The sequence below is a fragment of the Neoarius graeffei genome, chromosome 3 (genome assembly GCF_027579695.1).
Source record: "Neoarius graeffei isolate fNeoGra1 chromosome 3, fNeoGra1.pri, whole genome shotgun sequence".
Taxonomy (NCBI): Eukaryota; Metazoa; Chordata; class Actinopteri; order Siluriformes; family Ariidae; genus Neoarius; species Neoarius graeffei.
Genome location: NC_083571.1, coordinates 64542279 through 64610752, shown reverse-complemented (window position 1 = coordinate 64610752; position 68474 = coordinate 64542279). Strand labels below are relative to the sequence as shown.

General features: G+C 43.7%; 2 protein-coding genes across 2 annotated transcripts; one reads left to right on the top strand and one right to left on the bottom strand.

The window, feature by feature from the left end:
- The first annotated feature begins 14854 nt into the window (after positions 1-14854).
- On the top strand, positions 14855-50290 carry LOC132883465 (zinc finger protein 271-like). The gene is made up of 8 exons (XM_060917136.1): positions 14855-15005; positions 20019-20073; positions 38013-38154; positions 39953-40039; positions 41866-42137; positions 42936-43000; positions 43127-43317; positions 43688-50290. Exons 2-8 carry the CDS (start codon positions 20029-20031, stop codon positions 45757-45759), a joined length of 2874 nt encoding a protein of 957 aa, XP_060773119.1. The 5' UTR covers positions 14855-15005; positions 20019-20028; the 3' UTR covers positions 45760-50290.
- Positions 50291-58353: 8063 nt separating this feature from the next.
- On the bottom strand, positions 58354-61575 carry LOC132882855 (uncharacterized). The gene is made up of 2 exons (XM_060915962.1): positions 61342-61575; positions 58354-59701 (listed from the first exon to the last, which is right to left on the bottom strand). The coding sequence occupies exon 2, from the start codon at positions 59697-59699 to the stop codon at positions 58731-58733; it is 969 nt and encodes a 322-aa protein (XP_060771945.1). The 5' UTR covers positions 59700-59701; positions 61342-61575; the 3' UTR covers positions 58354-58730.
- Positions 61576-68474: the final 6899 nt, after the last annotated feature.

Here is a 68474-nt window from a genome sequence, read left to right as displayed (position 1 = left end):
GTCTCATCGCATCGCTCCTGTGGAGGGCGGCCCCATGTGGACAGTTGGGAGTCGCGCCTGGAAGACGCTCTGGACTCTTGCAGTGGTACTTTTGTGGCTGGGGACTGCAGTTGACTTGCTGACTTTAGGACTGCAGTTGACTTGCTGACTTTGGGACTGCGGTTGTCGTGAATGGTTTTGCACTCGGGTTTCCATCGGTGGGGGGTTTATAGCATCAATGAAGCTGACTTTATGTTAGGACTGTTAATGTTATAATCATGTTGTCCGTTGTTGCCCAAATGAGGATGGGTTCCCTTTTGAGTCTGGTTTCTCTTGAGGTTTCTTCCTCATGTCACCTGAGAGAGTTTTTCCTTGCCACCGTCGCCACAGGCTTGTTCACTGGGGATAGATTAGGGATAAAATTAGCTCATATTTTAAGTCGTTCAAATTCTGTAAAGCTGCTTTGCGACAATGTTTATTGTTAAAAGCGCTATACAAATAAACTTGACTTGACTTGACTTGTGTCAGCCCTGCGATGACCTGGCGACTTGTCCAGGGTGTACCCCACCTCTCGCCCATAGTCAGCTGGGATAGGCTCCAGCTTGCCTGCAACCCTGTAGAACAGGATAAGTGGCTACAGATAATAGATGGATGGATGGAAAACTCACAGTAAAAAATATAATACAACCTGGAGCACAAACATAATTTAAAACCAAATGTACACAAGTTATAGCTACACAAACACCACTAATGATACAACAAACACAAATATTAAGCTATAACATCACACACAACACTGACAAAACAATTACACCATGAACAATACAAACCCCCGACACAATTATTTTCCAAAGATGTGGTACTATCAATTTATTATATGGATACGAGTGTTTTACTGGGAAATACACCACTCATATTTTTCATATGAGCTACATCCGAGACATGGAGAACCAAAACCATGACATAAATCAATCATAAATTTTGTTTTGATAAATTTGAGTACTTTTTGTTTGTGAATGTGTCTATATAATAAAAAGAAAATCACATGCTGGCTTGAAGATATGAAGTTTATCTTCTCATGTTGAAAAACTCACATTTTTCATACAGAATACATTGCAGATCTGAGCAACGTATTTCCCGATATTTCACTCCGATGATGTCACTCCCAGTGTTTTCCCGCTGATTGGACAGGCGTCGTCAAAATGGCGAACCGGTCAAAATTGAAATTCTTTTGATTAACTTGCATATTTTTATTTCTTTTTATGGATGTGTTCATATAATATAAAGAACATTACACTGTGGTGCAAAGATATGAAGTTTATCTTCTCATGTTGAGAATATTTTCACTCATTTGCTTTGATCACTCATGAAATACATTCACCACTCGAAGATAAACTCCATGTAATATCCTTTATATATTCAACAATATAAAGAAAACATAAATATAGAAACTTCACACAATGGAGTTTTTATTTAAACCAGTGATAGACAAGCACAATATAAACCACACAGCATGAACTGGCCAGTGGATATGTTCATGTTCCTCAGACTGGAAGAACACTGACATCTGTAGGCTGTAGTGTGTGTGTGTGTGTGTGTGTGTGTGTAAATAATTACTTTCACCAACTTTGTTGGAGGAGGTTATGTTTTCGTCTCCATTTGCTTGTCTGTTTCCAACATAACTCAAAAAGTAGGGAACGGATTTGGATGAAATTTGGTGTACGGCTTTAGTATTATCCTAGGTTCAAGTGATTTGACTTCGATGTTGATAATACGTGGCTTGGCGGAGTTATACACTATAATCTACCGAGTTCCCTTCTAGTTCAGATAATGAATCTGATTCAGAAACCATTTTCTGATGACTTAAATGAGTTTGAGTCTCACTGTGATTGGTCACAATTGTAATTACAGTGCAGCTAAGGGTGAACAAAAGATGATCAGTCACACAGGACACAAAAATTACATGTAAGTATGACTTCAATAAATTTGCAAATTAACATTTTAGTGTCCTACAAAGCTTACTTTAGCTCACCTGTTACCTGAACCTATTAACCTCTTTGAAATGTATGGACACTTCCACAAGTCACATGTTCAACATGAAATTCCTGAACAGTATATGAAGAAGATTCAAGAAGTTTGTCATCACATACCCGGTGTGCTCATTGCTTACTTGTGTGCGCATTAACTGCTTCAGATGGGTTACATGCAAAAGAGGAACTTCACTGTGCTCGAGTGTCTTCTTCTTCTTTCAACTGCTCCCATTAGGGGTCGCCACATTGAACCTGTTCTGCATATTTGATTTGGCATAGGTTTTACAGCGGACACCCTTCCTGACAATCAATCCGGGTTTGGAACCAGCACTAAGTATGCAATGTCTTGTACAACCCCAGTGGCTGGGTATTTTACCTACTCTGCATGCCTTTGAATTGTGGGGGAAACAGGGGCACCCAGAGGAAACCCATGCAGACACGGGGAGAAGATGCAAACTCCATACAGAAAGGCTCCCGTTGGCCGTGGGGTTTGAATCTGGAACCCTCTTGCTGTGAGGCGACAGTGCTAACCCCTACATGACCATGCCACTCGCTGTGCTTGTGTTGCACCCATGAAATGGACAGAAATCCGTCTTCGATTTGACAACTTCATTCGTCCCTGGTGCTGCGTTTTTTTTTTTAGTTTTTCTTTTTCTTGGAGTAGCACAGACTCGTACAGTATCGTGTACACGCACATGTCAACAACAACAAAAAAACCTCACGGGTTCAACCTTGACATGCAACACAGCTGTACGCAGAGTGATGACATAAGCGAACTATAAATCAAAGCGAAATTATAAAGCGTGTGAATAAATTTAAATGAATAATGAAATTAAAATATACTATTGTACATACTTCAAAAAAAAATAAATCTATACACTTAAAGGTATGAAATATTTCTTGGTCGCAACACCCTCCCCCACTAAAAAAAATGTTGCCTAACATTTTCCTATTCTCTTTTATCCAACTATAACTAACAACATGTATCAACAACAGAACACATGGTGAAATGTCAGTAAACAGGTCAGCATTCAATAAACTGCACATCACAGGATTAGGGTCTGCCTTCACTATTCAGTGTCTCTGTTTCTCCATCTTTTCATCAATGTCCATGGCAATAATACAAGAGTAGGTGTCCATAGCCCTTTAGTATTGAAGGGTTAGTAGTCCATAGAAGTACTGGTGGGCCCCCCCAGTCTTCACAAAGGGACAAGGAAATTACCACATATAGAGGGCTGCCGCGTGACGTCACCGTACCGCGTGATTTTGTTAGGGCGCCATATTGGAAGACCAAGTACATACATACATACATACTCACAATACAAAACAAACTACTAGCAAGAGTGAAGTGATTTTACAGCTGTTGTGAAGTGACACGATGAGTGAAGTGACACGATGGCTGATAATTCTGGTTATGTGAGTACATTACCAGCTGCAGAAAGGGCACGGTATGTGGAGAAATTGGCTGTGATAGATGGGTTTGACCCATATGATAAGACTCGGGGCAAGGGAGAATGGAAACATAAGGAGGACCTGACACCAATTCTGCCATCTGTTTGCTACCCAGACATTGTAAACATTCCTATAATAATCAGTGCAGATTAAATGAAATTCTCCACTATCATGTTAAAAAATTTATAGCACTTGACCACTATTGCAATCTGTATTCATGCTGTTATGGATTTTTTTTATTTCATAATTTATTTTTAATTTACTACTTATCTGTTTTTATTTATATATCTTTGAATTATTTGGACATGGGGAAAAACTATATTTAAAATCAAAAGAGGGATGGTGGGAGGAAAATTAAAACAAAAGAAAGAAATTAAATATATAACATAAATGTGATAAAATTAAGGATGTTTTTATTCAGTAAACATTTAAAAAATGTTCTACAACACTCTAGCCTAGTGACTTACCAGTAACAAAATGGTCTGAACATATTCTGTACTCTTGTAGACTTGAAGTATTCAGATCCGCTCTGCATAAAGCAGCTAAATACTCTCTCTGTCTCCTGGCAGAAAGCTCCTTGGTTTGCTCCCCTTGTGTCTTAGGCTACATCCACACGACAACAGCAACGAGATGTTATTTAAAAATATATCGCGTCCAAATGGGCAACGATCAGTAAAATATCAGGTCCATATGGCAACGCAACGCTTGCTGAAAACGATGCAATACACATGCCACACCTCTAGGGGCGCTGTAAGACGGTTCCTTCGGAGACACCAGAACAATAGAAGAAGTAAGGACGCATGCGCATAAACTATTATGCGCGAGACTTCATATTAGCCACAAAGTCAGGAAAATCTGTTTGTAAAATTACATTATAATGACCAAATACAATGAAAAGTATTTTTCCAGTCTCACCTGTGAAAGGTAATCCCATGTGATCTCGTTTGGACGGCAAACCTGTTGGTACAGTTAAACGCAGCTAATCTTTATTCTCCGCTTCGACCTATCCAATATGGTGGCGAGGATGACGTATGATTCTACGCGGAAGGCGGCGTCTTTAATGGTCCGGAATAAATTGAATGCTACACGTTGATGGATTAATTTGTTGTTTCTCACCTGTGAAAGGTAATCCCATGTGATCTCGTTTGGACGGTAAACCTGTTGGTACAGTTAAACGCAGCACATGAATCTTTATTCTCCGCTTTGACCTATCCAATATGGCGGTGAGGATGACGTATGATTCTATGCGGAAGGCGGCGTCTTTAATGGTCCGGAATAAATTGAATGCTACACGTTGATGGATTAATTTGCTCCTCTATGCCCTTTTTGAGGAATGTATTGTCGGACTTAAACCAACATCTGAAGAGGTGAGATCGCTCCTTTTTTTCCCTATTTTTGCTGGCGGGATTGACTCTGCCCTAAGAGCTATTCTCTCTCTCTCTCTCTCTCTCTCTCTCTCACTTTGCACCATTACACAATAAATATTCACAGTGAAAATATTTTGTAAGCACGTTTCATGAACCAAGTTATAGGATTTGTTGACAACTCGCATCGAGTTCGTTACACTTCTACCCGGCGTGAAGCACCAACAGTCATGTGGTTGTGACGTCATCATGAACAAATCCGTTCTACTCATCCAGACGACTTCACAATGGCAACATTGCCAGATCTTTCCACTCTGGAACCCGTTCTCAAAATATTGCGTTTTGGGGCACCCAAAATGCCGGTGCCGTGTGGACGCCAGGCCTAAACGATAAGCAATTGTATCGGAGTCACCTGAATCCGTTGCCGTGTGGACAGGGCCTTAATCACAGCTGGTATTCTGAAGAAAGCCTTCTTTTCACCTTTCCCATCAGCTTTGTTAGAACACCCTAACACAGCACAAAAGTTTACCATTGTAGGTTTTTGATGAATCAAGTGCCTCGTGGGTTCACATACCGCGCGCTGCCGTTATTTCCCCCTAATCACGAGTTTGTTGGTCTTCCAATATGGCACAGGGTTTGTTTACTTCCGGTTTCGGGTGACGTCAGTGCAAAGGGTCTATATCCAGCGTTATGCTTCTACACATTTCAATGCCATACACTCAGCTAATTTACCCAAATACATGTACACTAACATTTATTGCTACAATGTATGTCACACTATTCTCTTCTGTTATCTGGTCAGACAGTAACCCGTCTCTGTTTATTATTACTCAAATAAATGTTCAAGCCCTGTGATGACCTGGCGACTTTTCCAGGGTGTACCCCACTTTTCGCCCGTAGTCAGCTGGGATAGGCTCCAGCTTGCCTGCGACCCTGTAAAACAGGATAAAGTGGCTAGAGATAATGAGATGAGATTTTCAGATTTCCTTTTTCTATCTTAACAGTAGTGTGTGTATTTTAATACTGATATGAATGCATCACTATGAACTTAAGCAAACTCTTTTTTTATTTGTCTGTAACTTTAATCACTACAATGAAAAGGATACATGAATGATGATCTGGTCGAGGGATCTCGGCTGACTTCTGGGACCCCCTTCACACTGACAGGGCAGGACTTCAGCAGTTCAAGGGTCGGCTGCCCTAGCTGGTCATACGTGTAGATATGTCCGGGCTGCCTGGCTCTCACTGGTCTCTCTCTCCCTGTGTCAGCTTCCCTCTGCTCCTCCTCAGATTCAGCAGCAGATGAACCAGTCTCTCTCTCCATACAGCATCCCTCCTCCAGTTGCTCCTCTTCAGGATTCTCCTTCGGTATGATTACCCCCGCAGATCTTTCTCCCAACCTTTCCACCTCCGGGCAGAACTCCTCTGCTTCTGGATTGAGGTTAGGGTTGGTTTGTCTTTCTGCTGTCCAAAAATAATACTCCTCATCACTGGAATTGTCTGTGGCTGTCAGATGAGCATCACTTTCAGCTTTCTGCTTTCTTCTTGCTGTAAACTTAGCTTTTTTTCCATTTTCTCTCTCTCTCAGATTGGGACCACTGATGTCTGGCTTTTCAACCAGGTAAGGACATGGCAAAAGTAGGTTACGATGTAACACTGGTTTCTTTCCTGTAACTTGCGATGGTTCAACCATATAAACCGGGCTGTCAGGGCCTTTCCTTTCTCTGATGACATAAATCATGTCCTCCCAGTAACTACGCAGCTTCCCTGGACCCCTCCTGGGTGTTAGATTTCTTACCAGGACATGATCACCTGGCTCAAGGGTGGAACTCCATGCTCGCTGATTGTAGTTTCTCTGTCCTCTTCCTCATATTTTCCATCGCAATAGTGTAGGCTTCTCGCATAGCTTCTCTCCACTTCTCTGCATAGCCTGTGTGTGATTGGCTTTCCTTTTCTCTCCTTTTTGGGAACATTAAATCAACTGGCAGAGTAGGCTCACAGCCAAAGAGAAGGAAAAATGGGAGAAACCTGTCAATTTGTGTACCGTGGAATTATAGGCATGGACCACCTTATTTAGGTGCTCTTTCCACCTTGACTTCTGAGTCTCTTCCAGCGTGCACAACATACCCAGCAGCGTCCTGTTGAAGCGTTCTGCTGGATTGGCTTGGGGATGGTACAGGGAGATGCGGGAATGGCGAATAGCACAGTAACTTTGGAGCTTGTGAAAGAGGTTGATTTCAAACTCTTTTCCTTGGTCATGGTGTATCTTAGAGGGGAAACCGAAGCACATGATGAAGTCATCGGTTTTTTGGCTGCAGTCTTCCCAGACTTATCCTTGGTTGCATAAGCCTGTGCATACTTAATGAAATGATCCACCACCACAAGGATGTATTCGTCACCTCCCTTACATTTCTCTAAGTGTACATAGTCTATGGAGATCATCTCGAATGGTGCATTAGTCTCAATGGTCTGTATTGGTGTCCTAGTTACTCTGTTTGGTTTCTTTCTTTTTAAGCAGCAACACACCTGAGTAACATAGTGCTCCATTTCCTGTCTCATCTTGGGCCAGAAAAAGCGTTCCCTGGCAAGAGAAACCATACAATCTGCACCTAAGTGTCCCATCTCCTCATGGAGGTGCTTGTAAATAACAGGCTTCAGGGAATCAGGAATGACTAGCTGCATCCTTCTTACTGTCTCTCTCCTGAGGATCCCATCTCCATCAACCTGTAGACGGGGCCACTCTCTGAGGAACCCTCTGACAGCTTCACTCCCTGCCAGCTTGTGTTTCTGTTTCAGGTAGGTGTGTGTCTTTTTCAGGACCAAGACTCTGTTTATGACTGGATCTGCATTTTGGGCAGCCCTGATGTCTTCCACTGCAAAAGGCTGAATTGGCTCAGAGACATAGGTCCCTTCTGGTAGCGCATCTGTATTACAGGTAACAGTGGAGATCCAGTTAACTTCCCCAGTCTTTTCTCTCTCCAGAGCTTCTCCAGTTGAGTCAATTACTTCTTGTGTGCACTCCTGTGCGCACTCTTGCATGATTTCCTCTATCTGCTTTGGTCTTCGTGATAAGAAATCTGCATCTCTATTTACTGATCCAGGCCTGTATTTAAGAGTGAACCTGTAATCAGCCAGTTCTGCCACCCAGCAATATCCCATTGCATTGAGTTTTGCTGACTTGGTGACATATGTCAGGGGGTTGTTGTCACTACAGACAGTGAAATGAGGTGCATGAAACAGATAGTCACGAAAGCGTTCTGTTACTGCCCATTTTAGCACCAGGAACTCCAATTTACCTGAGTGTAACTTGTAGTTTTTCTCTGCCGCTGATAGTGTTCTGGATCCATATGCTATTACTCTGAGTGCTCTTTCTTGTCACTGATATAAGACTGCACCCAGGCCCTCTTCTGAGGCATCGACGTGCAAGATGAATGGTTTGTCCACGTTTGGATATGCCATCACAGATGGGTTTGTCAGCTGATCCACTATCTTTTCAAGAACTTCCCTGTGGATTTATGTCCACTGGACTGGGTGAGATGGTGGAAGTTGAATAGATTGGCAGCCAGTTCTTTGTTTCTTTTGACTTTTCTTTTGCTTTGGGCTTTGCTGAAAGCTCATACAAAGGTTTTGCTGTCCTGGAGAAGTCTGGTATATAGGATCTGTAATAGCTGAGGAAACCCATCAGTTTTCTCACCTCATGGATTGTGGCTGGTGTCTCATGTCTGATGGCCTGCACAGCTTCCACCTCCTTGGGATTCATTTTATACCCCTCTGCGGAGATGACTCGACCCTCATAACAGACCTCACATTTGAAAAAGTCACATTTCTTTGGTCTTAACTTGATTCCACACTGTCTTTGTCGCTGCAGTACCCGCCTCACGTTTTGGATGTGTTGGTCAAAGCTGTGGCTGAATACCAGTACATCATCTAGATATGGGACACAAACCTCATCCCTAAGGTCTCCCAAGCATCCTTCCATGTAGTGCTGAAAAGCTTCTGGCACGTTATGGCCCTTTTCCACTACCCTTTTTCAGCTCACTTCAGCTCGCTTCAGCTCACTTCAGCCCGACATGGCTCGCGTTTCGACTACCAAAAGCCAGCATGACTCAGCTCGCTTCAGCCCTGCTTAGCCCCTAAAACTCGCACCATTTTGGAATGGGGCTGAAGCGAGCCAAACTATGCCGAGTGAGGCTGGGGGCATGAGCAGACACTCCCCTGTGCACTGATTGGTGAGGAGGAGTGTCCTCACATGCCCACACATGCCCCGCGAGCACGCTGGGATCTGTAAACACCGCAAACCCGGAAGGAGAAGAATTACGAATTACGAGAATTTCTGAAGCCTTATGCGCCTCACCTCATCTATAAGCTCTTGCCAGTATCTGTCCGCGTTGTCGGTGACAACAAGCCACAGTACCAAGACCAGCAACACTAACGACTCCATGTCCTCCATGTTTATTGTTTACTATTCGGGTCGTGAGACTACCGCTTAAAAGATCACTGATGTCACTGTTTGCGCTGCTTAACGACATCACCTGACGTCCACCCACTTTCGCTAACTCCACCCAATGTGTCCACCCACTTCCAGCCAGCATGGTTCAGCGCGGTTGTAGTCGAAATGCAACTCCAACAGCCCCGCTCAGCCCAACTCAGCACAGCACGGCTCAGCCCGACTCAGCCGCATTTGTAGTGGAAAAGCGGCAATAGTAAGCCCAAATGAGATCCTGACCCATTCATAAAGTCCCCACGGTGTTATAAACGCAGTACAGGGTCTGCTTTTCTCACTCATGAAGCCATGGTGATAGGCCCTCCCCTGGTCTAGGACTGTGAACCAGGAGTTGCCTCCCAGGTTTTCCAGGATCTCCTGTATTCTGGGAATAGGATGATGGTCAGGCAGTGTTTTTCCATTCAGCAGTCTGTAGTCTATGCACAAGTGAAGATTCCCATCTCTCTTTCTGACACACACTACAGGTGAAGAGTATGAAGAGCAAGATTTCTGTATCCAGCCACGATTGAGTAAGTCCTGTATGTCTGTTTTCACTTCTTGGTAGAGATGTCGATGTATGTTTTCTGGACAGGGATGTTGTCTTGTAGCTGTATGTCCATCTCTAAATCTTTGATGCACCCTGTGTCCCAATCATCTTTTGCAAAAACATCACACTCCTCTCTGAGCATCTGCTGTACCTGTTGCTGTTGGTCCTCTGACAGATGACTCAGGTCCACAGGTGGATCCCAGGACTCACTCTGTGCAGGCTCACCAAGTTGCTTCACTGGAGGTGCAGTGCTGCTGCTGCTTGATGAGTGAGGTCCCTGTCCCTCCAAAGGCTTTGTTTCCAGGTGGTAGATTGCTTCAACAACATGCAACCAGCCTAGCATAGTGTGGCCACAGAGTGTGATATCCTTGTCAGTTAGGTTTTCAACAGTCACTGTAATTTTTCCATCATTTTCTTGCAGAAGGTGAATTAACTGCTCTCTAATAGTTAGTCCTGTGGGCCATGGTGCCTCCTGATTTGGCTCCAACATAACATGTGAGCCACCTGTCACCCTCTTACTCAGCTGGCTACATTCCACTTCTATGACTTTGTATTTTGGTACGGTAATAGACCATCTGCCCAGTTTGGCTATATGGGGACTGCTTTCAGACTTTTGTTCCTTTAAAACAGATAAGACAGCTCTTGCAGTTTTGCGCCCTAGTGCTGAACAGAGTCTTTGTACCATGTGACCAGGAGAGGTGCAGTCTCTTGATTCACCGTTTACCAGTGTCAGCTCTTCGATCACATTAAATCTGATGATGGGGCATTCAAGGTCATCACGGGCAACCAGAATTGGGACCAGCACTGGTTTGTCACTCATCCCAGACACTGCATTTTTGGACAGGGTAACTTCAATTCCCATCCATCCTTCATAAGGAATATCTGTTCCATTGGCTGCTGAAAGGTCCAGTTCTCCCTCCTCAAGCAGCTCCTTCACTGGTCTCACCTCAACATCTGGCAAATATTTTCTTTTCCATTCTGTTCCCACAATTGACACTTGTGAACTGGTGTCCCACAGCACTGCAGTCTCAACACCAGCAAGGGAGGCTCAAACCAGACAACTCTTCCCTACCAGCTTAGCAGTTTGTTGTTGCTTACCAGCGAGAGGTGCTTTCAGGTTGAATTGGTCCACTTTGTTTGTCATTTCTACAGGATGTACCCGGATTTCAATCTTACTTGAAATGGCTGAGATCTTTTTAGCCTGACAACCTGCCACCCAGTGTTCAGTGCTGCCACATTTATAACAGTGATTACATCTTCCCTCAGGATTGGACACCTGACACTGCTGACATCGTTTGGTATCCACTACCCTTGGCTGGGGACGACAGTTCTGACTTGGTTGCTCACCAACTGTCATTGTCTTGGGTCTTGGAGTCTGACTGAGGCTTGCAATCTGAGCAGTGAGGTTCTGGATAGCTTCATATATGGCTTTGTTACCTTGGTCAACTTTTTCCATCAGCATGTCACGTTTGCATGTTTCATTCTCTTTATTCTTGTTTTTTTGGTTGTGTGTATAACTTTCCTTTCCAGTGTCCTCATTCCCGTCATTCACTGCTGCCACTTTTATCATCCTTGTCTTTGATGTGGTTGACAACTTGTTCTTTCTCTCCATTTCCAGGATGTATGCAGCTGTCATTTTCTCCAGAAGGACTTCATCTTTTACTGTTGGGGCCTGTAAGCATGGCTTTAAGTCTGTTTGAATGGGGTCATCATGGAGACCAATGATTACAATTGGACAATTTGGAGGAACTGATTTTGGATCAGCTCTGAGCTGTACTTTAATCCAGACTCAACTCTTTCTGAAGCAAAGATGACTTGCTGTCTCAGGTCCATGGCTTGCATCAGAAACTGGATTGGCGTTTCCCTAGATTCCTGAACTGCACGAGTGAGGGAGTGATACAGCTCTGTAGCATCTTTCTCAATATAATGAGTCTTTAAAATCTTTCTCAGAGCTTGTAGTGTCAAATCAGCCCCACTTTCAAGGTAACTTTTCAGCTTTGTTCCTGGAACTATGGCTTGGATGACCGGTTCCACAAATTCCTCCTCATCATATCCTTTTCTTGGTGCCCTTTGGATTTGTCTTTCCAAGCTGGCATATCTCAGTTTGTCCTTCTGATTAAGTTCTCCTATTTGTCCCACTATCTTAAACTCTCTTCTGTAGAGTGGGTGGACAAATGTGGGGTTTATTCCAGGGACAGTGACTGATTCTGTGCACTTTGGGGCAGAAATGTGCTCAATTTCTTCATCAGGGTTACTGGGCGCAGTATCGCCTTCCCCCAGCAGGTGGTCCTGGCGCCCTGTTTGTTTATCTTCCGATCCACCATTACTGTCATTTCTCACTTTTAAATCATCAAATTTGTCCATGAACTTCAATAATAAGGACATCCCTTCATCCTCTAGTGAAGTAACCTCCTCACTCTCTAACCACTAAAGGATAATCCTCCTCAGCTTGTGGGGTAAGTCTCTGTCACTCCCTGTCACAGTCACAGTGAGTGCTGCACAAACATCATTTAACTCCCATGCTGACAGCGTTAGTAACTTTTCTTCTATCTCCTCCAGTACACTCTCCCAAGTAGGTGACATTTGTCTTGTACTGGCCATGACAGAAACCCCCCCTTTTTTTTTACCTTCACTGTCACTTCTGTGTGGCACACCGCACTGTGGTCTTACGGCATTAGCATACTAGCATTAAAGTCCTTACTCCATGATAAAAAGTAGCTCTTCAACTGTGCAGAAACACCAAATTTATGTTGCACCCATGAAATGGACAGGAATCCGTCTTCGATTTGGCAACTTTATTCGTCCCCGGTGCTGCGTTATTTTTTTTTTTTTAGTTTTTCTTCTTCTTGGAGCAGCATGGACTTCCACAGTATTGTGTACATGCACATGTCAACAACAACAACAAAAAACCTCACGAGTTCAACCTTGACCTGTAACACGGCTGTGTGCAGAGTGATGATGTAAGCGAACTATAAATCAAAGCAAAATTATAAAGTGTGTGAATAAATTAAAATGAATAATGAAATTAAAATATACTATTGTACATACTTCAAAAAAATAAATTTATACACTTAAAGGTATGAAATATTTCCTGGTCGCAACACTTGAGTGTACATGTGACAAAATAAAGGCTTTTTCTTCTAATGACCCTAGTAGCAGGGATGTAGCTGGGGGGGTCCTGGGGTGCCCGTGACCCCCCCCCCCTTTTGTCGGACCTACATTTTTTCAATAGCCACATAAGAATATTAGAAAAACACCCACTGTAATTGTTCTAACTTTTTTTTTAAACTAGATTGTCACCTCAGCCTCATTAGGGTTTCTATAACTTTGTATGGACTTCCTGTGATTTGGGCATGAAAACCCAGTACTGTGCAAGCTTAACACGATCGCACTAGAAAGCATGGTCAAGCTGCCAGTGTTGCTGCAGTCTTTTTAGTTGCGAATTATGAGTATTTCCTCTTGTGTTAATAATTCGTCATGTCAAAATAAGTGAAACTTTACTCTTTCAATGTGAAAAGAGGCAAGCAATTTATTATATATTTTTTTTCCATCAAAGTTGCATTTTGTGGCTTCGAAGCTAAGTTTTAATGTGCCGTTTTTAGAACACAACATCAAGAAAATGTGGAAGAAGCAGCAATAATGGAAGAGCCGGTTTATAAGCTACCTAAAACTAGCAATGGTAATTATTTTTTGTTACATAATGTACTCAGGCTGCCAGTCAGTGTGTGACCCCCCCCCCCCCCCTTGAAAAATCCTAGCTATGCTCCTGGGTAGTATAAACGTCCTGGAGTGAAGTGAAAACTGTTCCAGAGATTAATTGTGCATTTTTTATCACCAGTCCTGTCCTGAACAGAGCAGCTTCCATGCCACACTATGACTGAGCTGGTGACGATACTCTCAACCAGAGGCGATTCTAGCATCTGATCTTTGGGGGTGCTTAGCCCCCAGAGCTGACAGAGGCACCTGGCTTGAACGACAGTGTTTCCATGTTTATTCCGCATTTAGACTAGACTTAACTAGACAAGAAGACTAGACTAGACAAGACTAGACTTATGCAATGTTTTAACAGAAGCTGACCCAATAAACTATGATATCTACACATTTACAACCACTGACACAAATATTTACATTATATTTTTAACTAAACAAGACCTACTACTGCATTTGTAATGTTGGAGCTATTCATTTTGAACAGTGGTAATTGTTAATTAATGTGTTATTGTGTATTGTGCAATAATAGTGTGTATTATTATGATTTTACATTAGTTTACATTAGTAAACGCTATGTTACATTAAATAAAATTGACTAACACACGGTGGTCTAGCACTGTAGCACTTGTACAGCTCTGCACAAAAGTATCTCGATATGGATGATAAATGTTGTTTTTATCATTCTGTTCATAGACCAGGGAACATCAATATTGCATTATGCATATTATTGTGTTGTGTTTAACAATTGTAACTCCAGTCCGTACCTTCACATCTCGCTATGCCAGTAATACTCGGGTGCTACTTCGAGTTCCTCATCGGCGTGGAATCCAGTTAAAAAAACACCATGTCGTAGCAAGCACTCGCACGGACAGGCAACCCAATCAGAGGGGACGCAAGGAGGAGAGGCATTTTACTGCTCATAGAACTATCACGTAACAGGTGAATTCAAGAACACACACACGCCCGCGCACACATTCATTGCGCAGTGCGCAAGGGCACTTATTTCTGAAAATTACGTCCAAAAGCAGTGTTTTTGAGGGTGCTGAGCTAGAGGGTGCTGAGCTCGTTTTTGGGGGTGCTTGAGCACCTCCAAAAATAGGCTAAACACGCCCCTGCTCTCAACTGTACATCTATAAAAGTTGGACAGAAAAATATGTGTGAGAGACACGTTGAGAGACCTCGCCCACCCTCCAGGACAGCTGGTGGCGGTAGACCACACATACCGCCATCACCGACGAAGAAGACGACTGCAGGACGACTGCAATTTTTCCAATAGGAGAACTGAGCTTTCTGATCCATCTACTAATCTTTTAATAGCTATAAATCTCTGGAACAGGGTTCTACAAGGAAAATTAGAGCTTATTAAATTAAAAAAAATAGCCATTCGTTATTTTAACTGTGTCCCAGGAACTTGTCTTGGCCCTCCTTTCGAGAAAAAGGTGAGTTAAATAAAAGCATCAGAGCTAAATTTACATCTTAAGTGGATTAAGTGTGGCATATAGGATGAAAAGAAAGGTGGACAAAATGGCGTACGAAGTGAAGTACAGTGTGTGCGTGTTATAATAATAATAATAATAATTATTATTATTATTATTATTATTATGTAACAGAAGTAAAACATCTTATTTTTAAAAATAAACCAATTTATATATACAGATAAACAATTAATTCAGTATTTTTGACCACGTTAGTGTCACATAAGATAAATAACAACGGGTTAATTTAAATCAAGTTTAAATGCGTTTTTCTAACGGATTTTTTAAAATGACATTTGGAGAGCGCGCGCAGTGGGCGTGGTCATGGTTTGCGTGCGTGCGTTTGTCCGAAGTAGGTAAAAAGAGCGCGCGCCTAGTATTTTCAGTAAAATGTGCCTGTTCGAGTGCTTTCAGCGTTATGAGTTGTTTGTTTGTCCAAAGAAACTGTAGGTTCTTCACAGTCAATTCATACAGTATTTAGATCTCAGAGGAGACCGCTGTAAAGGAAAACTCACTTTGGTGAACAAGAGGAGGAAATCTTGACACGAACCAGACTCAACACGAAGCACATCCTCTTTTCTGTGATACTGGACATACATGTCAACTTTTGGTCAATCAAACCTGTATAACCAACCTCCAAAATCCGTATTTCCCTTATAAAATCCGTATAAGATGCAAATTAAAATAATTTACCTAAAAGGTCCCTTCACTGGCTTCCAGTAAGCTACAGAATTGACTTTAAAGCATTGCTGCTGGTGTACAAATCTCTAAATGGTACAGGGCCCAATTACCTCTCTGATGTGTTGCAGCGGCCTAACCCAATCAGATCTACCAGATCAAAACAGAAAAATTTACTATTAAAACCAGTTGTTAAAACAAAGTGTGGTGAAGCAGCTTTTAGCTACTATGCAGTACAGCTATGGAACCAACTGCCAGAGGACATTAAAAATGCTCCTGCTGTTGGCAGCTTCAAATCTAGGTTAAAGACCAAGCTGTTTTCAGATGCTTTCTGTTAAATAATTAATATTTTTACATTTTTTATAATCTTTACTTTCTCTGCATGTTTTAAATTTACTTTAATTTTATTCTATTTTATTCCGCTGGTTTCTTTTTCTTTTTCTCCTTTTTTGGCATTTTATCATTTTATTATTTTATTTCTACTATTGTTTAATTCATATTATTTCCTTTTAATTCTTTTAATTAATTGTTTTAGAATAAAAATAAAATTATTTTATGTAATTTTATTTCTCTATTGTTTACTGTTTTTGTTTTTGCTTCTGTAAAGCACATTGAACTGCCATTGTGTATGAAATGTGCTATATAAATAAACTTGCCTTGCCTTGCCTTAAAATTTGAATGATAATTAACAATGATATATCCCAGTTACTTTTTATTCAATATTAATAACAATAAACCTTCAGAATGAATACAAAGCTCCAATGTTTGACAAAAACACAAAGTCTTATCAGCGTAGTTACGAAGGAAATACTTCGTTGTTTGGAGACAGGTTTCACCGAGCGGCTATTATGCACGAGACTTCATGTTAGCCACAAAGTCAGGAAAATCTGTTCGTAAAATTACGTTATAAAGACCAAATACAATGAAAAGTATTTTTCCAGTCTCACCTGTGAAAGGTAATCCCATGTGATCTCGTTTGGACGGTAAACCTGTTGGTACAGTTAAACGCAGCACATGAATGAGGCATCTTTATTCTCGGCTACTGTCTAGACACTATACCAGAGACGGCTGAAGAATCTCCACTTTGCCCCATCCAATATGGCGGCGAGGATGACGTATGATTCTACGCAGAAGGCGGCGTCTATGTTTATATGTCTATGACTTCACGGTTGGCGGGATTCTCGCAATGCAGTGTGCGCATGATCAAAAGTGGAACGAAGTCTCGCTACCACAAGATAACGCGCGATTTCATAAGACTCTTTAATGGCTGTCTGTGGTGTACAGTACGTTTATCATCGTGGGAATTGATTATAGCTCTAAATAAATATTGAAGTTTTTTTTAAAGAATCCGTATAACTTTATTTATACGCCCATATACTACGTTTATTGAATCAAATCCGTATAAAATACGGACATTCCGTATAGGTTGACATGTATGACTGGATGGTGTGATTATAAATCACCCCACTTCTACAAATGTAAAGTATATAAAGAAACCATAAATATGCAAAGAATTTGAAGACAATTAATTTTACACGGTTTTAAACAAAAGGACTGCAGTGAATGAAGTGAGAAGGTGCTTTGTTGTGTTCTGGAGTAGGTTTCCCGTTAACGTTGCCCTTTAGGGCGAAAGAGTGAGTTTAGAGACACTCTTAAGTAACGAACATTGTCTCTGTATGTGGTTTTCCTGAACTCACTCAAATGAAGGAGTCTTAAAGTGCATATTCTGGACCAATTTCATTTTTTTTTATGTGAAAGTATGTCCCTTTACACACTCATCCAGAAGGGTAATTTTGCACAAGGCCATCTGTCTACAGCAGAAAAAAATAAAATAACAAAACACGTCTGGAAAAATCCCAAGGGAGTCTGGAGCCAGATTTGTGACGTTACCTGCGGAAGCGCCAGCAGGCTGCGCAAGCTTGCACAGTTTCAGTGCACAGCCTGTGTAGACCAAGCGCTCCCATTTCTCTCTCATTGTCCGGTCTTTTGGGAAACAATGAGTGCTAATCCCATCAAGGTTGGTGTTGCTACACCTTCCTACGATACATCTGTTAACCATTTTAACGCGATAATGTTGAAGAAATTTGCAGAAAACCACCAGGTCGTTTTCTCATAAACAAACCAGCGCTGACGTAGGATTCAGAGGACGGCGTCCCGCACGCGACGTCACGAAAATCAATGTTTGCCGGGAAATCCAAATGCCAAGTTTTTTCAGAGGCGGACCAATTCGCCTCAAATGGCTTGATTTCAACTGAATTTTTCTGGTATAGCACAAGGTAAAAAAAATTGCACAAAATGCAGAATGTTACAGATATTTGACCAAAGTTTAATATAAAATAGGAGAATTACATTGATCTTGCTCCTGAATTTACCCGTGATATGCACTTTAAGAGCAACATTACGAAGATCGTCTTTGCAATGCGTGTCCCTGTTATATGTATTAGTAGTTGCTTAAGGGCTTCGTACTGTAGTTACTAAATCCAGTCGATGAGGTCATATGGTGTTCGTTTTTAACCAAAAACCAATGAAATATCTCATCTCATCTCATTATCTCTAGCCGCTTTATCCTTCTACAGGGTCGCAGGCAAGCTGTAGCCTATCCCAGCTGACTACGGGCGAAAGGCGGGGTACACCCTGGACAAGTCGCCAGGTCATCACAGGGCTGACACATAGACACAGACAACCATTCACACTCACACCTACGGTCAATTTAGAGTCACCAGTTAACCTAACCTGCATGTCTTTGGACTGTGGGGGAAACCGGAGCACCCGGAGGAAACCCACGCGGACACGGGGAGAACATGCAAACTCCACACAGAAAGGCCCTCGCCGGCCCCGGGGCTCGAACCCAGGACCTTCTTGCTGTGAGGCGACAGCGCTAACCACTACACCACCGTGCCGCCCCCAATGAAATATATAAAGTGTTAAAATATGTTAATATATTGTATCGTCATTAAGCATTGCATTTATAATATGGAAATTAAAAATTGAAGCTATTTTACATTTTTGGACAATAATGTTTTAAATTCCAAGCATGTTTTTTTTTTTAATTAAATGAGCAAATGAATGAGCAAATCTCATCTCATTATCTGTAGCTGCTTTATCCTATTCTACAGGGTCGCAGGCAAGCTGAAGCCTATCCCAGCTGACTACGGGCGAAAGGCGGGGTACACCCTGGACAAGTCGCCAGGTCATCACAGGGCTGACACAGACACAGACAACCATTCACACCCACATTCACACCTACGCTTAATTTAGAGTCACCAGTTAACCTAACCTGCATGTCTTTGGACTGTGGGGGAAACCGGAGCACCCGGAGGAAGCCCACACAGACACGGGGAGAACATGCAAACTCCACACAGAAAGGCCCTCGCCGGCCACGGGGCTCGAACCCAGGACCTTCTTGCTGTGAGGCGACAGTGCTAACCACTACACCACCGTGCTGCCCAGAATGAGCAAATAATAAGCTAAATAATTAAGTAAATATTTCCCCCCTGCCTGCTCATTTTACTGTTACCCAATCATCCCAATCATGCAGTCAGGATTATTTCAACTGGTATCCATTGGCAATGTTATCCTTTTATAGATAGATAGATAGATAGATAGATAGATAGATAGATAGATAGATAGATAGATAGATAGATAGATAGATAGATAGATAGATAGATAGATAGATAGATAGATAGATAGATAGATAGATGGGTCAATTCAACCTCCTTCCGCAGACACAGATCAAAACCTCTCTCTCTGAGACACACACACACACACACACAAAATGTTAGCGGTGCAAAAATGTGTCTCATTTATGACACTAAATTAGATAATTACTAGCCTAATGCAGTTAAATTTGATTAAAATGTGGTGATATCAATGTGACATCAAGATATCATACATAATTCCATAACATACTGAAATATATTCATAATGTTTTTCATAACTCGATGTACTTGCAATGTGCAAAAAAAAATAATTGAACATCAGCAGCAGATTCAACACCAGTTTCCCCCATTGACTGTGAGAGTCCCTTGGAGGCACATGCGCATTCTGTGTATTTGGCTGTGAGAGAGACGCTCTTTGTTGTGAAAGAGTGACCCAGGTCCATTATCAGTTCAGAGCAAACTAAAGGACTACTTGGGCTATAATGTTGTTCAGGAAAACCACATTAGCTTGACGATGGATCTTAAGAGGTAATTAAAGATGTTCTTAGCCTTAAGAGGCTTTCCGGAAACCCACCCTTGTTCTGTTTTTTTTTCCCTAAAATGATTCTTTTTTTTCTTTCTTTTTTTTTTAAAAATCTAGATCTCTTCGAATGGAAGCAGCAGAGGACAGACCAGGCTCTCGTGTTTGCTCACAGGTAAGGGTTGCTTGTGTGTGTAAACGTTTACAATAACAGCACAGATGTATTCACACTTTTCCCCCATGAGGCTCACTAAACATTATTTTGGTTTTGAGAACATGAACCCCACTGCACAATGAAAATAAAGTTACCAAAAAACAATAGCGCATCAAGAACAAGTTTACCCTGTCGAACAGAGATCATGAGTTTGATTCCTTACATGTCTGTGAGCTCATGTATGTGGAAGAGGGCAGATAGTGCTTTCCTCTGAGTGTGCTATTATCTTCAAATTCCATGGGGAAGCTATGACCTAATGGTTAGAGAAGCAGCTTTGGGACCAAAAAGTTGCCGGTTCAGTTCTCTGGACTGGCTGAAGTGCCCTTGTGCAAGGCACCTACCCCTGACTGTTCCCCAGGCTGCTCTGGCTCTGGGTAAGAGCATCTCCTAAATGCTGTTAATGTAATGTTAAGTTATGCTGTGCCTTGTCACAGCATGAACTTAATTTTTTTTTAGAAAAAAATAGTTGGCTGGCTTCATGTTTCTTGGATGAAGCACATAAGAACCTTCACCGTCCATGGTTGGCAGCTATATGATAGGGAAGACTTAAATGATGCCAAGACTGAATGAGAGAGAAATTTTGTTGGGATGGTGCAAGACGTCCCCCAGGGTTGTTGTTTGCTTTTTAATTGCATGATATTAACTGTTATGACCTGCCAACCCCATATAAGAATAATGTCTAGTCCTGCATTACTGATTTGCTGCTCAAACTCTTTAAGCATATCTGATTTTATATATCATATCTGATTAACACTTCTTTTCGGCCCATTTATGAAGAATTCTTTGAGTTCACAGAAAATGGTCCAATGCAGTTTTTGACCATTTTTGGTGAACTTAAATCATTCTCCATTTACTTTGACAGAAGCAAGGGCACTGCATCACTGCGTCTTTCAAATATAGTGGCATGGGGCAGGGCTTCCAGAGAGTGTCACTTAATATCGGGGAGTTCGAAACACTTCTGCAAATGCCAGTTAGTGTTTCATTTCAGTTTTATTGTTTAAAAAAAATAAATGTGTGTATTATATATATATAAAATACATACACACACACACACACACACACACACACATTATTTATATATATATATATATATATATATATATATATATATATATATATATATATATATTCCACAGAATGAATATATATATATTCTGTGGAAAACAAAACATATTCTTGATTGCAAATCTTTGCGTACTCTATATTACTCGTTATTTTTGCCATATCTGACTTACTGTGTCGAAGTCTGGGGAAACACCTACAAAACCACCCTGCAGCCGATATGTACAATACAGAAAAGAGCAATAAGGACAATAAACAAAACAGGATACAGAGATCACACAAACCCACTATTCATAAAATCACACATGTTGAAATTTATGGATCTGGTCAAATTCAGAACAGCACAAATAATGTACAAAGCGAGAAATAATCTATTGCCAAAAAATATACAAGGAATGTTTAGTGAAAGAGAGGGGGGATATAATCTAAGGGGAGACCTAAATTTTAAAAAACCAAAGGTTCGAACAAATATGAAAAGCATGTGCGTATCGAGCTGTGGGGTGACTTTATGGAACAGACTGGAGACAGAAATAAAACAAAGTGTAAGTATAAATCTGTTTAAAAAAAGGTACAAAAATATTTTTAAACAAGTACATGGAAGAGGAAGTATGTTAACGGAGGATGATGAGGGGTAAATCTATAAATAGAATAGGGTTGATTGTTATATTAGAACTAACTTAGTATATAGTATATATGGCATATATTTATTTATGGGGATAGTTTATATATTTATATTTACAGGGATAGGTATGTAGTATATATTTTTCTAATTATATATTTATATAGATATTTATGAAGTGTATATATGGTATATAGTGTATATATATATATATATATATATATATATATATATATATATATTTGTAGTTATATATTTATATAGATATTTATGAAGTGTATATATGGTATGTAGTATATATTTTTGTAATTATATATTTATATAGATATTCATGAAGTGTATATATGGTATATATTTATATAGGTGTATTAATGTAGTTAGGATTTCGGGGTAGTTAAAAAGGGGTGGGAAATTAAAAAAGTATTGTACTTCTTCCCACTCCTTTTTCGAACAATGTGCGGTGTTTTGTAATGTCTTAGCTCTTTCATTCTCATCTCATTATCTCTAGCCGCTTTATCCTTCTACAGGGTCGCAGGCAAGCTGGAGCCTATCCCAGCTGACTACGGGAAAAAAACGGGGTACACCCTAGACAAGTCGCCAGGTCATCACAGGGCTGACACATAGGCCCTGTCCACACGGCAACGGATTCAGGTGACTCCGATACAATTGCTTATCGTTTAGGCCTGGCGTCCACACGGCACCGGCGTTTTGGGTGCCCAAAACGCAATCTTTTTGAGAACGGGTTCCAGAGTGGAAAGATCTGGCAACGTTGCCGTTGCGAAGTCGTCTGGATGAGTAAAACGGATTTGTTTACGATGACGTCACAACCACATAACTGTGAGTGCTTCACGCTGGGTAGAAGTGTAACGAATATCACCAGGAAAAAGTCTTACAGAGCACTAGTGAGCGTGAAACACGAGCTTAGATATTATTATTATTATTATTATTATGTTCAGTGTTAGTTCACAGTAGTAATGCAAGAAGCAGAATAGTGACAGTAATAGTGAAGCAAAAACATGCAATTGTACAAACACTGCAGCTCTACAGCAAAATATTCATTTATGAAATGGTCTGATTCTTAACACCAGTAGTGCCAATGATCTTCTCATTGCGATGCGAGTTGTCAACAAATCCTATAACTTGGTTCATGAAACGCGCTTACAAAATATTTTCACTGTGAATATTTATTGTGTAATGGTGCAGAGAGAGAGAGTCAATCCCGCCAGCAAAAATAGAGAAAAAAAGAGCAATCTCACCTCTTCAGATGTGGGTTTAAGTCCTACAATACATTCCTCAAAAAGGGCGTAGAGGAGCAAATTAATCATTATTTAATTAGCATTCAATTTATTCCAGACCATTAAAGACGCCGCCTTCTGCGTAGAATCATAGGTCATCCTCGCCGCCATTTTGGAGAGGTCAAAGCGGAGAATAAAGATTAGCTGCGTTTAACTGTACCAACAGGTTTGCCATCCAAACGAGATCACATGGGATTACCTTTCACAGGTGAGACTGGAAAATACTTTTCATTGTATTTGGTCATTATAATGTAATTTTACAAACAGATTTTCCTGACTTTGTGGCTAATATGCATCCTTACTTCTTCTATTGTTCTGGTGTCTCCGAAGGGACCGTCTTACAGCGCCCCTAGAGGTGTGGCATGTGTATTGCATCGTTTTCAGCAAGCATTGCGTTGCCATATGGACCTGATATTTTACTGATTGTTGCCCATTTGGACGCGATATATTTTTAAATAACATCTCGTTGCCGTTGTCGTGTGGATGTAGCCATAGACACAGACAACCATTCACACTCACATTCACACCTACGGTCAATTTAGAGTCACCAGTTAACCTAACCTGCATGTCTTTGGACTGTGGGGGAAACCGGAACACCCGGAGGAAACCCACGCGGACACGGGGAGAACATGCAAACTCGGCACAGAAAGGCCCTCACCGGCCACGGGGCTCGAACCCGGACCTTCTTGCTGTGAGGCGACAGCGCTAACCACTACACCACCGTGCCGCCATATATATATATATATATATATATATATATATATATATATATATATATATATATAAAAAAAGTGTGTGTGTATATAAAATTTGTATATACATACATATATAAAATACACACACATATAATACATATATATCTGGCCACATTCACTGGATATGAGCAATTGTGCGCTCAGATTGACTACTCTACTACTAGGCTATCAGCTCAGATACCGTGAGTAAAGAAAAACAAAATGACTGAGCATGTTGCTGAATCAACCAAAGACAAAATAAAAACTCTACTTGTAAACAAAACCCCAAAAACTATTATCAAGTATTTAAAAGAAACAGAAATAGCTAGAAGAATAGAGGTCCCCCCCCAATATCACCTGTTCAGCACCCCAATATCGCCTGTTCAACACTGCAGTGGTAGTGCACCTTTAAGTTGGTTTGCCAACCTCCAAACAACCCCAAAGAAGAAAACCCAAAAAAAATACAAAAAGCAACAAAATATGGAATAAAAGTATTTGATGGTAAGAACGTATCTTTTTTTATTTTTCAAGAATTATTATTGTTATTGCATTTTTCACAAATTGCTACTGTCATTTTGCCAGTTTGTTTACATTCTAAGCAGAAATTATTTGGTCGGACGTTTTGTATAAAGTTATTCTTTATCCGATTTGCAGAAAAATAAAAATGCTCTCTTTCTCAAAATCCAGTGAATGTGGGAAGAATAAACCAATGGTTACATATGTAACCTCACCTGCAGTAAGGGGAGCTGTCAAGCTGAAGAAGGAGTCCTATTGGGCTTGGTTAGCCTGTGGGTCTCCAGAGGCAGCTGACAGATACCAATGGGCCAAGCGGAATGCAGCTCTGGCGGTCGCTGAAGCAAAAACTCAGGTGCGAGGAGGTCGATGAGGCCATGGAAAGCAACTTTCGTTCAGCCTTGAGGAGATTCTGGCAAACCATCCAGCGGCTCAGGAAGGGGAAGCAGTGCTCTGTCCCGACTGTTTATAGTGGGGATGGAGTGCTGTTGATCTCAACTGGGGACATTGTCTGGCAATGGAAGGAATACTTCAAGTATCTCCTCAATCCCACCTTCATGTCATCCGAGGAGGATGCAGAGTCTGAGGGTGCTTGGGAGGACTCGCCCATCACAGGAGCTGAGGTTGCTAAGGTGGTTAAAAAGCTCCTCGGTGGCCGGGCTCCAGGGGTGGATGAGATTCGTCCTGAGTTCGTGAAGGCGCTGGATGTTGTTGGACTGTCTTGGTTGACATGCCTCTTCAACATTGCGTGGAGGTCGGGGACAGTGCCTCTGGATTGGCAAACTGGGGTGGTGGTCCCCCTTTTTAAAAAGGGGGACCGGAGAGTGTGTTACAACTATAGGGGGATCGCACTTCTCAGCCTCCCTGGGAAAGCCTATGCTGGGGTGCTGGAGAGGAGAGTCCGATCTATAGTTGAACCTCGGATTCAAGAGGAACAATGCGGTTTTCCTCCTGGTCATAGAACACTGGACCAGCTCTTTACCCTTGCAAGGGTACTGGAGGGTGTATGGGAGTTTGCCCAACTGGTCTACATGTGTTTTGTGGACCTGGAGAAGGCTTACAACTGTGTCCCTCGGGGTGCCCTGTGGGGGGTGCTTTGGGAGTATGGGGTTTGGGGCCTACTGCTGTGGGCCATTTGGACCCTGTATGACCAGAGCAGGAATTTGGTTCTCATTGCCAGCAGTAAGTCGGACTTGTTCCTGGTGCATGTGGGACTCCGCCAGGGCTGCCCTTTGTCACCGGTTCTGTTCATAACTTTTATGGACAGAATTTCTAGGTGCAGCCAAGGGGCAGAGGATATCTGGTCTGGTGGCAGCAGGATCACGTCTCTGCATTTTGCGGATGATGTAGTCCTGTTGGCTTCATCAATCTGTGACCTACGGCATGCGCTGGGGCGGTTTGCAGCCGAGTGTGAAGTGGCTGGAATGAGGATCAGCACCTCCAAGTCCGTGGCCATGGTGCTCAGCTGGAAATGGGTGGAGTGCCTACTTCGGGTTGGGGGGAGTTGCTACCTCAAGTGGAGGAGTTTAAGTATCTCGGGATCTTGTTCATGAGTGAGGGTAGGGGGGAGCGGGAATTGGACAGATGGATCAGGGCAGCATCAGCAGTGATGCGAACGCAAAACCGGTCTGTTGTGGTGAAGAGAGAGCTGAGCCAAAAGGCAAAGCTCTCAATTTACTGGTCCATCTAGGTTCTCACCTTCACCTATGGTCATAAGCTGTGGGTAGTGACTGAAAGAATGAGATCGCAGATACAAGCAGTCGAAATTAGTTTTCTCCTCAGGGTGGCTGGGCTCTCCCTTAGAGACAGGGTGAGAAGCTTGGTCATTTGGGAGAAACTCAGAGTAGAACCACTGTTCCTCCACATTGAAAGGAGTCAGTTGAGGTGGTTAGGGCACCTTATTACGATTCCCCCTGGATGTCTCCCAGGGGAGGTTCTCTGGGCATGCCCCACCGGGAGGAGACCCCAGGGCAGACCCAGGACATGCTGGAGAGATTACATCTCTCGGCTGGCCTGGGAACACCTCGGTATTCCCCTGGAAGAGCTGGTGGAGGTGGCCAGTGAGAGGGAAGTCTGGGCTGCTTTGCTTCGGCTGCTACCCCCGCGACCCGGATAAGCAACAGAAGATGGATGGATGGATGGATGGATGGATATGTAACTGCAGTTCTATGAATTTCTACTGACCGCCAGAGGTGGTGCTTTAAGCACCTGGATGTCCATCACATGTACATGCAGGTTGAGTGTTTTGTATCAACAAAATCACCTGTGACCTGGGTGACATATACCCCTTGCCCCAGCACTAAAGGCATGTTCAACCAGAAAGTGACCTCTTGGCAATCTTCTCGCAAGTATTCCAAGTGACTGCCAAGCTCTGGCGGTCGTCTGAAATTCATAGAATCATGGTTACATGTGTAACCATTTTATTTCATTTCTATTGGCTGCCAAAGGCAGTGCTTTTAAGCACCTGGATGACTAATTCCAACAAGGAAGACCTATTTGCCCCTTTAAGAGCGCTGTATAGGAATAAGAAGAATGGCTGTTGCCACTAGGTTGTGAGAAACCACATTAACCCTATAGAATTTTGCAAATGTGCAGGTTGATGTCCATGATGCAGCTGCACAGATATCTGAAAGAGGAACCCCTCATAAGGCCACCCATGGCACAGACACATTCCTCGTTGAGTGACCCCTCACATGAGAGATTGGGAGACCACTGCCCTTATAGGCATAAACAGTAGCATCTACAATCCATTTCGACAGCTACTGTTTGGACAAGGCATGACCTCACCTATGCCCTGTATGACAGACAAACAGTGAATCTGACTGCCGGAAGTCAGCAGTGGTTTGAATGCAAGTCTTTAATGCTCACACTGGGCATGCTAAGTATGGACTCTGCCCTTGCTCATCCTCTTGAGTTGGGGGCTGAAAAGCTGCCAGACTGAGGAGCTGGTTTGTGTAAGAAGATAAAAAGGTCTTTGGGAGAAAGGAAGGGTTAGGCCATAAGGTTACCCCGTGTCACCAGGAGTCCAATGTAGGCACTCTTGGCTCACTGATAAGGCATGCAACTCCCCTACTCATCTGGCTGAAGCCATAGCTAAGACTGTCTTCATAGACAAGTACTTCAATTTCAACCTTTCTAGAGGTTTTCAACCTTTAATATGAAGGGCAAGTCTCAAGAGGGTACTGGGTTTCTCCGAGGTGGTCTTAGCCTTTGCGCACCCTTAAGAAAGCATGTCACAAGAGTATGGGACCCAACAGTCATTCCATCTACCCTGTTATGCATGGCTGAGATGGCAGCTATATAAACCTTGATGGTGGAGGCTGCAAGGCCTTTGTCAAGGTGGGACTGGAGAAAACTGAGGATTACTGGTATAGAACAGTGTGTCAATTCCTGATCTTGTGCATGGCACCATTCAGAAAAAAGCTTTCATCTGTTAGCATAGAGCGCATTGGTGGAAGGTGCCCGGGAGCTGTTGATGGATTGCACAACTGCTGGATTACAGGATTCTAACAATGGTTCTGGCCCTTCAAAGGTTGCAGCCAAGCTGGGTTCGGATGCCAGATTTGACCCTCCAGCCGTGAGAGGAGGTCCCGTCATACAGGGAGGCACCAGGGCTCCCTGTCCAGTAACCTGTGTAATATTGGGAACCACACTCTCCCAGGCCATCTGGGGGCTATTAGTAGGACCTCATGAACCCCATTGAGGATCCTGTCTAGAGTGGGCAGTATTAATGGTAGTGGACGGAAAGTGTACAGTAGACGATCTGGCCACACATGAGCCAGCACATCTTGGCCCAAGGGGCTTGTTGATTCCCCCAGACAATACCAGAGGGGAAAGTGTGTTGTTGCCTGTGAGGCAAAAAGATCCACCTTGCCATGTCTGTGCTAAATCTCTTGTACCACTTCGGGATGCAGCCTCCATTCCCCAGGATGGGGGCATTGCCGGGATAGGAGATGTGCTGCCCTGTTTTGAGTGCCTGGTAAGTGTATTGCCCTCAGGCTCAGTAGGTGAGTATAGACCCACAGTTATAGCTGTTGCACTATCCTTAAGGACTGTTTGGACCTGGTGATCCCCTGGTGGTTTATATGGTAGACCACAGATGTATTGTCTGTCCTTATAAAGACATGTTTCCCTACCAGCACTGGGAGGAAATGTTTGAGGGGAAGCAGAACAGCCTGTAGCTCCAACACATTTGTGTGTTGTTCCTGCTACCAAAGACTTCACTGGCCTCTGACCGTTCTGCATTGCCACACTGCTCCCCACCCTGCTAGGGGAGGCGTCAGTGGCCATAACCTCTCTGCGAGAAGGTATGGACCCTAAAGGAACACCCTGGGTGAGATATGTTTTCCTTCTCCATGGGTGCAGGCATCTTAGGTAGCTGGCAGTGACTCTGACCAACTTGCGTCTGTGTTGAGTGGGGTGCAGACAAAAATTGTTCAACTAGATCTGGAGAGGCCTCAATGACAGAAGGCCTAAAGGGATCACAGATGAGGCTGCTGTGAGCATGTCTAGCAGTCTGAGAAACGATCTGAAAGCCAGGGCTCTGCCTCTCTTGAAGCAACTGATGAGCTGGAGGATGTTGTGAATCTGCCACGGAGAGGGGGTGGCAGTCATCAGCTGTGAGTCCAACTGGATGTCAGGAAACACTGTGCACTGACTGGGTATAAGGGAGCTCTTTTCATGATTTATTGTCAGCCCTAGCTTGGTGACATGGGAAATCAGTAAACCTGATTCCCTCAAAGCATCTACACTTGACTGGGAAGAAATCAGCTAGTCGTCCAGGTAGGGGGAAATGCGCATCCTTCTGGCCTATGGTGGGGACAGTGCTGCTGCTACACACATTATAAAGACTCTCAGTGTTAACGGGATTCCGAATGGGAGCACATGAAAGTGGTAAGCCCTGCCCTTGAAGGCAAAACAGAGGAAGTGCCTGTGCTGAGGTATGATGAGAACATGAAAGTATGCTTCTTTCAGGTTGATAGTTGTAAACCAGTCGCCAGACCACCTGGCTTAGGGCCAGAACCTTGTTCAAGTCCTTGACAATTCAAGATTTAAGATGTCTATTTGTCATATACACAATAACAGACACAGCGGTTTATTATTGGGTAATGAAATTCTTATTTTGCAACTACCCGACCAAAACTCATCTCATCTCATCATCTCTAGCCGCTTTATCCTTCTACAGGGTCGCAGGCAAGCTGGAGCCTATCCCAGCTGACTACGGGCGAAAGGCGGGGTACACCCTGGACAAGTCGCCAGGTCATCACAGGGCTGACACATAGACACAGACAACCATTCACACCTACGGTCAATTTAGAGTCACCAGTTAACCTAACCTGCATGTCTTTGGACTGTGGGGGAAACCGGAGCACCCGGAGGAAACCCACGCGGACACGGGGAGAACATGCAAACTCCACACAGAAAGGCCCTCGCCGGCCATGGGGCTCGAACCCAGACCTTCTTGCTGTGAGGCGACAGCGCTAACCACTACACCACCGTGCCGCCACCCGACCAAAACTATGCTTACTAATATAAAAAGAAATATATATAAAATACAAAATATAAAATTGACAATGGTTATTTTGACAATGGTTATTTTGACCCCGCTGAACCTTGGCGGTCAACATCTGAATTGAATGCTATAACCCTGTGACAGGGTTGACACAACCCAGGGGTCTGACGTAAGCGCTTCCCAGCACCGAAGCTGCTGCTTGGTGAAGCACCCGACCGCAGGACAGATACAGTCATTGTCTGCCCCCTTGCCCCTTTCTGGAGGGGTGACAGCCAGAAGACTGGCCATGCTGTACCAAATGAGGGAGCTGGGTGTGGGTTGACTGCTGAGACCTGTCTGAGCGTGGTGCCCTCGGCTGCATATCAGCCATGGTATTGTCTGAGCCGTATTTATTGCCACAGAGGGCCTCTGTCTGGAGGGGGGTCATGGCACAGACTGGCAAACTGCTGTCTGGCCTATGTAATCTGTAGGCTACGCTCCAGAGCTTGCTGCACAGCAGGCCCAAACAGCTGTCCTGGAATGACAGGAAAAGAATGGAGGGCTTTCCTGCAGGGTTCCAGAAGCAGAGACTGGGCCAACCATACCTGATGCTGATCAAGGGTTAGCGAAGACGTTAGCCTACCCAGCTCTCTGGTCATATAAGCGAATGCCTGCAAAAAGGCATCACTCAGGCTCTGGGCAGAAGGATCAATCTCAGAGGTCTACAGTGTCTGGGACAGGGCAAATATAACGTGTGACATAGAATTACCAGTGCATCTGATGTGAGCTGCTATGTCGTAGCTCCTTACAATCAGATCATCTGTCAAATGGCGTTGCAGCCGGCGACAGCATGCATCGGGCCTAAGTGCTTCATCAGGCGACAGCACCAGGACAGCAACAGCTGGCTGTATATTGGGCATGCAGTCTAGGCCATGATCAGCTGCATCCTGCATGCTAGCCAGCGCTCTGCTGTTGCTGGGGAGATGAGAGAAATGTCTGGGGTCAGCCCAGCATTTCTGCAGCTCCTCAATATACGGGGCTGAAGGTGGGACACAGAAAGGTGCAGACTAAGAGGTCTTCTTGAAAAAGGCACTTTGAGGAGTCACCTGGGCTGGTGCTGCATCCAATCCCAAACATGCTAGAGCCATCTTCACAGCAGGCCTGACTGATGTCTGGCTAGTCTCTAAGCCCATCAGTGAACTGTGGCTCGTCTCCTGGGAGTTGGGATGAGAAAAGTGGGTGCTCTCCTCTACCCCCTGCTCAACACCCCTACCCCTGAGAACTAGGCTCTCTGAAGCCCTAGTGGAGAGGGCATCTTCCTCCTGGATCTCAAAGGCCAGTGACAGTACCGGAGGCAGTGCCTCAGAAGGAGACTGTTATGCGACTGTAGCGGGTATGCTAGCAGGCTGTGCACTAGGTTGTTGCAGATTAAGTAAGAGGGTCTTAATCTCTGTGTAACACTTTGAGTGGGTGGGTGGAGCACAGAAGTGCGGCAGGCCAGAACTGAGTTTTCAAAAACTCTTTATTAGCAGCTTTTCAGCGTTCACACTCTCCCAGTTCACACAGACACGCGCACACACATCATCCGTCTGGCTGGGGAGAGAGCTCCCTTCCTCGGCTCTCTCTCTCCTTATATAGGGCACGGTCACTGAGGAAGACACACAAACACAGATTAACAGACATCAGGTGCAGTGATCCTGTCACTTACCTTCCCTGACTCCGCCCTCCGGTCACAGACTGACGCTTGACCACACCCCCACTGCCACATACCTCCACCGCCCGACTCAGGCCAGGCAGCCGACTCCCCCCCCCCCACACACACACAGGAGAGGAAGTCCACCACGACCGTCTGCGCCCCCAGCCTGTGGACCACCTTGAAATTAAAGGGCTGGAGTGCCAGATAACAACGGGTGATCCGCGCATTGGCATCCTTCATGCGGTGGAGCCACTGGAGGGGCACGTGGTCCGAACAGAGGGTGAAAGGGCACCCCAGGAGGTAGCAGCGGAGGGTGAGGACCGCCCACTTGATGGCTAGGTACTCCTTCTGTATGGTGCTGTAGCGCCCCTCACGCACCGACAGTGTGCTGATGTACAGCACGGGGCGATCCTCCCCCTCCACGTCCTGGGACAAAACAGCCCCCAGGCCTCTGTCCAACGCATCCGTCTGCAACATAAAGGGGAGAGAAAAGTCAGGGAAGTGTAACAGTGGCCCCCCACACAGTGCAGCCTTCACCTCAGAGAAAGCCCGCTGGCATTGCTCCGTCCACTGGACCGGATCTGGTGCCCCCTTTTTAGTGAGATCAGTCAGCAGGCTGGTGACGTCCGAATAATTAGGTATAAACCTACGATAATAGCCATCCAGCCCCAGGAACTGTCTCACCCCCTTTTTGGTCTTGGGCCTCGGGCAGGCTACAATCGCTGCTGTCTTATTAATTTGGGGACGCACCTGCCCATTGCCCAAGTGGAAGCCTAGATACAGTACTTCCATCGGCCCAATTGCACACTTCTTCGGGTTGGCTGTGAGACCCGCTCGCCTCAGCGACCCAAGGATGGCCCTCAGGTGTTGCAGATGCCGCAGCCAGTCATTACTATAGATTATGATATCGTCTATAGTAATGTATATGGCCGCATAGGTGTAAAGTATGTGGCCGCATAGGTGGCGTGGGGGCGGAGGACCCTCTCCATAAGCCACTGGAATGTAACGGGCGCCCCAAACAACCCAAAAGGAAGTGTGATAAATTGGTGTAAGCCAAACAGTGTGGAAAAGGCAGTTTTTTTCTCGGGATAGTGGAGTCTAGGAGATCTGCCAATAATCCTTTGTTAAATCCAGTGTTGAATAAAAGCGAGCCGTGCCTAGTCGATCCAGCAACTTGTCAATACGAGGCATTGGGTATGCATCGAATTTAGACACCGCATTGACTTTTCTATAGTCCACACAGAACCTGACCAACCCGTCGCCCTTGGGAACCAAGACCACCGGGCTGCTCCAGTCACTGTGGGACTCCTCAACGATGCCCATTTCGAGCATGGCCTCGAGTTCTTCCCGAACCACCTTTTTCTTGTGTTCGGGTAGCCTGTAAGGGCGGCTGCGCACTACCACCCCCAGGGGCGTCTCGATGTGGTGTTCTATGAAGCGGGTGCAGCCGGGCAGGGGCGAGAACACGTCCGAAAATTCGGTCTGCAACTGGGCAACCTCCATGAGTTGGGTCGGGGAGAGGTGGTCTCCACAGGGGACCGGAGAGGTAAGTGATGTCAGTGTTCCTTTTTGAACCTCCGGCCCCAGTTCCGCCTTCTCCGGAACCAACGACACCAACGCCACGGGGACCTCCTCGTTCCAGGGTTTGAGCAGATTGAGGTGGTAAATCTGTAGTGCCGCACCCCTGTCCGTTCGCCTCACCTCATAGTCAATGTCCCTGACTCACCGTGTGACCTCAAAGGGTCCTTGCCACTTGGCGACTAATTTGGAGCTCGATGTGGGCAACAGTACGAGTACTTTATCTCCTGGTGCGAACTCCCTAAGGCGCGTACCCCTATCGTACAGGCGGGTTTGCCGTTCTTGGGCCTGATGCAAATTCTCCTGGGTTAGGTGTGTGAGTGTGTGGAGTTTTGCATGCAGGTCAATAACGTATTGAGTTTCATTTTTGCTCGGGGAAGGTCCCTCCTCCCAGTTTTCCCGCAGTACATCTAGGATGCCGCGTGGCTTACACCCATATAATAATTCGAACAGGGAGAACCCCGTGGAGGCTTGTGGGACCTCTCGCACTGCGAATAACAGGGGTTCGAGCCATTTATCCCAATTACATGCGTCCTCACATACAAACTTTTTAATTATATTCTTGAGTGTGCGATTGAACCGTTCGACTAAACCGTCCGTTTGTGGGTGATAAACACTGGTGTGGATCGGCCTAATTCCCAGTAACCCATACAGTTCACGCAGTGTGCGTGACATAAACGAGGTGCCTTGATCAGTCAGAATCTCTTTGGGGATTCCGACTCGGTAGATGATGTGGAAGAGCGCTTCCGCAATACTGCGTGCTGAGATATTGTGAAGAGGCACTGCTTCTGGGTATCGCGTTGCATAGTCCACCAGAACTAACATAAAGCGATACCCCTGTGTTGACTGATCTAATGGCCCGACGAGATCCATCCCAATTCTTTCGAACGGGGTCTCGATTAATGGTAGAGGGCGCAAAGGCACTTTTGGAATGGCCACTGGATTTACTAACTGGCATTCGGGGCACGCCGTACAGCACCTACAGACATCGCCGCGAATCCCTGGCCAATAGAACCGGGCCATTATTCGGGCTAGTGTCTTATCCTGCCCCAAGTGTCCAGCCATGGGATTACAGTGAGCCGCCTGTAATACCAATTCCCGGCGGCTCTTTGGAATTAAAAGTTGTGAGATCATTTCCTTAGTCTGAGTGTCCTATGTCACTCAGTATAATCTATCCCTCATAATGGAGAAATGGGGGAAGGACGGGGTGGCGTTTGGCTGGAGCATTTGACCATTGATTGCTCTCACTTGGTCAAACGCATGCCGCAGAGTCTCGTCTTGTGACTGTTGTAACGGGAAATCCGTGAGGGATTCCCTGAGAGGACGAGGAGGAGCCTGCGGCTCCTCTCTCTGACGTGGTGATGATGTAGACAGCTCTGTGACAGCTGCTCCCGCCAATGCCACACCGGGACCTCCCCCTGCTGAACTAAAGCAGGACCCACTCTTCACTAAATGAGTCATTAATTCCCGAAATCCCGGCCAATCAGTCCCCAAAATTATCGAGTGGGTAAGGCAAGGATTAACCGCCACCTTTACACTAAATTTCTCCCCTCGAAATAGAATGTGGACCGACACTAAAGGGTAGTTGTGAACATCCCCATGCACACACAACACCTTCACCAATTGTGCTCCCCCCAATGCCTCGTCTTGCACCAGGCTTTGGTGGATTGAGGTCTGATTACAGCCGGAGTCCACCAAAGCCTGATACGTATCCCCTTGGACACTCACCGGTATGCGATACGCTCCAGCCCGATCGAGGGCGGTTCCTGGTGCATCGGGGATCTGGACCACCGCACCCACCTCCATTGCCGAGCACTGATGCTGGAGGTGCCCCAGCTCCCCGCAGCGCCAGCAAACCGGCCTGGGCTCTCTCTCTGCACCGGCGCTCTGTAGCTCACTCACCTGAGGGGGGGGGGGGGAGACAGACACGGAAATGGGAAACGGGAGGGCACTGCGGATGCGGCGGGCCGGCTGGGGTGGAGCCGGCCCCCGCCTCCATGGTGGGGGAACGGGGCAAGGACGAGACACAGAAGGGGAGGGGGAGAGAGAGGAGAAGAGGAGATCTGTGATCCTGCCATGGGAACAGCCGCCAAATGATCCTTTGCCAACTCGATGGCCTGATCCAGCGACGCCGGGCGATGGCAGTGGACCCACTCTGCGGTCCCTTCGGGAAGTCGTGCGATGAACTGCTCCAGTGCCACCAGATCGACGATTCCCTCGGCTTCACGGTTGCCAGCCCTCAGCCACTGCCAGCAGGCATCCCGGAGTTGCTGGCCAAACGTGAACAGCCGGCCGACCTCCTCTAGGCGTAGAGCGTGGAAGCGCCGACGTTGTTGTTCTGGGGTGCGCCCCACACGCTGGAGGACGGCCTGGCACAGGTCCGTGTAGACCAGCCGGCTGTCGGCGGGGAGCTGTAGCACGGCCAGCTGTGCCTCGCCTGTTAGCAGGGGGAGGAGGCGCACCGCGCGCTGTTCCACCGGCCAGCCCCAGGCCTCGGCTGCTTGCTCGAAGAGCACTAGGAAGGCCTCGGGGTCATCGTGCGGGCCCATCTTCGTTAGGGTGAGGTGGGGAGGGCCCGCAGCAGTGGAGGTGGTGGACCCCGCCAACGTGAGGAAGTGCCGGAACGCCTGACTATCTTCCCTTTGCGCTTGCTCCTTTCGAAGGGCGACCAGTGCCTGGTGCTGGCTCTGTTGGGCCGTGGCAAGGGTGTGGATCAGGTCCGCGAAGGGGGAGGACTCCATGGGGCTGTTCTCCTCTGTGCTCCGTCCCGGGTTTCGGCACCACTGTAACACTTTGAGCGGGTGGGTGGAGCACAGAAGTGCGGCAGGCCAGAACTGAGTTTTCAAAAACTCTTTATTAGCAGCTTTTCAGCACTCACACTCTCCCAGTTCACACAGACACGCACACACACATCATCCGTCTGGCTGGGGAGAGAGCTCCCTTCCTCAGCTCTCTCTCTCTCCTTATATAGGGCGCAGTCACTGAGGAAGACACACAAATACAGATTAACAGACATCAGGTGCAGTGATTCTACCACTTACCTTCCCTGACTCCGCCCTCCGGTCACAGACCGATGCTTGACCACGCCCCTGCTGCCACACTCTGCAAATTCAGAGGTCAATGTATTAACGTTTTCAGCCAGGGGCTTTAGTTTCCTGTGTTTGCCCCTAGTGGGGGCCTCCCATGACTCAGATCTGTGGCGCTTGTGTGCACTATGAGACACAGTGCTGTTCCTCTGTGCAGAGGGCAATTGAGAGCTTATTTTGCTCTCTAGTTGGGCTAGTCTGGCCGACCATGTTGCTAGACCCATGCAGCTGCAGTTCAAGCATGCCAGCTCTGTCAGTCCCTGCCTTAAGTCTTCAACCCCAAGGCAAGAGGGACATTGATCATGGTCATCATCAAGAAAGGCTTGGCAATCAATGCATATCATAAACATTTATCAACTACTGCTTCCACTCGACCTAGGTTGATGCAGTCACCTAATTACTAGCCGATTGGGAGAGTTTCTCCTAGGTAGCTATGTAAGTGTGTAGCACATGTATTTGGTGCAGTTAGGGGCGAACAACCGCCTTGCACTTTGTTTATTATTAACTAACACAGACTAATGATGTAATTAGCCTTCCCTACATACAACGTGTCAATTTTACAGTATAAATGAAAATTGCGGGAATTAACTCTTAAACGTAGTTTTTTAATTAATCCAGGCAACTCACCAGTCTTCGATAACACTTTAACATAAAAGTGGATAGTTACTATCCAACTCTCAACCAAAGGCCTGCTATGCTAACACAGTTTGCATTTCATAATGGAGAGCTACGAGGGGAAATCCCAGCCCGATACTCAAATTAATTGCATTTGAGATCAGCATTAAGGCGAGAAACACCACCTGATCACGAACTTAGTTATTCCTCTTAGACTGCTGAATCAGAGCGAGTCCACTCATATATAGCTTAAATTAAAAAAAAAAAGATTTACTTACCTGTTGTCATATAACACCATCCATGCCTTGCTCAAAAGCCTATGGAACACACTTAACTGTAAATAAAAGGCAAATCGCAGTCTTTGGAGGGCGAAAGTTCACAGCTCCAACTCGTCTCGAGTTACAAGGCTACCAGCGATGCCTATACACTCCTGAAAAAAAAAACTGTTTACCAAGGCAAGAAGATAGCAAGAGGTCACTTCCTGGGTGAATGTGCCTTTAGTGCTGGGGCAAGGAGCATATGTCACCCAGATCACAGGTGACTTTGTTGATACGAACATTCAATCTGCACGTACATGTGATGGACATCCAGGTACTTAAAGCACTGCCTCTGGAGGTCAGTAGAAATGAAATAGAACAGTTATTTCACTCAATCTTTATCGTATACGGCTTATGGTCAACTCAACGCGACACACCTCGTCAGCTATCAGTTCATATACAACTTGATTTTGTGGAACAACTGTTAAATATATGTATAAGGGCAGTTCTTTTGGCATATTTTGGAGTTCTGGTGTATTTGCATGTTAAAATGTGGTACTCCTGTACAACATTTGCAAAAGTTGGCAAGTCTGATACAGTTTTTAAATATTTATTTTTGGTTTTTCCACCCAACCCTTTACTTCCTTGTAATTCCACAAGCCCCACCTTTTCAATACCTTTGTAATAGACGCTAATAAACCCATCAGATCAAAATCTGGTTATTTGTTTGTGTTACATCGTGGAGTTCAGAGACCAAAGGAATTTAAAATGGTGCCTCTCAGTCATGCTAAATGCCGCATGTACTATGCCTACTATATTTGCCCTAATTTCCTGACACACGCTTCAGATAAATGCTGTACAAAAGCTAGTGAAAAACATGAAGTTCTTAAAAGGAAATTACAAAAAGTCTGTGGAGTTTCATTTCTCTAGACTTTATTGTTCTTTGGTCAATAGCTTTGCAAAGATGTGCAGACAGACACTTGGACAGATTCAAAAGAAGGGATATCAAGCTCTATGGGCGACATTACAGCTATGGATGAACAGAATGAAGGATTACTGAAGATTATAAAAGTGGAAGAACATGAAGGTTGCCTTGGTAAGATAACAGATCACTGGAGATGTATGAATGAAATGCTTTTATCAAACTAGACTTACAGTGGTGTGAAAAAGTGTTTGTTCCCTTCCTGATTTCTTTTTTTTTTTGCATGTTTGTCACACTTAAATGTTTCAGATCATCAAACAAATTTAAATATTAGACAAAGATAACACAAGTAAACACAAAATGCAGTTTTTAAATGAAGGTTTTTATTATTAAGGGGGAAAAAAATCCAAACCTACATGACCCTGTGTGAAAAAGTGATTGGCCCCTAAACCTAATAACTGGTTGGGCCACCCTTAGCAGCAATAACTACAATCAAGCATTTGCAATAACTGGCAATGAGTCTTTTACAATGCTGTGGAGGAATTTTGGCCCACTCATCTTTGCAGAATTGTTGTAATTCAGCCACATTGGAGGGTTTTCGAGCATGAACCGCCTTTTTTTTAGGTTATGCCACAGCATCTCAATCAGATTCAGGTCAGGACTTTGACTAGGCCACTCCAAAGTCTTCATTTTGTTTTTCTTAAGCCATTCAGAGGTGGACTTGCTGGTGTGTTTTGGATCACTGTCCTGCTGCAGAACCCAAGTGTGCTTCACCTTGAGGTCACGAACAGATGGCCGGGCATTCTCCTTCAGGATTTTTTGGTAGACAGCAGAATTCATGGTTCCATTTACCACAGCAAGTCTTCCAGGTCCTGAAGCAGCAAAACAGCCCCAGACCATCACACTACCACCACCATATTTTACTGTTGGTATGATGTTCCTTTTCTGAAATGCTGTGTTATTTTTACGCCAGATGTAATGGGATATACACCTTCCAAGAAGTTCAACTTTTGTCTCGTCAGTCCACAGAGTATTTTCCCAAAAGTCTTGGGGATCATCAAGATGTTTTTTTGGCAAAACTGATCCGAGCCTTTATGTTCTTTTTGCTCAGCAGTGGTTTTCGTCTTGGAACTCTGCCATGCAGGCCATTTTTGCCCAGTCCCTTTCTTATGGTGGAGTCATGAACCTTAACTGAGGCAAGTGAGGCCTGCAGTTCTTTGGATGTTGTTGTGGGGTCTTTTGTGATCTCTTGGATGAGTCATCGCTGCGCTCTTGGGGTAATTTTGGCTGGCTGGCCACTCCTGGGAAGGTTCAACACTGTTCCATGTTGTCGCCATTTGTGGATAGTGGCTCTCACTGTGGTTCGCTGGAGTCCCAAAGCTTTAGAAATGGCTTTATAATCTTTTCCAGACTGATAGATCTCAATTACTTTGTTTCTCATTTGTTCCTAAATTTCTTTGGATCGCAGCATGATGCCTAGCTTTCGAGGATCTTTTGGTCTACTTCACTTTGTCAGGCAGGTCCTATTTAAGTGATTTCTTGATTGAGAACAGGTGTGGCAGTAATCAGGCCTGGGTGTGGCTAGAGAAATTGAAATCAGCTTTCCAAAGATGTGATAAACCACAGTTAATTTATGTTTTAACGGGGGGGCAATCACTTTTTCACACAGGGTCATGTAGGTTTGGATTTTTTTTCCCTTAATAATAAAAACCTTCATTTAAAAACTGCATTTTGTGTTTACTTGTGTTATCTTTGTCTAATATTTAAATTTGTTTGATGATCTGAAACATTTAAGTGTGACAAACATGCAAAAAATTAAGAAATCAGGAAGGGGGCAAACACTTTTTCACACCACTGTAATTTGTGACTGGACCTATTTCACAACAGTCACTTTTCCTGTGCTTTTTTTTTTGTACTGGACTTCATATTTTCACTTGAGATGATGAATGAAATTTAAATTATGGGATTTTAGGTCAAGGAACATCAAGCTCTTCGGGGAATGACGTCCCTGTGGACCAACATGTTAAAGAAGAGCCTGAAAATGATGATGAATACCTCTGTAAGATGACACAACCCATATTCTTATTTATCTTGTTTATATTTTTAATAATAAGAAGAATAGTAATTTACTAATAATTAATTGGATCTTCAAAGACGACAGAGAAAATTAACAAGCATTTTCTGTGATGGTGATCGGAAAGTGTTTGGACATATTTTGAAATAGTGCACTTTTTTACCAATATAGTTCAAATTTGGAGACCTGATTATAGCCAGTGCAGCCACTTCTGTGTTGATTTGCACACATGTTTAAGCTCATTATCTTATTGCACAATGCACAGCCAATATACACTCACCGGCCACTTTATTAGGAACACCCATCCACCTGCTGTTTTACGCATGTCTGTAATCAGCCACTCCCTTGACAGCAGCACAATGCATCAAAGCATGCAGATCTCTGTGACTTTCACTGTGGCATGGGTGTTGGTGCCAGATGGACTCCGTTTGAGTATTCAGAAACTGCTGATCTCCTGGGGTTTTCACACACAACAGTAGGGCTCCACAATTAATCGAATTTAATCGAAAATCGCGATTTTGGCTGCCACGATTAAATTAAATGAAAATCGCGATTTATTTCCATTTAAAATGCGAGCTCTGCTGTATATCTGATCAAGCACTTTTTGACCAATACTCCGCCAAACCATTAGGGGGCGAACCGATGCATGTAAGGTTTCATTACTCCGCCTAAATAAGCAAGCAAGCCAAGTGCAGTGTTGCCAGATTGGGCGGTTTTAAGTCCAGTTTGGCGGGTTTTGAACATATTTTGGGCTGGAAAACGTCAGCAGCATCTGGCAACACTGGCCAAGTGCGCAGAGCTTCAGTGCAGCGGTATCTTCTTCAAGGGGTGATAGTGTGAGAGTAGGTAACAGATTGAGGTGAGAGAGAAAAGCTAACTATGTCGGAACAACAGACTATTTAGCACTGGAGGCAATGCTGTGACCTGCCTTCGCTCATGTTTAAAGCCAGAGCATGTTGATAGGCTGGTCTTTCTAGCTAAAAACTTGTAGGCCTCAGTATAATGCTATGTAATTGTTGCATGGTCCTTCATCCTTTGGTAATTTCTTGGATAAATTTCATTTATTTGTCATTTGGAAATCAGAATTTCTCTTTTAAATTTCATTCTGCACTGAAAGCTGTTCATATTGTTTGTTTGAATATAGTGAAATAAAATTTAAGTGATTTCCCTAACATCAAGAATAATCGTGATTAATAATCGCGATTACAATTTTGATCAAGATAATCGTGATTATCATTTTTTCCATAATCGTGCAGCCCTACACAACAGTCTCTAGAGTTTACACAGGATGGTGCAAAAAACATTGGGTGAGTGACAGTTCTGTTGGTGGAAACAAACGTCTTCTTGATAAGAGAGTTCAGAGGAAAATGGCCAGATTGGTTAAAGCTTTTTTGCCAGGAAGGGTATAGTAACTCGTATAATCACTCTTTACAACTGTGGTGAGCAGAAAAGCATATCAGCATGCAACAGCAGAAGATCACATTGCGTTCCACTCCTGCAGCTGAGAACAGGAATCTTAGAATCAAGAACAAATTCCTATTAAAGTGGCCGGTGAGTATAGTCTCCTGGAAGAGGCGACCAGATTTGTCACAGTGGGTTTGGGGGATTTTCTTTGTATACAGTCCCATTTTTTCAGCAAGCATGTAAATAACGGTGTGCATCTCATTCATCCAATTATTGGCATATTATAACTGTTCCAGACTTTCTTAGTTATGGTCCTGATTGTGAGTGTCTATGCATTTTTATAACCTTTGCCGAACTTGTAGGTGTCTTTTGTGTTCAAAGCACTTTGTTGTTGTTGTTACTTCCAGACTGTGAGAATTGCAAGTCCTTCTTCATCAACAAGTGCGAGTTTCATGACCCAGCTGTTTTCATTCCTGATACCCCTGTTCCAGTGGGGGTCACCGATCGAGCCAGACGGACCCTTCCACTTGGTCTGGAAGTTCGACAGTCTAATATTTCTGGTGCAGGCTTGGGCGTGTTTAATAAGGGGGAAACTGTTTCAGTTGGTGTGCATTTTGGGCCATATGAGGGAGAGCTGGTAGACAGAGAGGAAGCCATCAACAGTGGCTACTCCTGGGTGGTGAGTCAGTTTAAAACATGTATATATTTCTTGATCATTAATTGGTTACACATATTAATGATATGGTAGATGAGGCCTTATTTTGAAATTTGTTGGACTCTTGGGAAAGTATATTTGCATATAAGATCACTGTTATAGCCTTAATCACATCTTGGACATCCTGTTTTAAAGGAGACGTTTTAGAATTTTAAAAGTGGTATGTGATTGATATGTAACCCAGATAGGTTGTTTTGAAACTGAAGATACAGGCAGCAGTTTTCAAAGAAAACAATGCTGCTTTAGTTCCTTACAAATTTTAGGCAATTTTTTATAAGGTAAATAAAACACTGATTGAACTTATTCTGTTCATGGTCAAAGTGACTTCTGCCAGCTTTTCTGTCCGATTTCCTACACGTAAATGCACTTGTATTAATCACACATAGGTGGAGACACTCACTCGTTACCTGCTCATTCTCTGTGATATTCAGGCCATGCAGCCTTTATTCAGCCTCTGAGTCCCGCCTGTGTTAAGAATTTCATAACAGAACCCTGTGGAACTTGTGTGACATCTTTTACTTCAAATAACAGATTTGAGCTACATATCCTAGTATTGTTGTGAACAAATGTACAAATAGTATTCTCAAGGGTTTGATTAAATTGCTTGACCAGATAAACAGTGGTGCGAATTGAAATAATTCCCGAGTTCTCAGTGTGTCCATGACCAACTTTTTAAATGTGACCCCAGGAGTAGTGGATAAGTCAGGAAATTTATAGTTATGGTCATTTGCATTATTAATGGATAAAAAATATTTTCTGCAGATATACAGAAGACAATGTGAGGAATATATAGATGCTAAGAAAGAGATTTATGCTAACTGGATGAGGTAAGACACCGCTGAAGTCTTTTTGCTCTTTCTTTAGTCATTGATTTCTACAGTTACTTATTTGTTGGACTTGGGCGCTGTGTCCCTGTCTTCTGATTATATCTCTATGTTCCCTCATTCTCAAAGGTATGTGAACTGTGCTCGTAATGGTGAAGAACAGAATCTTGTCGCATTCCAGTATCGAGGAGGGATTCACTACCGTTGCTGTCAACCCATCAAACCAGGCCAGGAGCTCTTGGTGTGGTACGGAGAGGAGTACCCCAGAGATCATGGCCTTGAATTCAGCTGCCTCTGGAACAAAAAGTCTTCCATAAATGGTTATGTCCAAACATTGTGATTTTATCATTCCTACCTACTACCCAAATGACTAGCAGTGGTTATTCTAACCCTACACAACTCCTATCCCCATCTCATGCTTTTTGGACCATTTAAAATTGTATCCAGGACACACCCATATGTGCTTTTTCAATATTTGGGTGTGATGGTCCAGGTGTCCACATACTTTTGTCCGTTTTTGTCCCCCTTATGTGACTTATCATATGAACTCGATTCCTGTGCAGGTCCACAGGGAGTCTTCAGTATACTTTCCACTGCCTTTGGTCAACACAATTTTTCATTTTATTGTTCATCCTGGTTCAGTATGTTAAAAAAAAAAAGTAAAACTACTTTTTTTCTTTGATGTTCCAGAAATGAAAGATGCAAGTCTGGTGCAAGTCTTCTCCTGTTCCCGGTGTCACCTTTCTTATACATCACAAATGTATCTTCAGAAACACATCAGAAGAAGCCACTGGAAAGAGGATTTGATGGATTTGCAAAGAAGAAGTGCTGATAATCAGCAAACACTTTCTGGTTCTCTTCACGCTGTTCCTGGACGAGAGCAGGAAGAAGTCGAAGTTGATTACTGTTCAGATTGCGGGAAGCGTTTTCCTCACCCAGGTGATTTCCAAACACACCAGTGTGTTCACGCAGAAGAAAACCTGTATAATAGCTCATGGTATAGAGAAAGTTTTACTCACCAGAGCAATCTGCAAGTACACCAGGACATTCCTGTAGGAGAGAAACCGTACCACTGCTCAGAGTGTGGGAAGAGTTTTGCTTTCCATACTACCCTACAAATCCATGAGCTCGTTCACACTGGGGAGACGCCATATCGTTGCTCGCAGTGTGGGAAGAGTTTTAGACAACAGAGCAATCTCCAAACACACCAGCGCATTCACACGGGAGTGAAGCCCCATCACTGCACACAGTGTAAGAAGAATTTTAGACGAAAAAGCCACTTGAAAATGCACCTACGCATCCACACCAGAGAGAAGCCATATTGTTGCTCAGAGTGTGGCAAGAGTTTTGTATACCAGAGTTCTCTTCATATGCACCCATGCGTTCACGAAAGAGAAAAGCCGTATCGATGCGCCCATTGCAGGAAGAGTTTTACTCAGCAGAATCATCTCAAGGCACATGAACGCATACACACTGGAGAAAAGCCATACCACTGCTTACAGTGTGGGAAAAGTTTCGCGCGACAAAGTAATCTCCAAGCACACCAGCGCATTCACACTGGAGAGAAGCCGTATCACTGCTTACAATGTGGCAAGAGATTTACCCGACAAGGCAATCTCCAAGCACACCAACGCATTCACACAGGAGACAAGCCGTATCACTGCTCACAGTGTGGGAAGAGTTTCACCCGACAAAATCATCTCCAAACCCACCAGCTCATCCACACGGGAGACAAGCTGTATCACTGCTCCGAGTGCGGCAAGAGCTTTGCTTTTCAGCGTAATCTCGAAATACACCAGCGCACTCACACAGAAGAAAAGCCGTTCCGCTGCTCAGAATGTGGGAAGAGTTTTGCTCACCAGAGCAATCTCCTCAGGCACCAACATATTCATACAGGAGAGAAGCCGTATCGTTGCTTGGAGTGTGGGAAGAGTTTCACTTACCACAACAATTTACAAATACACCAGCGCATTCACACAGGAGAGAAGCCATATCATTGCTCGCAATGTGGAAAGAGTTTTGCTCATCATGGCGCTTTCCATGTCCACCAGCGTCTTCACACAGGAGAGAGGCCGTTTCATTGCTTGCAATGTGGAAAGAATTTTACTCATCAGAGTCATCTCCGACAGCACCAGCTCATTCACACGGGAGAGAAGCCGTATTGCTGTTCACAGTGTGGGAAGAGTTTTAGACGGCAGACTAATCTCCAGATACACCAGCGCATTCACACAGAAGAGAAGCTGCATTGTTGCTCTGAGTGTGGAAAACGTTTTACCCGAAAAAGTACTCTCCAAACACATCGGCGCACTCACACCGGAGAGAAGACTTATATCTGCTTACAGTGCGGGAAGAGCTTTCCTTATGAAAGTCATCTTCAAGTCCACAGGCGCGTACATACCGGAGAGAAGCCGTATCACTGCTCACAGTGTGAGAAGAGTTTTTCTCACCAGGGTCATCTCCAAGCTCACCAGCGCATTCACACAGAAGAGAAACCGCATCACTGCGCACAATGTGGGAAATGTTTTAGTCGAAAGGGCACTCTCCAACTGCACCAACGCATTCACACAGGAGAAAAGCCATTTCATTGTTTACAGTGTAGAAAGAGTTTTAGACGACGGAGTCATCTCCAAATACACCAACGCATTCACACGGGAGAGAAGCCGTATCACTGCTCAGAGTGTGGAAGGAAATTCCCACATTCAAGTACACTAAAGACGCACAAGTGTGTTCCCATGGAGCCATCAGTAACTGTGCTTGTATGAACACCAGATAACTTCCTGGGGTGGTGCTTGTATCACCTGGGTTCCTGTTTGTATGTACACATCAAGATTTTCCAGCAATGTCACAAAGTGACCATAATGTATTCTTTGCTATGAATCCTGTTTTCCTACATCTCTGGAACTTTCTGTTCATGTTCCATCTGGATTGGTAGTACTTCAGATGACACGGAACCCAACCATTTATCTTGTGCTCATAAAATCATGGTTATATGTTACAAGCATCATATTTCACCCTTCCTAACCTTCATGGGTGGTGAATATTACCTGGGTTACATATTCCAAGTCTGAAAAGGTGTGCAGAGATGATCACCACACTCACACCCTTAAGAGGGGTGATGTATAATCTGTAGAAAAATACCTGGGCACCTTGTAAAGTGGCAAGTTTCCATAGGGGCCAGACGTCTGGCCTGCCTTTAGGCCATGACCCAGGTGTGAGCTGATAATTTTAATCACATCTGTCCAGTCTGCATAGTACCTCAGGGGGGAGTACTGGATATAACAAGGAACAAAATGTAGTTTCATCCTCGGAAGTCACTGTAAGGTCAATTGATTGGTTAACAAAGTGTGGTAATGTAAGCTTGGGCAAAAAAAAAAAAAAAAGGTCAGCCACATGGTCACCCTCAGATCAGTTGGCCATCCACCAAGGCAAACTTAACTCCAAGTCATACAGTTTTTACTTTTTTGACAAGTCCTTTTAGAGGCAGTTATTTCAGTTCAGCATCTTGCAGGGGTTCATAAGAATAAGGACTCCAGTAGGAGGAGATACCATGTTGAGCTCTTAGGGTTCATATACACGTTTAGCATAGACTGGGACTTTCTGCTGTTCCTGGAGGAAGGCTAGTAACCTGGCAGTGCACTGTATCCAAACGGTGCATACCATTCAAGGGGTAATTTACATTTAAGAGTATACAAGGATCATGTAGTAGATGTTCTGCCCTTCAGGAGTGTTTCCTGACTGCTTGGTTGCAGTCCTCAACTACACTTCACCATGAAGTTCAAACCCACAGCCATAGATACCTTAGTTAAATGCCAAATCTCTGAACCATTCTTTTGGGACAAAAGGTCTGCTCAGGGATGACATCTTAAGGTCTTTGTGGCATTTTCAGTTTTAGTGATAGAAATGCATAAAGTAGACCATTGGTGAGCCAGTACACCCTGTCCCATTGCCTGTGGCGACTATGCCCATACCAAGCAGACTCCATTATTGAGGACAGTCCAGTGTCTCAAGCTTACTAGAGCCTGTGCCCTTTTCACTGAGACAAGGACATGATCTGATGTGGTGTTGGGGATTTAGCCAATGATAACCCACTTCTGGAAGTCCAATTCCAACAGGTCCAAAGTGGCTGCTGTCAGGGTTTCTGGGTTCCTCAACAGAATCTCAGACCACATATAGTGACCTACCTGGAATTGTTTGGCAAGGGTGATTATGTCTGCCACACATCGGATGACAGGGTAATTAGAAATCTCAATAAACAACCTCATGGTAATTAATTCTTTTATCTGTTTCAGTGTGAGGGAGCTCTTTTCTGAGTTCACCATAACACCAAGCACTCACTTGTATGTCAAATATCCTGGATGGACATCTTGTATGTTCTCTTGTGACATGTTGGAGCCAGTTATCTAAATACTGTACTGTAGTATCATGATTCCTCTGACCATCAGAATTTGGCAGGACTGTCAAAAACTGTTTAGAGTCTTGGTGAATGGGGGCAGCCAGGTGCCTGTTATGGACCTGAGAGTGGAATTCTGTCCATTTTAGGGCTTGTTAGTGTTCAACAGTGTACATGTGGTAGGTGAAACAGAGATGGTGTGCGGTGACAGCACATAAAGATGCTGCGTGGTTTGTATTCCCAGGCCTGCAGGTCATGAGCCATAGATAAAGTGCCATGTGAAAAACTCAGAGCACCAGTGGGGATCCTATCAGGCAAGGAATGTAGAGGTGACTGCCATACTGAAAAATAGCAAGTTTGTAACTAGCTGTGGACAAGGTAGTAAGTAATAGCATGCTAAAGAGAAAACCCAATACAAGCCACAGGAGTTTTGTCCTGAAGAATTGTGAAAATTACACTCACCACAAGCGAAGAAATGATGGAAGATGACCAGAGACTATTACCAGCTCTATAAGGTGGAAGATTATACAGTCACTTTGACTTTTTGAAAGGTCTTGGCATGCATGTGCATATGAATGCATACTGCCCCTTGTGGTTAGGAGGAGTAAGATAGACTTCACTTTGCTGTTGAATTCTTGAAAATTTGATGACTGGCTTCACATGACTTTAAGGGAGCATGTATTAGCATTTACATTCCCTGGTCTCTAGCTATCACACAATGCCTGTAATTAGCCAGTAGGTAGGAATTTGGCAATGACTAATTTAGTACAAAATTGGGTAAAACTTGTTCTGTTTTATTGTATTTAATATTTCAATAATATTGAATTTAAAAATAAATATTTAGTACTACAGTATGTGACTATTTCATGATGAATATCTTTCTTTTTAGTCTGAGGATGGATAAGTTAGGGGCTTGAATCCAAGAGCTGTTGGAAGAAGAAAGAAGAAACCTTTATTTGTCACATGCACACTTCAAGCACAGTGAAATTCATCCTCTGCATTTAACCCATCTGAAGCAGTGAACACACGCACTCAAAGCAGTGGGCAGCCACACCAGAGCGCCCGGGGAGCAGTCGGGTTAGGTACCTTGCTCAAGGGCACCTCAGCCCAAGGCTGCCCCACATCACCCTAACTGCATGTCTTTGGATTGTGGGGGAAACCGGAGGAAACCCACGTAGGCACGGGGAGAACATGCAAACTCCACACAGAAAGGCCCTCGCCAGCCACTGGGTTCGAACCCAGAATCTTCTTGCTGTGAGGCGACCGTGCTAACCACTACACCACCGTGCCACTCCTATGGTTGTGTCCATTTCGTTTTTTCAGAAGGCTAAGTGGTTCCTGTGGCGTCCTCTCCACAGTGGCAGTTGGACCACTCCCAATGCCATGCTACTGGAACATTGGGGGAACCAAAGTATTTTTTTTTCAAGACACCATCTCAGTTTGTCAACCAAGACTAAAGAGCCCTTCCTCCCCATGAGACACGGTTATCCCCTACCGGATGCCAACCCGGTATTTCTAGACCATGGGGTAACTGGGGTAAAATTGAACTACTCTTTGTCTGGCCTCTTCCCTTCGACCTGTCTGGCTTGGGTGGCCCTACTAGGAGTGATAGCTCCCATCAGCATAGCTGTCAGGATCATCAAGATACACAAGGCCCTCCACCACAACAAGGTGGTAGTCCACAGAGGGCTAAATAAATCTTAATACGGGCATATCTAAGTTGCGAAATGACCCTTATGTACACTGAATGAACATAGAGTATCCTTCATCTGGTGTATGCCACTGTTTTTGTTCTCATTGCGCTATTCTTCATGCAGTTAATCACAAGGTTTTAACAGCATTGTAGCAAAGACCATTACTGTAGTCGCTTGGCCATGAAAAAATGATTGCGGAAGTTCTAGTTACACTGAAGTAAAGATACAGCCGTTCTTTGTATTCAGGTCACAGTGTACGAACTGCTTATTAAATACAGCAAAACTTTCATACAGTAACTTGAGGACAATGATTGGTTTTGTTATTTTGGAGCAGTAGCCACTCTGAAGCAAGAACAAAACCAGTTGTTGGAAACAAGTTCATGTATGAGTTCAGAAATCGACACTGAAATCATATTTCTCTATTATTTATTATCGATAACAGCCAGACTGGACTCTTAAATAAAGTTCAGGACTGTACCTTTCAGGGAACATCAGCTTGTCACTGGGGCAGTACCCTCTAAGGTACTTATTTGTACCCTTTATATACTGCTTGTGAACATATAAGTACCTTTTTGGCCCTTTAAAGGTACGCATAGTTACCCCCAAGGCCCAAGAGGGTATGTTAATGTAGATTGTACCTTGGAGGACAGAAATGGACTCCTACTGTATCCCTATTTCTGACAGTGTGGACTCAAAGCCAAGATATATTGGACACAGTGGTACCAGTCTTGGCTTTTATTATGTACCCATGTGTAAGTCATGTGAGGATTTTTTTTCTTTCTTTCTTTTCCATGGTACCTCAGTGAAAACAGAAATACCACTTACTGAGTGCTGTTGACCTTCAGCTCCAGGTTGCTGTATTTACAGTTTAAACTGGATTAGGCCCTCATAGTCCTATTAATATACCCTAATACATACACACACTCACGCAAGTATGTAGTTGTGTGGATGCGCATCAAGGCTATCTGTCATGTCATGTAATTGCATCTTTGGGCAATCACGATGAGGCACTGATATTGGCTAATCAGACTGATTGATTTGTTTCTTCATGCACATAAAGTGTCTCTCATTTCCTGTACAACCACTAACACGGTTCTTCACCATTCACACACATTCTCACACTGCAACCTACAGATGTCAGTATCTTGCTTCCAGTCAGAAGAACACACTTTGCTTTGTGCAGTTTATACTGTGCTGCCATAATGCCAGTTTAAATAAAGAGTCCGTTGTGTGAACAGTGTGTGTGTGTGTTGAAACAGGGTGTTGAATGTATTATGGGTTGTTATTGTTTTGTCTGTGTGGTTTGTATTTTGTTTGTGCTGGTTTAGTTTTATGTTGCAATGTTAGGGGCTCAGAGTTGGTTAATTAATTCAAAAGATACATCAATATTTTTGTGCAGGGAAAGAGTCAACTTACACAGGTGCTTAGGTTGATTTTTAGGTTTGTCCATGGTGATTACTTTTTCCACACCAAATCACTATGGTTCCATTACCATGGTACTTGATCTAAAACTTGGTTGGATTTTCGTCTGCTGTAGAACAAAGATACTGTCTGCTCGCGATAGGTCAGGTCATGATTGATGGTGGAGAGGAGCTGTCTCCATTTTTCCCTGTCCTCTCCGTGACCCCAGCCAGCTCCAATGACACCCCCTCCCAAAACTAGTACCACATCTACTTGTAGAGTTTGCGTCAGATTTGTCCATGGGTGGCCAACACCATGATGCCTGTGGGCAGGCACCCAGTCAAGAAGGTATTGAGATAATCTGCTTTTTCTGCATCCATGAGACATGGACATGGGAAGCCATGGCCTAATGGTTAGAGAAGCAGCTTTGCAGCCAAAAGGCTGTTGGTTCGATTCCCTGGACCAGCAGGAATGGCTGAAGTGCCCTTAAGCAAGGCTACTCTGGCTACGTTGTACGTCACTGTGGGTAAGAGCATCTGCTAAATGCTATTAAGGTAAGGTGGACAATGTAGCAGAGTCAACTGAAACTTATTAAGGTGCTGATTTTACAACAGCACTAACATGCTGTTGGAAACTCCACCAAAAACAGCACAGTCAATGATCTTCTATATAGTAGAGCTGTTAAGGCCCTATAAACATAAGAATTGTGCACAACATGATAAAAGCATGAAACTTTCAGGGTTTGTTCTCCAGGGCATAACAATTAATTTAAGATCTGGAGGCGCTCTCAGTTTGACCTTGGAGGTCATTTAGAGGTCATTGACCCTTGTTATGTGCAATTTCAGTGGACAGGATTAAAAATTGGGGCATTTTATCATATAAGTGTGACAAAAATTGTAATTACATGTGGATTTCCATTTTTCTAGGTCATGAGGGTCCATTTATAGTGATATTACACTTAGAAGTCAAGGTTAAGATGAAGGTCACTCTAAAATATATGATGTGTTATGTCAATTTCAACAACTTTTATGATTTTGTAGCATATTGCCAAGCAGTATATACTTTGTAATTGTAAAATAACTTCCAAATGAGTGATACAAGTGATACAGGCCTAATGTGAGTATTCTAATCATTGCAGTCTCCAGAACATGCACAAAGGGCAGTACACTTCAATTCTGCCTTTTTGCATTTGCAGTGACCACAACAGCCCTTTTTGCAACCACAATGCAAAAGCTCATAGCACGACTGTGAGGCCTCAGGTAGTGTTGTCCAAAGTGGCTGCCATCCATCGTCTGTTAACCCATCCCCAGTCTGAAGGACTTGGCAACTGGGGCCTAATAACCAAGGCAAGGTTCCATACATGAGCCTGATACATGGCTCGTTTGATGTGTTGTCTCAAATCAGCTTGTGTAGGGGGGATGTTTTCCAACAATCTTGACTTTCGTGTGAAAAGATGTTTCCGTGCCTCATTGACACCTACATATGCACTCGTTCTGTCATAAATGAGAACAACAAAGCGTTCCAGCTGTGACAAAGACAGGTCACTCAGTTCTTGTGGCATTTGCAACATTTCGTGAAAAGCCTCCGTGACTTCTGGGTACACAAGCCACGTGTCCCAAGCAGTCTTTTTACCACGGCCATAGAATGCTGATGTTGTATCACAGCCAGTGAAAGAATAAAATGCGAGCAAAGCATCGCTAGTGGAAGGACCAAGAGCAGCAACCACCTTGTGGATGCCAATATAGCAGAAAGTGCTACCAGTTCCAAAGGCTATTCACATTTCTTCAAGGTCAACTTTCTGAAATACAGCTACTGCCAAGACGACCACATCTGAATCCACTGTTCTAACTAACACATTCTTAAGTCCCTTTTTAGCAGCATCTGCCACATGAAGGAATAGCTTTGTGTCTGCCTCCTCTTGAGTGCATGGAACCAAATTACTTACATCACAGTCAACAGGAGAGCTGAGGACATTTTTTTCGTTTGTGGTATATACTTCTTTGCCAGGAGCTAATGCCATGGCAGCAATTTGAACAGAAAGAAAGTGGAACAATTCCGTTTTGTTTTCACTAACAGATAAGAAATCCTTCCAGTTTAATGATTAAATTTATGTAGTTTACCTGGGTATCTATCAGTTACAGTTCATCTGCCATTTCCCAATTTTACGTTATTATCATTACATTTTTTGTTTATTTCATTCATTTACCTCTATGGGTGTATATCTATTTATGTTTATTTACTTGATTATGCCTTAATACATGCATATTTATACTTACTGTACATTTTTAGCAAAATTGCTCCCAAAAACACACCCATTTCAGCTCTCATGCATAGAAATGTCCTATTGATGACCTCAATGACCTCTAATTGACCTCCAAGGTCAAACTGAGAGCGCCTCCAGATCTTAAATTAATTGTTATGCCCTCAAGAACAAACCCTGAAAGTTTCATGCTTTTATCATCTTGTGCACGATTCATCTGTTTATCTGCTCTACTAATAGTCTTCCTTCCTCTGAAGCCCCACCTCCCACAGTTGTTCAGCTGCAGCTATATTTTATGTTTATGGTTTTTACTATGTTGGCATCAGGATACCACACACAATCTCATACTTATTCACACCAACAGTCAGTTTACCTGTCAGAAGTCAGTCTACCTATCTGTATACACATGAGCAACAATGAGCGTGATAATTTGATGAAATAGCATATCACCACCACAGGGTGGCGCTAATTTATGCCATAATCCTACTGAACCAGAAAATTAAGAATGTAACAAAAGTTAAAATTTATATATTTTATTTATATATTTTATTTATCATGCAACAAGTTTCATAATTTTGTAAAAATCAGTTGAAGCAATGACCTGTGAATAAAAAAAAAGATTTCTTTCAGTAATCTTTATCTTAGAGATTACAGCACACTATATTTTAAGCACATTATATATGTGTGTGTTTTTATAATTTTTATTGTTAAGTTTGATGATAACATTTGTAAATAGTACTCTTATTAGGTTTTGATAACTCCTCTATATATTTCCTTAGAATATTTTCATTTATTTTACATTATTTGTAATTATAATTATTTATGTTTTTACAGCACTTGTAAATTAGGTATGAAGACCCCATGTTGGGAACCTAATGAAGATTATTGTATTTATTTTGAATGTTTTCAACATATCACGACATGATACAAATTGCAACAATGAACATCATTTAACAAAATACTATAAACCCAGTGCACAAATTGACGTCCATACACACACACACAAAAAAAAAAAACTGCCAGACCCTCTGAGGGCAGCAATAGAGGTTCAGGGAAATTGTACTTCATATTTGGAGACATTTTGTTCAAAGTAAGAGAGGAAAAGCTTTCAGACTTTAAAAAAAAAAAGTTGTTCTCTCTTTGGGGAGTATTTATGTTTTTCTTGAGATTGAGCTTGAGATGTGTGATAATTCTTTCCACCCATTTACGTTGTACTGGGGATTTGGCCAGTTTCCATTGAATCAACAAGAACAAGGATAAAGCATTACCACACTACACCTGCAAGTGCAAGCACATCCAACCAGAATGGTCCAAGAGCTGGGCAGCTCCAAAATAAATGATACACAGTGGCTTCATCCTGACGATAGTGAGACAGCTTTGCTAGTCTGCGTTTGCTGACGTGAAGTCTGTGTATTACAGTAAACTACAATAAACTCTCTCATGCATATGGATGTCAAATGAATTATGGGTCCTTACGGTCATCCAAAGAAGGGGATCTTTATTTCTCGAATAGAAGTGTACAGCATTTAATAATTTCATTTTAGTGCTGTAACCTTGGAACAGAATTCACCACTACACTCGCCTTCCCTTCCCCCAAACACATACACTTTGTGTCCAATTGAAACCCCTGCTTCTGATACAGTTACCATAGTGATCAGGCAGAAAATAATATTTCCTTTGAGTGTTGGAGAGAGAGTGTGTGTGTGTTTAACCGAGAGTGATGGTAACACAAGTGAACATTAGCTCAATCTTTATCATCTTTATCTCATGGCATTGTCTCATCTCATCTCATTATCTCTAGCCACTTTATCCTTCTACAGGGTCGCAGGCAAGCTGTAGCCTATCCCAGCTGACTACGGGCGAAAGGCGGGGTACACCCTGGACAAGTCGCCAGGTCATCACAGGGCTGACACAGACAACCATTCACACTCACATTCACACCTACGGTCAATTTAGAGTCACCAGTTAACCTAACCTGCATGTCTTTGGACTGTGGGGGAAACCGGAGCACCCGGAGGAAACCCACGCGGACACAGGGAGAACATGCAAACTCCACACAGAAAGGCCCTCGTCAGCCACGGGGCTCGAACCCAGGACCTTCTTGCTGTGAGGCGACAGTGCTAACCACTACACCACTGTGCCGCCCCTCATGGCATTGTATTGTTCCACAAACTTAAGAGCTCACTACAGAACAGACACATGAGCACAAATCCAGTGAGAAAATTATTTTGTTTAATCTAGTCAATCAGTGTGAGGCATTGATACACAAGGGCCCATCACAGGATGCCATGCATTCACAACTAGGGATGATTTAGAGGAGTGAATGAATCTCCTGGCATGTTTTTGGGAGGTGGGAGGAAACTGGAGGACTTGGGAGAAACCCATACGAGCTCAGGATTAAACTGCTGGAGCTGTAAAGTGGCAACACTGGAACTTCTGTATCACCAAAGCACCTTTCAGAATGCTCATTTTCAAAAAAAAAAAAAAGGAAATTGCAAAGAAAAGAAATTGCATGATTTTTTTAAATAACTTTTCACCAACAATTTTATTTTCCAGATTTAAAAAAAAAAACTGAGTACTTTGTAGCTATACAGCCCTGTGTATTAATCAAAAAGATACCTGTTCTCAAGATGTCTGGAACAACCAATATGGCTCTGTCCTTAAAGGGTTAAACCATGTTTCCCTTTTATAAAGGATTCCAAGTCGAGCCTTTTCTTGAAATTAAAGAGCCCTTAATTATCCTGTGAACACGTTAAGGTCCCTTTTTATGAGTGTACCGAAGAAAATTGATACCATTTTAAAGACAACTAGAAAAGCACTCGGAGAGCGCAGACCTCCACCAAGAATCCTTTAAAAAAATCCGGGATCCAGAAGGTGATCCAGATCACCGCCAGAATTTAAAGGATTGTTACTTGTGCCCAGTCACACCTCTGGAAAAAATTTCAGAGCAATCCATTCATAACTTTTTCCGTAATGTTGCTAACAGACAAACAAACAAACAAACAAACGAACTAGAAAAGCACTCGGAGAGCGCAGACCTCCACCAAGAATCCTTTAAAAAAATCTGGGATCCAGAAGATGATCCGGATCACTGCCAAAATTTAAAGGATTGTTACTTGTGCCCAGTCACACCTCTGGAAAAAATTTCAGAGCGATCCGTTCATAACTTTTTCCATAATGTTGCTGAGGCAGGGAGCATGGGTGTGTGTGAGAAAGAAAGAGAGGAATTGAGGGGGAAGTAAAAAAAAACTAGAAAAGCACTCAGAGAGCGCAGACCTCCGCCAAAAATCCTTTAAAAAATTCCGGGATCCAGATGGTGATCTGGATCACTGCCAAAATTTAATGGATTGTTACTTGTGCCCAGTCACACCTCTGGAAAAAATTTCAGAGTAATCCATTCATTACTTTTTCCGTAATGTTGCTAACAGACAAACAAACAAACCAACACTACTGAAAACATAACCTCCTTGGCGGAGGTAATAACTAGAATGCATTTCCGGAGAAAATGCGAAAGTGTGCTTGCTCAGGTGCGCCGCCACGGCGACCCGGCAAGAGAGACGACTGCACGCCCACACGACAAGTTTTGCGTCAACACGCGAAAGTTTGGCCAAGACACAAGGCGGATCCTCATACGGAGATGACAGGCTGGCAAGGTTCTTTACAGGGACATCCCAGAGCATCACTAACATGAAAATTTAGATGTAATTCTAAATCCGTAAAGAGATATGACCCAAAACACGATTTTGCTCATTGTGGCGCCCCCTAGTGGCCAAATGATGCCAAATTTGATGAGGGTACATGAACTGGTGCCGAAAGTTTCATCTCATCATCTCTAGCCGCTTTATCCTTCTACAGGGTCGCAGGCAAGCTGGAACCTATCCCAGCTGACTACGGGCGAAAGGCGGGGTACACCCTGGACAAGTCGCCAGGTCATCACAGGGCTGACACATAGACACAGACAACCATTCACACTCACACCTACGGTCAATTTAGAGTCACCAGTTAACCTAACCTGCATGTCTTTGGACTGTGGGGGAAACGGAGCACCCGGAGGAAACCCACGCAGACACGGGGAGAACATGCAAACTCCGCACAGAAAGGCCCTCGCCGGCCACGGGGCTCGAACCCGGACTTTCTTGCTGTGAGGCGACAGCGCTAATCACTACACCACCGTGCCGCCGGTGCCGAAAGTCATCTCAACAAATATGGTCTTGATATGTCAAAGAGTTTGAGATATGAGCCAAAATACATTTTTGCTAATTGTGACGCCCCCTAGTGGCCAAATGACACCATATTTGATGAGGGTAGTCTGGATGCTGTCCAAAGTTCATTCATTCATTCATTCATTCATTCATTATCTCTAGCCGCTTTATCCTTCTACAGGGTCGCAGGCAAGCTGGAGCCTATCCCAGCTGACTACGGGCGAAAGGCGGGGTACACCCTGGACAAGTCGCCAGGTCATCACAGGGCTGACACAGAGACACAGACAACCATTCACACTCACATTCACACCTATGGTCAATTTAGAGTCACCAGTTAACCTAACCTGCATGTCTTTGGACTGTGGGGGAAACCGGAGCACCCGGAGGAAACCCACGCGGACACGGAGAGAACATGCAAACTCCACACAGAAAGGCCCGCGCCGGCCCCGGGGCTCGAACCCAGAACCTTCTTGCTGTGAGGCGACAGCGCTAACCACTACACCACCGTGCCGCCCGCTGTCCAAAGTTATGCCACTAAATATGGTCTTGATATGTCAAAGCATTTCCGTGATATGAGCTCACTTCCTGTTTGGTGGCATCGCCATCGATTTTGATTGGCTGCCACGGGCGAACGCTTCGACATATGAGAGCGAAACAAATATCATTCATTAGGCATGGACTGGAGATCATGTGTGCCAAGTTTCGTGATGATCGGACAAAACGTGCGGCCAAGGTCTCTCTACCTTCACTTTGGACAAAATTCAAAATGGCGGAAAATGTAATTAGGCGGAGAATGACGTCATAGGGTGCGTTGGAAGCGTCTAGCTCCAAGGATTCCAACGGCACCAGACTTATGAAAATCGGACATATGGATCAAAAGTTACGTGCATGAACGCATGTAAGACTGTGATCAGTTGGTGGTGCTAGAACGTGAGACGTACCAACATGAAACTTGATGAAATCAATCAGGGTCCACTCCTCTATCAGTGTACCAAGCGTCATGACTTCACACCTTACGGTTTGACCTACAGAAGGAAAAATCTGTTTTTTGTGTCGCGCGCCCATTCATTTCAATGGGGAAAAAATTAATCCTTTAAAAAAAATCCGGGATCCAGAAGGTGATCCGGATCACAGCCAAAATTTAATGGATTGTTACTTGTGCCCAGTCACACCTCTGGAAAAAATTTCAGAGCAATCCGTTCATTACTTTTTCCGTAATGTTGCTAACAGACAAACCAACAAACAAACCAACGCTACCAAAAACATAAGCTCCTTGGCAGAGGTAAAGATTGGTCACAACAGATATTGATTTGGTTTAGGTGTATTATTTTTATTGCCCTTGGTAACTTTTCATTTCATTATTTTTCATATCGTTGAAACAAGAAAAAATGTCTGCACACTTAGATCCTTTAGTTCATTTAATTGCCAAGCTTTCAGTCAGAGACCTTCCTCAGGGCACAAACAGATGGAGCATACAACAAACTAATCAATTAAGATTCATTAAGGTGCTCAGTCACACCTGCACAGATGAGTTGTAGTCCAAGTGTGGGAGTTGTAGTTTTTCTGTTCTTCCTAGTTTCATATTTCCTCTACCCAAGGTAGCTGGCATTAAATTGACCCCAAATGCACCAATAAAATTACCCACCACAAAAACATACATCTTTTTACATACAAACTTGAGTACATACACACATATAAGCAAATGTAAGTTCAAGATAACTGCATAAACATCAGCAAAAACTTCATAAACTGCAGTTTCAAGACTTAACAAATAGTATACCTCCAATCATAACATAACACTCATGTCAAAGTCTACATTTAACCCTTTGGGTTGTAGGGCATCTAATGTATGGATCCAAAACAATTCCCTTTGACATAGCACTTTATCAATGTTCCCACCCCTTAACAATTTAACTTGCTCAATTCCCTGAAACCGTAGGGAAGAAACAGGGTGGGCACACTCTACAAAGTGACAAGCCACAGGGTAATTAAGATCAGCCCGTCTAATCGAACTCTTATGTTCGCTGATCCTTTGTTTTAAGCTACGTGTAGTTTTTCCCATATAGACCTTATCACAGGGACATCTTAACAAATAAACAACATTCTTTGTATTGCATGTAATAAAACCCTTCACATTATAACTTTTACCAGACCTGGGGTGTTTAAAAGTATGAGTCTTATGTGTACTGTTACATTGGGCACAGTTGCCACAGGGGTAGTTACCATCCCTCAGGGGTGCTAAGAGTGTTTGAGCAGGAGCAGATCTTATACATGCTTTAACAAGCTTATTCCTGAGGTTGGGACCCCGTCTGAAGACAAACAACGGGGGATCCTTAAATTTACCCTGGAGTGAAGGATCGTCACATATTAAATGCCAATATTTCATGACTGTGTTTTTAATTATGTAGGATTTAGGAGTAAAAGTAGTAATGCAAGAAACTGAAAACTTTTTATCTTTTTTAACACTTTTTTTCAGAAGATGTAACCGTGGTGTGGACAGGGCAATATTATATGCCTCCTCAACAGTCTTCATGGGATAACCCCTAGCCAAAAATCTTTGTTTCATTTCTAATGCATTCTCCTCATATTCTTCAGTGGAGTGACAGATCCTTCTGAGTCTGTAGAACTGACTCTTGGGCAGTCCGTTTTTTAGGGCACTAGGATGTGAGCTGCTTGCCAACAAAAAAGAGTTGCGGTCCGTTTCCTTACGGTAGAGGGTTGTGGTCAGTTTCCCATCTTCTAGTCTGATCCACATATCTAAGAAATGCACACGTTTAGAGTCAAACTCACATCACATCACATCACATTATCTCTAGCCGCTTTATCCTTCTACAGGGTCGCAGGCAAGCTGGAGCCTATCCCAGCTGACTATGGGCGAAAGGCGGGGTACACCCTGGACAAGTCGCCAGGTCATCACAGGGCTGACACATAGACACAGACAACCAGTCACACTCACATTCACACCTACGGTCAATTTAGAGTCACCAGTTAACCTAACCTGCATGTCTTTGGACTGTGGGGGAAACCGGAGCACCCGGAGGAAACCCACGCGGACACGGGGAGAACATGCAAACTCCACACAGAAAGGCCCTCGCCGGCCCCGGGGCTCGAACCCAGGACCTTCTTGCTGTGAGGCGACAGCGCTAACCACTACACCACCGTGCCGCCCTAGAGTCAAACTCCACAGTGAATTTCAGGTCAGGGCTCATTTTGTTCAAGTGTGTGATAAATTCATTCAGCTCATTTTGAGACCCTTTAAAAACACAAAGAACATCATCTAAATATCTAAAATATCTGATGATGTTACTATAAAACGGATTTCTGTCCTCATTAAAAATAAACTGTTGTTCAAAAAATCCCACATACAAATTTGCATAGCTGGGGGCAAAGTTACTCCCCATACTTGTGCCTTTAACTTGGAGGTAATACTCTCCTTGGTGGAAGGAAAAGAAATTTAGTCTGAGGATAGATGATGCCAGATCACAGATGAAGGTATTTGGGGGGTTCTTATCCTCCGAGCGGTTCTGCAGATAATATTCAAGTGCTATAATACCTCGTTCGTGAGAAATATTTGTGTAGAGACTTTCTACATCAAAGGTGGCAAGGATGGTATCAGTAGGGAGATCTTGAAGTTCAGATATTTTATTTATAACATCAGTAGAATCTTGTACATAAGCAGGTAGCTTTTGTACAAAGGGTTTGATGAAATAATCCACAAAGTTCGATAATGGCTCAAGTAGGGACTCAATACTGGCAACTATGGGTCTGCCCTTAGGTTTAATTAGGCTTTTATGAATTTTAGGGAGCATATAAAATGCTGGGGTGACCGGATGTTGTTTATTTAGATAATTAAATTCATCTTTGGTTATCCAGTGTTGTTCCAATGCTTGAGTAGTCAGCTCAACAATTATGTTTTTAAAGTCCATAGTGGGATCAGTCTCAAGCTTCCTATAGAATGTTTCATCATTCAGTTGACGATATGCCTCAGTTATATAGTCAGTGCTGTTCTGGATGACTATAGCCCCACCTTTATCGACTGGTTTTATTATAATTTCAGGGGCTTTTGCAAGCTCCTGAATGGCATGTCGTTCATCTTGACTCAAATTTTGCTGATGTGAGTAAGGTGCATTCTGTAACTTCTCAAGAATCTCCTGTTCAACAACCCTACAGAATGTATTAATCGAGGGGTGGTTTACATGGGGCACAAAGGTACTTTTAGGCTTGAACTTAGCTTTATTTACACTTTGATTTTCATTTCCAGTCCCAAACATATATCTTAATTTAATTCTCCTGAAAAAGTGAAACATGTCAGTCTTAATTTCAAAAGAGTTTGTATGGTTGGTGGGAACAAAGCTCAACCCCTTACTCAGGGCTGACAAATGTTGTGGGGTGAGTACCTTGTCAGACAGGTTCACAACCGGACTCTGGCCTGTTGGCGTGTCACTGTCCCCATTGCTCCTCTGTTTCCTCTGTCCCCTCCTCGTCCTCCTCGTCCCCTTCTGTTTCCTTGCGGCTTCTTTCCATTGTCCCTTTGATCGTTTTTTGAAGGCTGACGTGTTTGGGAATGATGGGAACTATGGTAGGAGTCGGAGTCACTCGGGAAATCACTTTCAGAAGTAAAGCCAAACTGTTGTCTAGTGTTAAAAAAGATAAAAAGTTTTCAGTTTCTTGCATTACTACTTTTACTCCTAAATCCTACATAATTAAAAACACAGTCATGAAATATTGGCATTTAATATGTGACGATCCTTCACTCCAGGGTAAATTTAAGGATCCCCCGTTGTTTGTCTTCAGACGGGGTCCCAACCTCAGGAATAAGCTTGTTAAAGCATGTATAAGATCTGCTCCTGCTCAAACACTCTTAGCACCCCTGAGGGATGGTAACTACCCCTGTGGCAACTGTGCCCAATGTAACAGTACACATAAGACTCATACTTTTAAACACCCCAGGTCTGGTAAAAGTTATAATGTGAAGGGTTTTATTACATGCAATACAAAGAATGTTGTTTATTTGTTAAGATGTCCCTGTGATAAGGTCTATGTGGGAAAAACTACACGTAGCTTAAAACAAAGGATCAGCGAACATAAGAGTTCGATTAGACGGGCTGATCTTAATTACCCTGTGGCTTGTCACTTTGTAGAGTGTGCCCACCCTGTTTCTTCCCTACGGTTTCAGGGAATTGAGCAAGTTAAATTGTTAAGGGGTGGGAACATTGATAAAGTGCTATGTCAAAGGGAATTGTTTTGGATCCATACATTAGATGCCCTACAACCCAAAGGGTTAAATGTAGACTTTGACATGAGTGTTATGTTATGATTGGAGGTATACTATTTGTTAAGTCTTGAAACTGCAGTTTATGAAGTTTTTGCTGATGTTTATGCAGTTATCTTGAACTTACATTTGCTTATATGTGTGTATGTACTCAAGTTTGTATGTAAAAAGATGTATGTTTTTGTGGTGGGTAATTTTATTGGTGCATTTGGGGTCAATTTAATGCCAGCTACCTTGGGTAGAGGAAATATGAAACTAGGAAGAACAGAAAAACTACAACTCCCACACTTGGACTACAACTCATCTGTGCAGGTGTGACTGAGCACCTTAATGAATCTTAATTGATTAGTTTGTTGTATGCTCCATCTGTTTGTGCCCTGAGGAAGGTCTCTGACCCGAAAGCTTGGCAATTAAATGAACTAAAGGATCTAAGTGTGCAGACATTTTTTCTTGTTTCAACAGTCTTTTGGTTTTGTTTGGCACCTTTTTATCGTGAGTGCGGTGTGATCTGTTTAAATACTATTTTTCATATCAAAAGAATGTTGCTTTACTTTTTAAAATTGTAGAGTTTGGCAAAGAGATAAAAACTTGGTTTGACTACTTTGTAAATGAGTGAATATTTTCTGGTGCCATTGCCAAAGACTTGTTTTTTTATATACACTCACCTGCCACTTTATTAAGAACACCCATCCACCTGCTGTTTGATGCAGTTCTCTAATCAGCTGATCCCTTGCCAGTAGCACAATGCATCAAATCATGCAGATACAAATCAAGAGCTTCAGTTAATGTTTACTTCAAACATCAGAACGGGAAAAATTGTGATCTCAAAGTGTGACTTTCTTTCACTGGGGTATGGGTATTGGTTTGAGCCAGATGGACTGGTTTGAGTATTTCAGAAACTGCTGATCTCCTGGGGTTTTCACACACAGCAGTCTCTAGAGTTTACACAGAATGGTGCAAAAAAAAACCACAGAGTGAGTGACAGTTCTGTGGGTGGAAACAAACACCTTGTTGATAAGAGAGCTCAGAGGAAAACGGCCAGATTGGTTCGAGCTGCCAGGAAGGATATAGTAACTCATATAATCACTCTTTACAATCGTAAACAGAAACAGATGCTTTTCTGCTTTACAGTCGTGAGCAGAAAAGCATCTCAGCATGCAACAGCAGAAGAACACATTGGGTTCCACTCCTGCAGCCAAGAACAGGGATCTTAGAATCAAGAACAAGTTCCTATTAAAGTGGCTGGAGAGTGTACAGTGCCAGTCAAAAATTTGGACACACCTTCTAATTCTGTGGTTTTTCTTTTTCTTTTTTTTATTCATTAAAATTCACTTCATGTCTTAAAGTAATGATGGATGTTGATTCTCATTACTTAGTTGAGCAGTTCTTGACATAATTACTGAATGGATTATTACAGTTGTGTTGAATAGGGCTGTTTACTGTATTTTTATTATTTACTGTTTACTGTTTGATCTCAAATGCATTAAGAAGGCAAGAAACTCATCCACTAATTAACTTTTGATGAGGCACACCTGTTAATTGAAAAGCATTCCAGGTGACTACCTCATGAAGCTGGTTAAGAAAATGGCAATAGTGTACAAAGTGTCATCAAGGGAAGCTCTGGATATGCTGAAAAATCTAAAATATCAAACATTTTGCTTTTTTAAATACTTTTGTTTACCACATAATTCCATATACGTTCCAGGTGTTATTTCATAGTTTTGATGTCTTCAGTTTTGTTCTACAATGTAGAAAATCATCAAAATAATGATTAGGTGTGTCCAAACTTTTGACTTATACTGAAGATATAGATACTGTATAATCATATACTCTATTTGAGTATCTTCAGAAAATCTTCCTTCCTCATGTGATACGTTTTGTATGCAAATTATCATGGTTTTAGTGAATATGAAATATGCAATTACACCACAGTGCTGCTAAATTCTCAAATCTCATTGGTTAGAAGGCTTGTAATGATAATACCCCCTGCTGCCTTGTAAGGTATGCTATCAGAGGCAAAGGCTAGGAGAAGGCGACTCCGAAATCAAACCCATCTGCTGCCTTGTAGGTCATGTCTCTTTAGGCAAAGGCTAGGGTAGTGAACCCCGAATGAAAAATCCAGAGGGAGGGACCCGTTAGGCAGTCACCATGCATGCAATGCTCATGACTGGCATCCCCTGCAGTCCTGCTGAAACTCCAAACATATCGACCTTGTCTTTCCTTGGAAACATTCAACATGACCGAGAGGGGGAAAGTGGAACTTGGGCACAACACTTTCTCCATACCCATTGCCCAGGCATAGCAGCAAGTTGGTGGGTGAAGAGGACACTTCACGCTCATGGTGAATGCATCATGAGGGATCAACATGGAAGAAGGCAGTCTACCAATTCTAAGCCCCCTCGAATTGATGTAAGAGTTGACACCAGGGGCCTTCTTCAATGGTGGGAGGAGTCATTGCGCTCCACTGATCAGTTACCACCCACCCAAGCTGAGCAGCCCTCGGCCAATAAAGTACCGATCTGTCACAACTGCCTGCCTCTCTGGGTGCAAGAGGATAGACCAAAAGTTGAATGGCAGATGTATCCAAGGACCCAGTAAGAAACACTTCACTCAACTACATCTCAGAACATGGAATGTCTGAACTCTCTGCACTGGAACTGATGAAGAAGACCTTAGTGCCAGGAAAACAGCAATCATCAACCTTGAACTAGACAGACTCAGTGTGGACATAGCAGCTCCACTGCTAGGAGGAGCAATCCTGAACACAGTGAAGTCTACAGTACCAGATCATACCACAGTGCAGATTGCAACACAGATCATGCCTTAGTTCTCTCCAAAACCAAGCTGGCAAAGAAGAAGTCCCATTCTGCTAAGCAGCCCATCATCCCAAGGCTAAACACTGTCAACATGTGCGACCCTGCCAGATGAAGTGAATTCACAGCTAAGCTCACTGACTACCTTGAAGACCAAGGACCCAACACCAGCACAGCGCAGTCCATCAACCAGAAATGGAAAACCCTGAGCTCTGCCATGCTTGAATCAGCAATGGTTGGTTTTGGGAGAAAGCAGAAGATGCGTGAAGACTGGATGGAAGAGTATGCTGAGGTTCTGCTCCCTCTCCTGGAAGAGAAAAGGAAAGCACTGTTATTCTACAACTCCACACCCACCTAGTCACACTCAGATCGACTAAAAAATGCCAAAAGTAATCTTCGAAGAGAATCCAGAAGATGCGCAAACGAGTATTGGACCAAGCTCTGCTCGATATCCAGAATGCTAAAGATAGAGGTGACTCAAAGACGATGTTTGACAAAATCAAAACTGCAGTGGGCCCAAGCAAGACCAAGGTGGCCCCCATCAAGTCCAAAATTGGTGAGCTCATAGTCGATAAGAAGGAGCAGCTAGAGTGCTGGGTTGAGCACTACTCGGACCTCTACTCAGTGGAATGCCATCCGGAAGACCAAACTCCGCTGATCACTCTCTCTGTGATGACTGAACTCAACACGGTCCCAACCATGGAGGAACTGAGCAAAGCAATCGACCAGCTCTCCGGCGGCAAGGCACCCGGAACAGATGCCATCCCTGCAGAACTGCTAAAGCTGAACAAAGCATCCCTCCTACCACACCTACATCAACTCCTGACTCTCTGTTAGCAGGAAGGAACAGTACCATCTAGCATGAAAGACGCCAACATCATTACTCTCTACAAACAGAAGGGTGATAAAGGGGACTGTAACAACTACCATGGCATCTCCTTGCTCAGCATTGCAGGAAAGGCCTTTGCTCATGTCATCCTTACAAGACTACAGTGACTAGCTGAGAGAGTGCTACCCGAGAGCCAGTGTGGTTTCCGCTCAAAGCGCGTTACAACTGATATGATCTTCTCCCTCAGACAACTGCAAGAGAAGTGCCGAGAACAACAGAAGCCCCTCCACATTGCCTTTGTCGACCTAACCAAGGCGTTCGACATGGTCAGCAGATCTGGATTGTATACAGTTCTCAGAGCTTCTGGATGCCCACCAACCCTACTGAAGCTCATATCCTCCTTCCACGATGGAATGAAAGCCACAATCCAGTTTGACGGAGTAAGATCAGAGGCCTTTGAAATTAGAAGCGGGGTCAAACAGGGGTGTGTACTGGCTCTTACCCTCTTCGGTATCTACTTTGCCATACTGCTAGAAACAGCATTCCAGAACTCTGAAGGGGATGTACTCCTACACTGGAGGATTGATGACTCTTTGTTCAACCTCGCCCGTCTCAAAGCCAAAACCAAAATCCGACAGACAATGCTGTGTGACCTGCTGTTTGCAGATGATGCTGCACTTGTTGCTCACACCCCCACCAACCTTCAGGAGATGATCAACAGCCTGAACAAGACCTGCAAGGCCTTCTCCCTGGTTGTGAGTGTGAAGAAAACTGTTGTTCTCCATCAAGGCACACCTGACGGCACGCAAGAGCCAATAAGCCTTTCATCTTTGCTGTCTCAGGAAAATCCTTGGCATCAAGTGGCAGGACCGAGTGCCTAACACCCAAGTGCTCAAGATGTCTCACCAGTCGTCCATTGCAACCATCTTGAGCAAAAGGCGGATGAGGTGGCTGGGTCATATCAGGCGGATGGAGGACTCCCGCATCCCCAAGCAGCTCCTGTTTGGTGCTCTGGCTGGAGGCGAACGACATTGAGGACGTCCCAAACTCCGTTTCAAGGATGTCTGCAAAGATACCATGAAGAACCTTCAGATAAACCCCGACACTTGGGAGAAAATAGCCACCGACAGAAGCCGATGGAGGGCAGCAATTCACAAGGGAGCCTCAGCATACGAGAGACAGCAGTGCAGTGACCACGAGGCAATGCGACAGCGCAGAAAAGACAGAGCATTATCATCCTCCACACCCGATGGACCGATCTTCCCTTGCCACAAATGCAATCGTCCATGCCTCTCCAACATCAGCAGAATCAGTCATGAACGTGCTTGTTGTGCATCCGCAAGCAGCTGCTAAGACCGTCTACAAAGTCACAAGAGCCAATGATAATATCTCATCTCATCTCATTATCTCGAGCCGCTTTATCCTTCTACAGGGTCGCAGGCAAGCTGGAGCCTATCCCAGCTGACTATGGGCGAAAGGCGGGGTACACCCTGGACAAGTCTCCAGGTCATCACAGGGCTGACACATAGACACAGACAACCATTCACACTCACACCTACGGTCAATTTAGAGTCACCAGTTAACCTAACCTGCATGTCTTTGGACTGTGGGGGAAACCGGAGCACCCAGAGGAAACCCACGCGGACACGGGGAGAACATGCAAACTCCACACAGAAAGGCCCTCGCCGGCCCCGGGACTCGAACCCAGGACCTTCTTGCTGTGAGGCGACAGTGCTAACCACTACACCACCGTGCCGCCCGCCAATGATAATATGAATGTGCTTATTCTAACACTGTACATTATTGTTTTTATAGTATTTGCTGGGCGGCACGGTGGTGTAGTGGTTAGCGCTGTCGCCTCACAGCAAGAAGGTCCGGGTTCGAGCCCCGTGGCCGGCGAGGGCCTTTCTGTGTGGAGTTTGCATGTTCTCCCCGTGTCCGCGTGGGTTTCCTCCGGGTGCTCCGGTTTCCCCCACAGTCCAAAGACATGCAGGTTAGGTTAACTGGTGACTCTAAATTGACCGTAGGTGTGAATGTGAGTGTGAATGGTTGTCTGTGTCTATGTGTCAGCCCTGTGATGACCTGGCGACTTGTCCAGGGTGTACCCCGCCTTTCGCCCGTAGTCAGCTGGGATAGGCTCCAGCTTGCCTGCGACCCTGTAGAACAGGATAAAGCGGCTAGAGATAATGAGATGAGATGAGATGAGATAGTATTTGCTCATACACAGGGACTTGCATGGTGGATGCTTTACATAATCTAAGGTGAATAATAAACAGATTTCAAAACATTTTGCAAAGAAAAATGTATAATTGTTGATGTGGTGATTTTTTTTTGGAGGAGACATTTATGGTCTCAAGTATCAGCGCTTTGTAACAGTCATGGTGTTTTGCAATGTTTTTCAACACAGGAAAAGTCTTCAGGACAGAGGAGTTTATGCTTTCTCTTTTCTTTCTGAAATAAGAAGTAGTGTTTTTTGAACAAGTGAGTGAGTGAGAGAGGGAGAGTGTGTGTTATTGCTGAGGGAATGACTGTTTATTGCTGCTGTAAAGTAAGTGATAACAGGAGCTAGCTTGTCTCCATGGCATTAATTTATTAATTTTTGAAAATTGCTACTCT

Excerpts from the sequence above, each read along its gene's own strand:
- LOC132882855 (XM_060915962.1), bottom strand. The coding sequence starts at position 59,699 with ATGTGGATCAGACTAGAAGATGGGAAACTGACCACAACCCTCTACCGT.
- LOC132883465 (XM_060917136.1), top strand. The coding sequence starts at position 20,029 with ATGGAAGCAGCAGAGGACAGACCAGGCTCTCGTGTTTGCTCACAG. Across the intron at positions 40,040-41,865 it reads AAATGATGATGAATACCTCT|ACTGTGAGAATTGCAAGTCC; the intron begins GTAAGATGACAC and ends TGTTACTTCCAG. Across the intron at positions 43,318-43,687 it reads CAAAAAGTCTTCCATAAATG|AAATGAAAGATGCAAGTCTG; the intron begins GTTATGTCCAAA and ends TTGATGTTCCAG.